Source organism: Gossypium hirsutum, chromosome D13 (assembly GCF_007990345.1).
Source record: "Gossypium hirsutum isolate 1008001.06 chromosome D13, Gossypium_hirsutum_v2.1, whole genome shotgun sequence".
In the NCBI taxonomy this organism is placed as follows: domain Eukaryota; kingdom Viridiplantae; phylum Streptophyta; class Magnoliopsida; order Malvales; family Malvaceae; genus Gossypium; species Gossypium hirsutum.
Window position 1 is genome coordinate 35,330,467 of NC_053449.1, and position 72,089 is coordinate 35,402,555.

General features: G+C 34.6%; 2 protein-coding genes and 1 long non-coding RNA gene across 10 annotated transcripts; 2 read left to right on the forward strand and 1 right to left on the reverse strand.

The window, feature by feature from the left end:
* Positions 1-6,063: 6,063 nt before the first annotated feature.
* LOC107919749 (uncharacterized) lies at positions 6,064-10,380 on the reverse strand. 3 transcript variants are annotated; one of them, XR_005922834.1, is made up of 4 exons: positions 10,201-10,380; positions 8,020-8,371; positions 7,576-7,832; positions 6,064-7,341 (listed from the first exon to the last, which is right to left on the reverse strand). It is a non-coding gene; the product is annotated as an uncharacterized lncRNA (long non-coding RNA). The 3 variants fall into 3 exon arrangements; XR_005922835.1 differs by having other exon boundaries at positions 7,079-7,341; positions 8,020-8,085; XR_001690444.2 differs by having other exon boundaries at positions 7,079-7,341; positions 8,020-8,088.
* A 2,826-nt stretch (positions 10,381-13,206) lies between these two features.
* On the forward strand, positions 13,207-13,881 carry LOC107919187 (plant intracellular Ras-group-related LRR protein 1-like). Its single transcript, XM_016848701.1, has one exon. The coding sequence runs from the start codon at positions 13,207-13,209 to the stop codon at positions 13,879-13,881; it is 675 nt and encodes a 224-aa protein (XP_016704190.1).
* A 17,465-nt stretch (positions 13,882-31,346) lies between these two features.
* LOC107920132 (plant intracellular Ras-group-related LRR protein 9) lies at positions 31,347-42,172 on the forward strand. 6 transcript variants are annotated; one of them, XR_005922836.1, is made up of 5 exons: positions 31,347-31,519; positions 31,869-32,082; positions 32,158-33,079; positions 34,647-34,764; positions 40,991-41,319. XR_005922836.1 is itself a non-coding variant. In XM_016849666.2 (3 exons), the coding sequence occupies exons 2-3, from the start codon at positions 32,048-32,050 to the stop codon at positions 32,753-32,755; spliced, it is 633 nt and encodes a 210-aa protein (XP_016705155.1). In that variant the 5' UTR covers positions 31,347-31,519; positions 31,869-32,047; the 3' UTR covers positions 32,756-33,218. The 6 variants fall into 6 exon arrangements, 2 of the variants coding, with proteins under 2 accessions (XP_016705155.1, XP_040964799.1); XR_005922837.1 differs by having other exon boundaries at positions 34,647-34,736; XR_001690536.2 differs by having other exon boundaries at positions 34,719-34,764.
* Positions 42,173-72,089: the final 29,917 nt, after the last annotated feature.

The following is a 72,089-nucleotide window of genomic DNA, read 5'->3' on the forward strand; positions in this document are numbered from 1 at the left end:
AAGTATATGTTGAATATGCATAGATAATAAAATAACTAATTTCTAATTCATGATAAACTAAATAGAAATTAAGATTAATGTGCAAAGGATACATATTAATGTTATGACCCTTAAGTTACATATAACATAACTTTCCAACATTCCATCTTTAGAAAAAAAAAGTCATTTTCTCTGAAATATTTATATGCTAATTTGGAATAACAAAGCCACAAGGTTCAAGGATTTCAACATATAAATGGATTCAAGTTTGTTTCTACATCTAATTTTTGTTCATGATGATATGACATAACAAATATTAATTTATAAAGATGTCGTATTCTATATTCATGTTCAAATATGACTTAGACATAAATATCAAATATAAATACATTCATAAAAATAAAAAATAAAAACCAAATCAGATCAGTGAGGCTTTTTAAGGGAAGGAATGTGTCAATGAAGTCCCTAGATCCATTTTCCCCATCCATTCAACTTGAGGAATAATGTGAAGTGTCCCTTGACATTAGTAAAGGCCATAGATGAAGATCTTGGCATTGAAGATGTTATAACATTAGGAAATAATGTGAAGTGCTCGTAGCAACGAACATATATATATATACAATTTTTAGCAGCAAACAGTAACCAGTTAGAATGCAAAGTCCCCCTGGCATTGAAGATGTAATGAATGCAAACCAAATGCAGCTAGCTTGTGTACATAAAAAGTAAATAGTCAGCAAATGAGCCCTCCATTCCGGTCAACAACAATCAAAAACATTCAAAACACATCTATAAGGAACATCAACATGTACAAAAAGTCTCAAATAAGTTCATATATTATTCATGAAGACGAAGAGTTCTATCAATAGTTCCACCTATTTCTATCTTCTTATGGTAGCAATCGCGATAAAGTTGTTAAATTAATCTGAAAAAGGTAAAATCCAATCAACTACTATAACACAATTAACCCAATCAATGATCATATTCAACGAAAAAACATCTTACGCTACTTCCAAAAAAAGAGATCCATTATCCAATGCTAAATAAAACCCATTACCTTTTTGTAAATAGGATATTCAGCCTTGTACCTTGTGCAAGCAAACTCTTCTACCTCTTGGCTGGTACCTTGTTCTTGCTTCAAAAACTGATTGCAAGGAAATGCCAAGATCTCACATCCCTTCAGTCAGAAAAAAATAAAAAAATCAAGTCCTACCATCTCCAACCAATGTTTCATTTTTATAGAAATTTTTTTGGTTTAGCCAATTACAGAGATATATATTGCACGAAGTTATTGCTTACTTGCAAACAACATTTTGGGTTAATGTTTTTCATAAAGTTTCTTCCTATGTGATAGATTTGGCCAATCAATTGACATTTTGTAGGAGATTTTGCTTTCACTTAATCTTACTCTTACAACCTTTGAGAACTGATATTTAACACCTAATCGATATCTAAGATAACAGAAAGACTCCAAACGGCTAACCGTAAGCGTAAGCTTGCTCGCTTGTTTATCTAACTCCTGCAAATGCATTTAAGTTTTTTGCTGAAACTTCTCAGTACTATTGGCTAGCCTTTCCACTATGGCTTCCGAAGATAACTTTGGGGGTAGTAATTGTTGATTCGGAAGAGGCCTATATTGGTAAGGTTGATTGAACTGAGGATTTGACCCATAACTTAGATTTGGGTGATCCTTCCACCCCATATTATATGAGTTCGAGTAGGGGTCATATCACCTTTGTAGTGGTCTTCAAAAGTTCCCGACAACAGTTGTTTATTCTGTCGAATCCTCTTGTAAAATTAGACATTAATCCGTCGAGTAGTTTGGCTTAGCGCAGATTCTACACAACCTTGTTAGGCCAATTTTATTTGTAAGCAAGATAGAGAACTTAACTCATGAACTCGTTTCATGGGTTTTGTGGCAAGTTGAAATTGTTAAAAGTTAACAACCATTGTCGAAATCAACTCTCGTGCTCTCTAAGGAGTATATTAACTAGTGCCCCTCCACTTGAACATCTATCATTTTCATTTCTATCGGGAGTAACCCCTTATAGAAATACTGCAAGAATGACTATTCAGTCAGTCCATGTTGTAGACAACTTGCCCACAACTTTTTGTACCGCTCTCAGTAATCGTAGAGTGATTCAATCTCCTTCTGACAGATTCCTACAATGTCCCTCCTTAGTTCGGTCGTTCGAGCTTCAGGGAAGAACTTGTTAAGACACAAACATGACAAGTCAAACCATGTGTTGACAAAACCCGGAGGTAAATAAAATAGCCACTTTCTAGCAGAGTCAGCTAATGGGAAAGGAAAAGCACGAAGTTTAATTTGGTCTTTGGTTTCTCCCTAAGGCTTCATACTTGTGCACACCATATGGAATTCTTTGAGATGGGTGTGCAGATTTTCGTTCTGTAATCCACGGAAGGTGGGTAGTAAATGAATCAAACTCGACTTTAACTCGAACGATGTTTCTCTCAACGAATAGGTTATACATAAGGGTTGTTCATCTAGTGCCGTTGCGAGTTGGCATATAGTTTGTTCGACATCTCGTTTAGTTCGTCGAATGAGAAAATTTTCTCAGTGTAATATATGGTTTCGAATTTGGGATTTGGTCATTTACCAGGTCAGATGGCTTCTCTTCGCAGTTTCGGGTTAATTTCTCAAATTTTGGTTCAAACTTTAAAGTTTCCGGTTCTAATTTGTTTATAATGTAAACAAGAAAATTAGAATAATATCTCCAATCCCCGGCAACAGTCCCAAAATTTGATGGGCGTCAAAATAACCAAAAATAATTCCTACAATTAAAATAACTCTAAATAATAGTAAAAAAATGGTAGTAGGGTCGAGTCCGTAGGGATTGGTATTATAATCAATTTTTACATTTAACTTGTGATCAGAATTTCCATCGTGTTGGTAATAGTGGCAATAGTCGTGCCCACGACTCCAAATGGACCTGTTGAAAAATAAAAAATAAACCAGGGGAGTTTTGAAATGTTTAGATATTAAATAATTGAAACAACATAAATAAACAATTAAATAAATTGGAAATAAATTCAATTGAGAAATAAATTCAAATTTTGTAAACAGAGATAATAAGTCTTAGCCTTAGACTTGGTGGATTCCAGATTTAGAATTGATCCTTGAAAATTAATTTTCTCCTCCAAACAATAAGCTGGTTATAGCAATTAAGACCATCCTAATCACCAATTCTTTCTCTTGTAGCTGGTCCCAGTACAAACTGTAAACCAACCCTTGTCAATTATCTAACCGAGATACACACGTTTCCAATTCAAGATTTCGGCAGCCTTGCGCTCTAAAGAACCTAACTCGAATTAACGGCCTTAACCGCACGGGTCGTTTAAACTCGGCCACTTCTCCCTTGATTTGTTCTTGAAGATTCGAATACAGCACAGCCAACTCGTTTCCCCAACTGTCTGCAAACACGACTCCAGCCCAACGTGCTTTTTGATTTGAAATCGAGTTAACTTTAAGGGATGAGTTGTCAATCCCGATACTTAGGAAAAATGTGAATACCGATTGAAAGGATTTTTAGTACAGTGTGTTTCTCACGATTCTTGACCAGAAAGAATGCCGACTTAAAGCTTAGCTAGAATTTAGTGAAGCATAAATTTATTCATGCTTTGGTTGGCTATGAGTGGATTTGAATGAAAATGGTGAAAATTAGGAAAGGAAGGGACTTGGAAAGCAATTAAACAAATTTTGCAAAGTACAAGGAAATGAAAATGGAATTGCAGTAGCTATTGACACATGAATTCAGAAATGAAATAAAATAATTCTTATTCAATCCAAGTGAAATCAAGTGTCTCCTTAAGCTTCCATAAAGACCCCTATTTATATACATATGATTTACTAAATTTGGCCTAACTACCCACTACATAATTAAAATTAAATAAAAATATAAAATTAATTTTTTTTTCTAATTTTGGCTTTTACAAAGACAAAACAAATCTAATGAGTCCTTGACTATCTCCACATTTTTTATTCGGCCCCACTTTATTGACTGTGCTGTAAATTAGTCCTTTTCTGCTCGTTTGTAACTCATAGCATTCTAATTGCACTCCTGACAGGATTAAAACATAAAATCACTAATTTAGCAGGGATCAATTCAAGAACTAACCGATTTAAACACAAAAAATATGTAAATTTAACATGTTATCAAATCCCCCTACTTAGCTCATGCTTGCCCTCAAGCATATTGTACTTTCGAACATTAGAAATTATTCAATAATTTATTAAAAATTAAGCCTCTTTTTCACATCCATAATCAATGTAAACAATATAGGCAAAAAGTAAATAAATGCTCAAAATACCTAGTTTGATCAACAAGTGTCATAAAACTGAAACATGTGAACTAAATCATTTCAATAAATTGAGTTTGAACCCAAATTTGCAAGGTATTATTAATTAATGATGCGGTAATTTTTTTTATTTTTTTTGGACGTGGTCAAACCTTTTTACGCGAACTAGAATGACAACCCAAGTACCCTACCCCGGTTACTCAGTTCAAACAGTCTCTTTTTTTATTATTTGTCTTTTTGGAAGCTCGGCTAGCGAAATGTTTGTAAGTTTTCGGTTTGTCACTCGAACCTTTTTAAGCGAGATGAGATGACAACCCAAGCACCTCATCCCGGTTACTAAATTCGGTCAGTTTTTCAAAACTTTCACTCATAACTTGAGATTTATTTATTTATTTATCATTTTATTTATTTCTTTATGTACAAGCAAAATTTTTTTTCCAAACATCAATTTATATGAAAAATCTAGTTACATATATCAACTTTAAAACACACATGTCGATTCATCTAGATACTTGAACACTTTAATTCAAAAATTACCTAATTGTCCAAATTGACTAAGTAATGAGATTAGAGGCTCAATATCAAATAAACTATCGAATAAATCTAGCATAAGATTGAACATATGCAAAAGAGAAATATGCAGCAAAAATCGATCAATCATGTATACTTACTATATCAATCATGCATACTTACCATTTCAACCCCCCACTTAATCTATGCTTGTCTTCAAGCATGTTTTATATGCAATAAAGCACAGTAACCTAAACAAAAAGTAAAGAGAAAGGTTAATAATACTCCCCATGTATTTCTAACGATGTTGTCAGCGTTGGGGTTTTTATTTGGGTTAGGGATGTTGAGTTTCATTTGTAGGGAAATAAATGTTAGCACTTGGCACGGCGTGCCAATGCCACCATCAGTATCTGATTTTGGGAAAATTAGCAACCTCCATTACATACTTGAAAATAACACATTAACCTGATTAAATAATAATCTAGTTATTATTCATTTTATTTTCAATCCAAATTAAACTGGAATTCAAAAATTTTAATATATTAAAAATAAATTTGGGTTGCCTCCCAAAAAGCGCTTTTGTTTAATATTGTTAGCTCGACGACCTTAAATGTTATCTGTTCGACTCATTGAGAATTAGTTTTTCCATCCCGTGCACTTGGATGTTCTTGCAGAAAGGTTTTGACCTTTGCCCACTGTCCTTGAAGCACTTCCAGGATTCCCCTATCATTAGTGGATTAAGGCATCTTTAAGCTTCTCTATTCAAGTTTGTATTTTCCTCTGTCACAATCCTTGTATGTTCTGAAAACGGTTTGAGCTCTAATTTTGAGACTTTCATGACAGCTTCATGTATTGATTTTTTGATTATCGATAATTCCTCTTGCTTAACATCGAGATCTCCATTCCTACAAGGCACGATTTGTAACTTATCACTGGGATGTCCTATATCCTTATAAACATTAAACCTAACCACTTATCTATCCATGATGAGTGTTCCACTCTAAACATCAACTTTCGTTCGCGTGGTACTTAAGAATGGTTTTCTAAGAAGTCTGTCAGACCAATTGGCCGAGTTGTCATCCTCTATGTTAATAATGTAGAAGTCTGCAGGAAATATCAATTCGTTTACTTTAATAAGAACGTTCTCCAGCACTCCTTTCGGATGCACTACAGATCTATTTGCAAGTGGAATAATTACATCTATTTCCTTCAAATGACCCGCATTAAGTAGTTTATAAATTGACAAAGGCATAACATTAATTGATGCGTCTAAGTCACACATGGCTTTTCTAATATTGTCACTACCTATTTTGCAAGACATGGAAAACATGCATTGGTCCTTACATTTAGGTGGTATTTTCCTTTGTAAAACGATGAAGACATTTTTTTCTACACTCACCTTTTCATTGCCCAAGAGCTTCCTCTTACTTGTGCATAATTCTTTTAAGAATCTTGCATATCGTGGAATCTGCTTAATCGCGTCAAGAAGAGGTATGTTGATTTCTACCTTTCGAAAGGTGTCAAAGATCTCTTTCTCTTCTCACTCCTTGCATTGGACAAGTCTTCCAGGAAATGGAGGTGGTACTGTAAATAATTTTTGTGGTGCTGACTCCACTAGAGCCTTTGAATCAAGTTTCTTCTCATCTCAGCCAGCGTCGTGGGTACAACTCGTGCCAGGTATGGGTTCCAAAACTTTTCCACTCCTCAATGTCATAGCACTTACATTGTGTTGAAATTAGGCTGAGTTGGGGACGACAGCTTACTTTGAGACTCCAAACGGCTAACCATGAGTGCAAGCTTGCTCACTTGCTTATCTAACTCCTGCAAATGTATTTCAATTTTTTGCTGAAACTTCTCAGCACTATTGGCTAGCCTTTCCACTATGGCTTCCAAAGATAACTTTAGGGCAGTAATTGTTGATTCAGAGGCAGCCTTTGGTCGTAAGGTTAATTAAACTGATGATTCGACTCATAACTTAGATTTAGGTAATCCTTCCACCCCACATTATATGAGTTCTAGTAGGGGTCATATCACCTTTGGGGCGGTCCTGGAAAGTTCCCAACAATATTTGCTTGTTCTATCGAATCCTCATATAAAATGAGACATGAGTTCTAGTAGGGGTCATATCACCTTGTTGGGCTAGTTTTATCTATAAGAAAATCTTGAACAACGTTAGTCAGCTTATCAATTTTATCTTTTATAAATAGAGAACTTAGCCCATAAACCCGTCTCGTAGGTTCTGTGGCCGGTCAGAATTGTTGAGAGTTAGCAGTTATTGTCGAAATCAACTCTCGTGCTCTCTGAGGAGTCATATTAACTAATACCCTTCCACTTGTAACATCTATCATTTTCATTTCCATCAGGAGCAACCCTTCATAGAAATACTACAAGAGTGATTATTCAGTCAGTCTATATTGTGGGCAACTTGCACACAAATTTTTGTACCGCTTCCAATAATCATAGAGTGATTCAGTCTCGTTCTGATAGATTCCTACAATGTCTCTACTTAGTTCAGCCGCTCAAGCTGTAGCGAAGAACCTGTCAAAAACAAACGAGACATGTCAAACCATGTGTTGACAGATCATTGAGGTAAATAAAATAACCACTCTCTAACTGAGTCGTCTAATGAGAAAGGAGAAGCACGAAGTTTAATTTGGTCTTCGGTTACTCCCTAAGGCTTTATGCTTGTGCATAACATATGGAAATATTTGAGATGGGTGTGTGAATTTTTGTTCTGTAGTCTACGGAAGGTGGGTAGTAAATGAATCAAACCTGACTTCAACTCAAATGACGTTCCTCCCACGGAATAGGTTATACATAAGGGTTGTTGTTCATCTGATTCTGCTACGAGTTGGCGTATAGTTTGTTCAACATCTCGTCTAGTTCATCGAATGAGAAACTTTCCTTGTTGTAAGATATGGTTTCGAATCCGGGATTTGGTCGTTTATCGCGTCGAATGGCTTTTTTTTTGTAGTTGTTGGGCCAATTTCTCAATTTTTGGTTTAAACTCTAGAGTTCTCGATTTTGATCTGGTCATAAGGTAAACAAGAAAATTAGAAAAACATCTCCAATCCCCTGCAACGGTGCCAAAATTTGACGGGCGTCGAAACCACAAAAAATAATTCATATAATTAAAATAAATCTAAATAGTAGTAAAGAGTGGTAGTAGGGTCTAGTCCATAGGGATTGGTATTATAATCAACTTTTGCGTTTAACCTGTGATAAAAAATTCCATCGTGTCGATAATTATGGCAATAGTCATGCCTACGACTCCAAACAGACCTGCTGAAAAATAAACAAATAAATCAAGGAAGTTTTGAAATGTTTAGAAATTAAATAATTGAAACAACATAAATAAACAATTAAATAAATTAAAAATAAATTAAATTGGGAAATAAATTCAGATTTTGTAAATAGAGATAATAAGCCTTAGCTCTAGACTCGGTGAATTCCGGATTTAGAATCAATCCTCGAAAATTAATTTTCTCCTCCAAACAATAAGTTGGTTATAGTAGTTAAGAACATCCTAACCGCTAATTCTTCCTCTCGTAGTAGGTCCCGGTACGACCTGCAAACCAACCATTACCAATTATCTAACCAAGATACACGTGTTCTCGATTCAAGATTCCGACAGTCTTGTGCTCTAAAGAACCCAACTCGGATTGACAGCCTCAACCGCGCAGGTCGCTTAAACTCGACCACTTCTCTCTTGATTTGTTCTCGGAGATCAGAATACAACACGGCTGACTCGTTTCCCCAACTATCTGCAAACATGACTCCAACCTAACGCGCTTTTTGATTTAAAATTGAGTTAACTTTAAGGGATAAATTGTCAATTCTGATACTTAGGAAAAATGTGACTACCGATTGGAAGAATTTTTAGTATGGATGTGTTTCTCACAATTCTTGACCAGAAAGAATACCCGCCTAAAGCCAAGTTAGAATTTAGTGAAGCATGATTTTATTCATGCTTTGGTTGGCTATGAGTGGATTTGAATGAAAATGGTAGAAATTAGGAAAGCAAGGGACTTGGAAAGTAATTAAACAAATTTTGCAAAGAACAATGAAATGAAAATGGAATTGCAGTAGCTATTGACACACAAATTTGGAAAGAAAATAAAATAATTCTTATTTAATCCAAGTGAAATCAAGTGTCTCCTTAAGCTTCCATTAAGTCCCCTATTTTTATACATAGGATTTACTAAATTTGGCCTAATTACCCACTACATAATTAAAATTAAATAAAAAATAAAATCAATTTTTTTTTTCTAATTTTAGGTTTTACAAAGTCAAAAGAAATTTGATGAGTCCTTGACTATCTCCACGTTTTTTATTCGGCCCCACTTTATTGACTGTGCTGCAAATTAGTCATTTTCTGCTCTTTTTTAACTCATAGCATCCCAATTGCACTCCTGATAGGACTAAAGTATAAAATCACTAATTTAGCAGGGATCAATTCAAGAATTAACCAATTTAAACATAAAAAATATTTAAATTTAACATGTTATCACTTAGTAATAATTTGAAGAGTTAGATGGAATTAACGACGTATTAACATCAAATGTTGAACAATTCTCAAAAGTACATTTCTACTAAATAGAAAATGCCAATAGTTAATTGACAAATTTTGTTCTGCAACTATACCAAACTAGAATAAATATAGTAAATTAATAAATTTTAATAAAAACTATCATCAATAATAATTTGACTAAGATTTTTAAATCAGAAAGATAAAAACTTTAATTTTTTTAAACATAGAAATTAATAGCATGTTTGAAAAGAAATGAGACATTGAAATTTTCTTATTTTCCATGATTATTAAGGCTATAAAGGGGTATGGTCATCTCAATCAAAACTCCACCTTGCATTTCCCTAGATTTAAGTGATAGTGTAGAAGCAAGATTGTTGATCATTTCCAGGTGGGGATAATTACAAAGTTAGATTCACTTTCTATAACATTCATTCTTCATCAAAAGGTTAAAAAACTAATGCACCAGTTCATCAATGTTCCATTTAAAAGAAGAGATAAAGAACAAGCTATTACTCTATCAAACCCAACAGTCAACCTTAAAAACCACCACGAAACAAAGCTAGACGGATGGGCAACCAACCCAAATCTCTCTCCATTTCTAGTAATCGAAATAGATATAAACTTGAGTTCGTTCCCAGTTTCCATTGAAAAAGAAAACCTCACAAAAGAAAAAAGATACAAAATTTGTTCATTAAGCTGTGAAAATAAATTCCTAAAGTGAAAATAAAATTCCTAGTTTCCATTCGAATTAGGTACAGTTCAGGTGACCAAACAAAAGGATACTAAAACATAATCAAAACACAAAATTTTCCTTCATTTTCTTGGTGACCAAACAAAAAGAAGAAAGTGAAAAGGAGATTTCTTACATGAGTCGGTCGAGGAAGTTAGGTAGGCGCCGACGACAGAGGAAGCAGGTGGGAGGTGGAGATGAAGGAGGTGAGTGGAGCCGACAGACAGCACTGCTGGATCAGTGGAGGTGGTGAGCTTAGGGATTTTGGTTTTGGAATTGGGAATAAGGGGGAGGAGGGCACAAAACTAAAACTAAAAGTAAAGTTAAAAATAAAAAAGGATGAAAAATAAAATAAAATATTTAGTATATAATTTGGGCTGAGCTAAAAAAAATCTTACTTGAAGCCTGGCCTGTTTTCTAAACGCACTTCATTTTTTGCTCAAACACATTTTTTGGGCCTATATTTTTACTCAACTATTATCGGAATCAGGCCGAGTGGCCCAACCTATGATTAGGTCTAATCAGTAGTGTACTTTTTTATTGCACAAGTAGCTTTAAAAAATTGTAATATATCTCTTTTCTGAATATTTATTTTATAAATATTTTACTATAAAACACTTGCCAACCTCTCAACTTTACTTATGAAATTTAAAAATTTTATTAACAGTGTACTAAATATTTTTTAATATTATTCACCAATATATATATTTTTCAATATTTAATATGGTTTTATAAAATATATTAAAACAATCATAATTGAATGACCTGTGCATATTAAAAAATAATATCATATTTCACTTAAAAAGAATATCATACTATAGTTGATAAAAGTTTTGTATCAAATTTACAATTTAAAAATATCACATGAAAAATATCATAAAAACTTTATTACAAAATTTTAAAAAATAAATACAAAAAATTGAGAGATTGTCACTTCTGGCAAATTTAGGCTATGTAAATTGTTATTTTATATTATATTATATAGGGAGGGATCTACGTACACTAATGTAAAATTAAAATGGTCTTATATTTTTTTTAAATTTTTTATATGATTAGTATTTTAACAATTCAGCCGTTGAATTTATCAAGATATTCGTACTTGTTTTCATGCAAATTTTTGAATTGGTTTGATATCTCTATCATATTGATCGAAAATATTATCTATATTAATAAATATTTAATGGATGGAAGTTTTGTACAAAAAAAAATAGTTAGAATATTTTAATTTACACTAAACTTGATATGCTTGATCTACATGAATGGAGTATAAAATATGACAATTGAATTGTTAAAATATATTCTAGATTTATCAAAAATATAAATACCTTTTAAAAAATATTTGTTACTTTATAAAAGGAATGAACTTTTGTTAATTTCATAGTGAGTTGAGATCCAATTACGGGTGATGTCAACTCATTCAAAACTTTAATATATAATATTTATCACGAAAATAGTTATTTAGAAAAATTATAGTAATTGAATGGGTTAATCTTTAATCATATGATATGAGAATTATAATAGTTTTGGTCACTTAACTAAAAAAAAAAGTTATCGGTCACTAATTATTTAAAAGGTTTCATTTAAGTCACTAAGAATGTCTTTCTCTGTTTGCATAAATCAAAATCTCTCTTTCTTTTTCTCTTTTATAATTTAGTTTTTTTTATGAAACAGTTTTGGACGTTACGGATCTGCGAATCAAAATTCAACTAACTCTTTTCTTTAATCTCTGACATTGACCGTTGGATCGATTTGGATCTACGGTATGTTCTTCTACTCGTCGGTGGGTACTAATCGACCATATGGATCATTGAATCGTCGTTTGGAACTTGTTGGCAGAACTTTAACAACCCAATGACATAAACAAAAATATTTGAATAGTTCAATAACTAAATTGTAACTTTTTTTAGTCAAATTACCAAAACGAAAACTTAGCGATAGTTTAGTGACTAAGGATGTAATTGACCTTAATTAAAAATAATAATTGAATGTTAAAAATTCAATAAAATTATTTATTAGTTTTAATCATTTAAGTAAATACTGAAGGAGAAAATTAGGCAGTAAATTAGGGGTAGGGGATATCTACACATTATTATTACTATTACGAGGAATAAAAATCCTCTCCCTCTATATTGATGCCCTTTTCTATACCACTTTTACGTTCAATTTTATTTTTTTTCAATTTTCATTAATTGTTTTATTTTAAAATAAATTACTTACAACATTATTTTAATTTTTAATTAATTAATTAATTTAATAGTAGAAAATAATTATAAAAAATAGTTTAAATTAAATTTATTATATAACAATTTACAATTTATGCAGAGATTTTAAATTGATTCAAAAATTAATGTATACTATTTTAAATTTTATAGTAAAAATTAATTCATGATAATATTTTATAATTAAATAGAAATTTTAAATTCATTCAAAAGTTAATGTGTATCATTAAAAATGAAAAACAATTCAAATAATAAATAAATTTACAAGTAACTGTATAAAACAAATTATTAAAAAATTAATTGTCTTAGTAAATTAAAACAATAAAATTTTTAATTAATTTATTTACTCGGTAATAAAAGTTAATTCTAAATTAAATTTTATTAAATATGAATTTTTATTTATATAATTAAATGGATATTTTAATTTATAGAAAATGTTTTAACCAATCATAAATTGAATTTTTCCCAGTTCTCATTATTTTATAGATAAAATAAAATCCATCAAATTGTTAAAGGGGCTTATATTATTCTTCATTTCATGAGGTGTTTTAATTAAGGTAGTTCGTGCTGGTACAGTGGACATTTTTTTTATATAATAAAATTTAATTTAAACTATTTTTATAAAAAAATAATTTCTATTATTAAATAAATAAATTAATTAAAAATTAAAATCATGCTGTAAGCAAAATTTAAAAAGATTTAAAACAATTAATGAATTTTGAAAAAAAACAAAAAAGTTAACGTGTAAGAGGCAGGGAAGGGGGCACCTAGGGGAAGAGGATTTTTATTCCAGTAACTGAAAGTCAAAACACTGGCAAAGTCAAATTATTTTATTAATTTAATTACAAAAATTGCATTTTGTAACTTTTAATGCTCAAACTGCTTCTCTTCCTTTTTTCCCTTCCATATCCTCTGCCCCCAACATGGATCCCAGCCCGACAACTTACCCTCTCCTTTCCTATGTCATGTCCCTCCTCCCTTTCGACGGACCTGCATTCAACCCTCAGGATCCCTCCGCCACCTCCTCTTCCACCGATCCGCCACACATAGTGAACCAAATGCCCCACCTTTCCAGTCCCAATGTCCTTTCCTCAATGATCCATGCAGTATCCGTTGTGTCCCAAACCCGCTCCTTTCTCCAAAATCTGGGTCCACGACCCGATCACGAGTCAGTCAACATGGCCCGCTCCAAACTTGCAGAAATTGTATCCAGCGTCACCAAATCCGTGGAAGAATTGGGCCTGTGTCCTCGACCCTTGGAGGTGGATCTACTCGAGTGGCGGGCCTTCTTGGTCAGCGAAGAGCTAGAGGTTCGAAAAGAAGCTGACAAAGAGAAGCCTACTCACAGATTAATTTTGCAATTGGATGAAATGCATGAGGCATACGAGAAGCTGTTGAAGGAAGCGGAACAGAGGTTGGTTAAGATTTACGAGAATACGGAAAAAGTGGGGGTAAATTCGCAGGAAGTTGAGGAGGAAGTTAATGAAGATGTTGCTATGGTACTGCAGGAAACAGAAAGGAGAGCATTGGAGAGAGTGGAGTTGTCTGAAAGGAGGATCAGGGTTTTGCCTCAAGCCTTTGGCAAGATTAACGGTTAACCTTTTCAGTAATCAACTTAAGGTCAGCTCTACTTTTGCTTCTCTTCTTACCTTTCTGGAAATTATATTGAGTTTTCTTCATCTCTCTCCGAGTTTTGATTACATAATGTTGTCCCTCCCATAATTAAATTAATTATTTTAGTTTTACTGATACAACAGTTTTGTCGGTCTTCTTCACTTTATGATTTTCTTCTCTCGTACTTATTATGAGGAAACAGGTGTTGTTCCAATAGGGTCGGAAGCGTGTAAATTATTGTACTAAAAAATCACACAAAGTTCAATTCCCAGGAAAGAGAGGTGGATCACATGGATCTCTTAAATACCAAGTCTTTCCTTAGACAGAATATCCCTTCTATAGTAATTTAATAGCACAATTAAATACTACTATTATACCCTCAAATATTGAAAGAAAAATAGGACAAGAAAGAACACAAGAGTTTTAACGAGGTTCGGTAAATTATACCTACGTCCTCGGGCACTAACACCAGATGATAACTTTACTATCTTCAAAATATTACAAACAAATAGAATTCCTTGAGAATTCTCAAATGGGAGAAGAGAGAAAACTAAGAGAGAAAGATTGGTTGGGATGAATTGAAATGAGAAATGAGAAGGCCTATTTATAGTTGAGGTTCAAGGACCAAACAATAAATAGCCCATTATCTCAAGGACCAAAAAAAAATTATCCCATGCCACTTTTTCAAAGTCAACTTTAGGGTGCTAAACTTGCACCACTTTGTATTGTTTGCCATTAATGTTGTCTCCCATTAATGTTAACAATCTCCACCTTGAAGATTTGATTAGGATAATCACATCTTCACACACTTCCTTCAACTCCCCAAATTCGATAAAGCTATCTTTTGTAGTGCCTACAAATGCACTCTCGAGCGCCATACACCTGAAGGTGCTCAAATTCTCAGGATGTTAATCAAGTTCAAACAATGATTAAACTTGATTGTTGTTACCACCTTGGTCATCATATCTGCGGGATTATCTGCTGTCGGAATCTTCTGAAGTAGAATTTTTCCTTTTTCAAAGACTTCCCGCACAAAGTGATATCTTACGTCGATATGCTTGGTTCTTGAATGATAGACTTGATTTTTCGCTAAATGAATAGCGCTCTGACTGTCACAATATAAACTTATGTGACTTTGAACAACTCCTAAGTCTTTCAACAATCCATTAAGCCAAATAGCCTCCTTAACAGCTTCTGTAACTGCCATATATTCTGCCTCTATAGTAGACACAGCTACTGTAGACTGTAAGGTAGACTTCCAACTCACTGGGGCTTTCGCAAGAGTAAACAGATACCCCGTAGTTGAACGACGTTTATCTAAATCACCAGCAAAGTCGGAATCAACATATCCAACTACAAACTGACCAAGTGCTTCATCCTGTTCAAAAATTAAACCAACATCTACGGTTTTTCGAAGATACCGTAGAATCCATTTCACAGCTTGCCAATGTCCTTTTCCAGGATCATGCATATACCTGCTCACAACTCCAACAGCTTGTGAAATGTCAGGCCTCGTACACACCATCGCATACATCAAACTCCCAACTGCATTAGCATATGGGACTTTCGCCATATATTCTCTTTCTTCTTCAGTTTTCGGAGATAATTGAGCACTAAGTTTCAAATGAGAAGCAAGTGGGGTACTTACATGTTTTGTGTTTTCATTTACACCAAAACATTGTAATACCTTTTTCAGATATTGCTTCTGATTTAAACAGAGCTTGTCTCTCGGTCTATCTCTACTTATCTCCATGCCGAGAATCTTCTTGGCCTCACCTAGATCTTTCATCTCGAACTCTTGATTCAACTGAGCCTTCAGCTTATCTATCTCATTTTGGCTCTTCGAAGCGATTAACATATCATCAACATACAAGAGTAGATAAATGAAAGATCCGTCATGCAGCTTCTGCAAATATACACAATTGTCATATTTGCTTCTTGTGTACTTCTGCCTTCTCATAAAGCTATCAAATCGCTTGTACCACTGTCTCGGGGATTGCTTCAATCCATATAGCGATTTGTTCAGCTTACAAACCCAATTTCTACCACCAGCATCTGTGTATCCTTCGGGCTGAGTCATATAGATCTCCTCTTCTAACTCACCATGCAAGAAAGCTGTCTTAACATCAAGTTGAGCTAGCTCCAAATTCAACTGTGCTACCAAGGCCAACAAAATTCTAATGGAGGAATGCTTCACAACAGGGGAAAATACATCATTGTAGTCAATTCCCTCCTTCTGAGCGTAGCCTTTAGCTACCAATCTTGCCTTGTAGCGAATATCCTTCTTGCTAGGAGATCCATCTTTCTTTGCGAATACCCACTTGCATCCGATTGCCCTTTTACCTTTCGGTAATTGCGCCAACTCCCAAGTATTGTTCTTCCGGAGAGACTGCATTTCTTCATCCATGGCGCTTTTCCATTTATCACTTTCTAAGCTTTGCATTGCTTCTTGATAAGTGATAGGAATATCATCAACAACGGGAAGGGCGTAGGCCACCATATCAGTAAATCGAGTAGGTTTACGAATTTCTCTCCGTGGCCTTGCAACTGCAACTGGTTCTGGTGTACTTAGTGGTTCTTGGGTCAGAACCTCTTCAACCTCTAATTCCTCCATTGTGGCTGGAGAATTAGACTTATTAACTGGGCAAATCCCCATCTGCTCAAACTCCACCTGTTTTGGAGTACACTCCACCTGCTGTGGAGTATTGCTCGTCTGAATATCTTTATCTGCTACCTTTTTCAATGTGGCAGATTCATCAAAGGTAACATCTCTGCTACAGATCATTTTCTTTGTGCTTAAGCACCAAAGACAAAATCCCTTCACTCCAGAAGTTATTCCCATAAAGAGAGCTTTCTTTGCCCTCGGATCTAACTTTGACTCCTTCACATGGTAATATGCAGTGGTTCCAAACACATGTAAGGAATCATAATCTGTAGCTGGTTTTCCAGACCATACCTCCATAGGAGTTTTTCTTTCTAATGCAGATGATGGCAAACGATTAACAAGATGGCCAGCGTATGTCACAGCCTCAGCCCAAAATTGCTTGCCCAACCCAACATTGGACAACATACATCGAACTTTCTCCAGCAATGTTCGATTCATACGCTCTGCCACTCCATTCTGTTGTGGTGTATCCCTAACTGTGAAGTGTCGAACAATACCATACTCTTGGCACACATCGAAGAACGGATCACTTTTATATTCCCCTCCATTGTCCGTCCTAAGCCGCTTGATTTTCTTGCCAGTCTGGTTTTCGATCATAGTTTTCCATTTAAGAAAAACTCCAAGCACTTCATCTTTAGTTTTCATGGTATACACCCAAACTCTTCTGGAAAAGTCATCAACAAAAGTAACAAAGTAGTGTTTTCCTCCCAACTAAGGTGTTTTGGAAGGCCCCCACACATCTGAGTGAATATATTCCAAAATACCTTTTGTATTATGGATAGCAGTGCCGAATTTCACTCTCTTTTGCTTTCCCAGAACACAGTGCTCACAAAATTTTAATTTGCAAGCCTTTGCACCTTTCAACAATCCTTACTTTGCCAGAATTTGCAAGGATTTTTCGCTGGCATGTCCCAACTTCATATGCCACAACTATATTGAGTCCAATTCTTTGTTGCCGGAAGCTGCAGCGACTGCTCCAATAACTGTACTACCTTGGTAGTAATACAAGTTATTTTTCCTGATGCCCTTCAATATCACAAGTGCGCCAGATGTCACTTTCAAAATCCCATCTCTCATAGTAACAACTGAACCATTGGATTCCAAGGCTCCCAATGAGATGAGATTTTTCTTCAAACTGGGCACGTACCGAACATCAGTCAGAACTCTGGTTGATCCATCTTGATTCTTTAATTGGATTGAACCTATCCCAACAGTTTTACAGGCATTGTCATTGCCCATATAAACAACTCCTCCATTTAGTTCTACTAAATCAGAGAACCACTCCCGGTTAGGGGACATATGATAGGTACAACCCGAATCCAATATCCACTCATCTGAATGGAACGACGATGATGATGCAACCAGTGATAGTTCAGAGTCACTGGTATCATGCTTTGCAACACAAGCATCTACAGCAGCTTTTCCCTTATTCTTCAGCTTTGGACAATTTTTCTTCCAGTGGCCTTTCTCATGACAAAAAGCACATTCATCTTTCCCGAGACTGGACTTTGACTTTGATCTCCCCTTTTGAGTTTTCTTCCGAGTGTATGAACGACCTCGGACTACTAAAGCTTCTGTATCTCTGATTGAGTTTTTTCTGTTTGTCATTCTTTCTCTGTTCATAACTGTATAAGGCCGCACAGACTTCGCTCAGAGATATATCACTCCTGCCATGAAGTAGAGTAGTTTCTAGGAACTCAAACTCCTCAGGAAGTGACCCCAACAGCATCAAAGCCAAATCTTCATCTTTGAATGTCTCATCCATATTCAGCAAATCAGTGACTAACTGATTAAATTTGGTGATGTGATCATTCATTGTGGTACTTGGGACGTAAGTGAAGCGAAACAGTCTTTTCTTCAAGTGGAGCTTATTTTGACTGTTTTTCTTCAAAAAATTTTCTTCAAGTGCCACCCACAACTTATTTGCAGAAGTCTCCTTTGAAAATGTAACAGCCCGATTTTGGGCCTAGTCGGAATAGTGGTTTCGGGACCACAAATCCGACGAGGGAAAATATGGTTATTATTATATTTTTATGGTCTACAATTTCACGGAAAATTTTCGTAAAAATTTCGTTCGAAAATTTCGACGTTTGGGCACTCAATTTAGTCAAAAGGACTAAATTGTAAATAGTGCAAAAGTTGAGTTCTATATGTAGAAGTATCTAATTGATATGAAATTTTAAATTGGAGGTCTTTATGTGGTAATTAGACCATTAGTTAGTTGATGGACAAAAATAGACATAAGAAATGAGAGAAATAGATTTTTTTTAAGTGGGGGCATATTAGTCATTTGGTAATAAAAAAAAATAAAATGGGAAAAAGATGACAAAAATCATCATCTTCCTCATTAGTTGCTGCCAAAATTTGAAGGAAGCCATAGCTAAGGTTTCTTTGCTTTCTCAAGCTCATAGTAAGTGCATCCTAGCCCCGTTTTTAATGTTCTTCGCATTTTTGGAATCCTCGTAACTCGGTTTAGCTTATTCTAGCAATAATTCGTGTTAGGGCTCATATTTGGAAAAATACCCATAGGTGAAATGTGTTTATTTTGCTGTTTTATGGTGGAATATGAAGCTATAAATTATGTTAAACAACTTTTGCTAAGCGATTTTAAGCGAAAACGGGTAAATAGGCATAATCGGTAAAAATAATTATTGTTCATAAGTGTATGTTAGAGTGAGAATTTGATGTTGCCATAGAAGGGAAAAATGTTCAGCATGTCATAAAACCTAAGAATAAGTGATGAAGTTTAATTTCCGAGCTTGGGGACAAAAGTGTAATTATGCAAAAGTTTGGGGGCAAAATTGTAATTTTTCAAAAAGTTGGGTGGTGGATTATTTTAATGAATGTGAACATTAAATGAGTTAAATTTGCTATTATAGATCAAGAAAGACGTGAAGATTATCTCAAACGAGGAAAAGAAAAGATAGTGGAGTGAAGTGCAATATTACGATATTTTGCACCGAGGTAAGTAAACACGTGACTTGATGTATTATTTTGACATTAATTGATATATGTTGAGATTTATTTGGAATTAAAATAAATGTTTGGCCATATCCTAAAAATGTTGTTAAATCGGGAAAGGTGGTAAAGGGTTGCAATATATGATTTATGGGTTGAACACTCGGAATAAGCCGAAGTATGCTGTACATAAAGGGGTTGCTGTGTGCTGATTCCCCGATTCATTGGTGGTGCTATGTGCGATATCCACCGTATCTTTGAAATGTGAAAGGGGGTTGCTATGTGCTGATTCCCCCGAGGGTTTGCTAAGTGCTGATTCCCCAGTTCATTGGTGGTGCTAAGTGCGATATCCACCGTATCTCTGAAATAAAAAGGGGGTTGCTATGTGCTGATTCCCCCAAGGGGTTGCTAAGTGCTGATTCCCCGATTAAGTGGTGGTGCTAAGTGCGAGATCCACCAATAACGGTTAACATTCCGAGTGCTCAACGAAAAAGTGTGGAAGGTGAATATTGCCATATGGTGGAAATTTTTATGGGGCAAATATTGAGTTGGATACTAAATCGATCCATGTATGAGATGGGAGAAAATATCAAAAACGAAAAAAGGAACGATTTAGTTATAAACTGTGTTGAACAACGGCAGATGGGTAACTTTGAAAAATCACCATAAATGGTGGAAAATGAATGGGAAGCTGAATAATATATGAAATTGAAGCTGAATGTGTCTATTTTCATATGAAATAAATAGAATAAGCAAAAGAGTTGTATTTTTGGAGATATCTGAATTTTACTGAAACAGGACTGGATTGATTTCGGGATCCCCTGTTCTAACTTTGGAAAATCACCAAAAATTGTACAAAAATAATTATGGTGTGAAATTTATATTCCTGGATTCCTTATTGACTCTATTTTTAATATAAATAAGCGAAACCATTTTTAAAATTTTGTACAGAGAGTTAAGTGAATTTTTTTGAGGAAGGGTCAGAACCGTTGGGCAGTGAAACAGGGGAAGTTTTAATGAATAAACTGTACTAATTGGCTGGGTAAAAAAATTCTGAAATTTTTATGGTGAAATGGTATATGAGTCTAGTTTCAGGGAAAATTTACGAAACTCAATTTGGAGCCCTGTAGCTCCGGATAAAAATAAATTAGCGACTATGACGCAGAAAAACAGTTTGCTGGAAATTGCCTAAACAATGAAGTTATTCATGAATAAGTTTATATTTTGGTGTAGTTATGTGAGTAATTACTTATTTATCATGTGTTTACTTACTAAGCTATATGCTTACTCGATTTTATTTTTCCCTTGATTATAGTGACTTCCGACAACTCGGAAATTTGGAACGAAGTCAGACAATCATCCACACTATCCTTCACACTTGGGGTATTTTGCTACTATCGTTCCGGAAAATTATGGCATGTATAGACGACCTATGAAATATGGAATCATCATGTAAATATATGTTATGGTTTGATTTAAAATGTGGTGTTCATTAATAGTTAAATTGTGAGTATTATTATAAATGAGTTTGGTTGATATATATATTGGATTGTGATTTAAATTTGCAGGAGGTTTAAGCAAAATTAAGCAGAAATGCTGTCGAAATTTTTTTAAAAAACTTAGTAATACCTCATACTCTGTTCCGAGCCGGAATACGAGTAAGGGGTGTTACATTTTAGTGGTATCAGAGCTACGGTTTAGTCGGTTCTCGGACCAATAAAATATGTGTGAAAGTCAGTCTATACATGCCATCAATATATTGTGATAGTGTGATGATTTTTGACAATTTAAAATTTTGTTTTATATAGTAAATGGATCCTAATCGAAGTATGGCAGATGATGTTGAAAGTAACACGCCGGTTCCCGCACAAGGGACCGCGCATGAAGAGAGTAGACATGAGACACATGGACAGGATGAGGCTCGAGAAGCCTTCCTCCGAATGATGAGTGATTGGTATACAGAATATGTCCGTGTAAATCCGAATGTTCCACCTCCTCCACCCCCTCCTATTCTTCCGCCGGTCCCCGTAGCTCCACGAAGTGCTGAATTGGTGAGATCAAGTAAACCACCCGTTGATAGAATTCGAAAGCATGGGGCTGAAGATTTCAGGGCCAATGTTGATGATGATCCGGAAAAAGCCGAGTTTTGGCTTGAAAATACTATCCAGGTATTTGATGAATTATCTTGTACTCCTGAGGAATGTTTGAAATGTGCTGTGTCTTTATTGAAGGATTCGGCATACCGTTGGTGGAAAACATTAATAACGGTGGTTCCAAAAGAAAGAGTTACTTGGGACTTCTTTCAGGAAGAATTCAGAAAGAAATATGTAAGCCAACGGTTTATTGATCAGAAGCGCAAAGAGTTTCTCGGATTGAAACAGGGCCGAATGTCAGTAGCAGAATATGAACGGGAGTTTGTCCGGCTTAGTAAATATGCCCAGGAATGTGTGCCTATGGAGGCTATTATGTGTAAAAGATTTGAAGAGGGGCTAAATGAAGACATCAGATTACATGTTGGAATTTTAGAGTTAAAAGAATTTGTGGTATTAGTTGATCGTGCTTGCAAAGCTGAAGAGCTGAGTAGAGAAAAGAGAAGGGCAGAGATGGAAGCTCGAGATGTAAGGAAGAGGTCAATGGGCAGAACATTTCAATCTCACCCGAAGAAGTTTAAAGGGATGGATCCACGACCAACCGGTTCAGTTGGGTATTCACGCAGAGACCGAGGGAGGTCATATTCCGGAACTACAACTCGAGCTACCTCAGTGGCAAGTGTGGGTAATGTAGGAAACACCAGACCTGAATGTCAACAGTGTGGCAGGCGACATACTGGTGAGTGTTGGGGATTTAAACGAGCTTGTTTCAGATGTGGTTCCCAAGAGCATTATGTAAAAGACTGCCCTGAGAGAATAGAAGAAGAAAGATTACAAAGAGCTGGATCGGGTGATGTTGTCAGTAGAGGCAGACCACCGAGAAATGTGGGAAGCAAAGCCAGTGGTAAGAGTGTGATAAAAGATGCAGCTGGAGGATCAGAAACTAGAGCGCCTGCCAGGACTTATGCTATACGCGCTCGAGAGGATGCCTCATCTCCCGATGTGATTACTGGTACATTTTCTCTTCATGATATTGATGTTATTGCTTTGATTGATCCCGGCTCTACTTATTCATATATATGCATGAATTTGGTGTCTAGTAAGAAATTGCCTGTTGAAAACACTGAATTTGTAGTTAAAGTATCAAATCCTTTAGGCAAATATGTCTTAGTCGATAAGGTTTGCAAGAATTGTCCCCTGATGATTCAAGGTCACTGTTTCCCGGCTAATTTGATGTTGTTACCATTTGATGAGTTTGATGTTATTTTGGGGATGGATTGGTTGATATTGCATGATGCCAAGGTAAATTGTAGACAGAAAATTCTTGAATTAAATTGTGAAAATGGTGAAATTCTCCGGGTTGAAACAAAGGAGCCGAATAAGTTGCCTATGGTGATTTCGCACATGTCTGCTCAGAAATACTTGAGAAAGGGATGTGAAGTTTATCTTGCTTATGTGCTGAACACGGATATTACTGGGTCAAAGCTTGAATCAGTGCCGGTAGTTTGTGAATTTCTAGATGTATTTCCAGAGGAATTGCCTGGGTTACCTCCGATTAGAGAAGTTGAGTTTTCTATTGATCTGTTACCTGGTACTGCACCGATTTCTATTGCACCGTATCGAATGGCTCCGACTGAGTTGAAGGAATTAAAAGCTCAGTTACAAGAGTTGACAGATAAAGGATTTGTGAGACCGAGTTTTTCTCCTTGGGCTGCTCCTGTGTTATTTGTGAAAAAAAAAGACGGCTCTATGAGACTTTGTATTGACTATCGTCAGCTCAACAAGGTGACTATAAAGAACAAGTATCCTTTGCCGAGAATTGATGATTTATTTGATCAATTAGAAGGGGCAACAGTGTTTTCTAAGATTGATTTGAGGTCTGGTTACTATCAGTTAAGAGTTAAAGAGTCTGATGTGCCGAAAACCGCCTTTAGAACAAGGTATGGACACTATGAATTTCTGGTAATGCCTTTTGGGTTAACAAATGCTCCAGCTATTTTTATGGACTTGATGAACCGAATTTTTCGGCCGTACTTGGATAAGTTCGTGGTGGTGTTCATAGATGATATTTTAATCTATTCTCGGGATGAATCTGAGCATGCAGAACATTTAAGAACTGTGTTGCAGATTCTGAGAGAAAAGAAATTGTATGCTAAATTCAGCAAAAGTGAGTTTTGGCTTCGTGAGGTTGGATTCTTGGGACATATAGTTTCAAGTGAAGGTATTCGGGTTGATCCAAGCAAAATTTCAGCAATTGTTGATTGGGAGCCACCAAAGAATGTGACAGAAGTTAGAAGCTTTCTGGGCTTAGCTGGGTATTACAGACGCTTTGTCAAGGGATTTTCGATGATTGCTTCTCCTATGACTAAGTTACTGCAGAAGAATGTCAAGTTTGAATGGACCAATAAATGTCAACAGAGTTTTGAAAAGTTGAAGGCATTATTGACTGAGGCGCCAGTGTTGGTGCAACCTGAGTCCGGGAAGGAGTTTGTAATTTACAGTGATGCATCGTTGAATGGTCTTGGGTGTGTGTTAATGCAAGAGGGCAAAGTAATAGCTTATGCTTCGAGACAATTGAAACCGCATGAGAAGAATTATCCGACGCATGATTTAGAATTGGCTGCCATTGTTTTTGCTTTAAAAATTTGGCGTCATTATTTGTATGGTGAAAAGTGCCGAATCTTCACTGATCATAAGAGTTTGAAGTATTTGATGAGCCAAAAAGATTTGAATTTGCGGCAATGAAGATGGCTCGAGCTAATCAAAGACTATGAGCTAGTGATTGATTATCACCCCGGGAAAGCTAATGTGGTTGCTGATGCCTTGAGCAGAAAATCTTTATTTGCTTTGAGAGCTATGGGTACGATGTTAACTTTATCTGATGATGGCTCAATGTTGGTTGAATTGAGAGCTAGACCATTATTTCTTCAGCAAATTCGGGAATCTCAAAAGAATGATAGTAAATTGCAAGCCAAGAGAGCTCAGTGTGAAGCAGGTGTTGACTCAGATTTTCAAATTGGTTCAGATGATTGCTTGATGTTCCGGGATAGAGTATGTGTACCAAGAAATGATGAGTTAATTCAGACCATTTTATGTGAGGCACATAGTGGTGACTAGTGTGAAAATGTATAATGATTTGAAGAAGTTGTATTGGTGGCCAGGCATGAAAAAGGATATCTCGGAATTTGTATCAAAGTGTTTAATCTGTCAACAAGTGAAGGCTGAGCATCAAGTACCATCGGGTTTACTTCAACCGATAACGATTCCAGAGTGGAAGTGGGATAGTATTACGATGGATTTTGTGACAGGATTGCCTTTAACTCCAAAGAAGAAAGATGCTATTTGGGTAATTGTTGATAGATTGACAAAGTCGGCTCATTTTATTCCGATACGCATTGATTACTCACTTGACAGGTTGGCAGAATTATATGTTGCTGAAATAGTGAGATTACATGGGGTGCCTAAATCTATTATATCGGATAGAGATCCGAGATTTACTTCGAGGTTTTGGATAAAGTTGCAGGAAGCCTTGGGTACAAAATTGAATTTCAGTACTGCGTTTCATCCGCAAACTGACGGGCAATCGGAAAGAGTGATTCAAATTCTTGAAGATATGCTCCGGTGTTGTATTTTAGAATTGAAAGGCAGTTGGGAGAAATATCTACCATTGGTTGAATTTGCTTATAACAATAGCTATCAGTCAAGTATACGAATGGCACCGTATGAAGCATTATATGGGCGTAAGTGTAGAACTCCTTTATATTGGACTGAGCTCGGTGAGAACCGGATTCATGGAGTCGACTTGGTGAAAGAAACTGAAGAAAAGGTGAAAATAATTCGTGACTGTTTAAAGGCTGCCTCAGATCGGCAAAAGTCGTATGCGGATTTAAAGAGAAAAGAAATTGAGTTTCAAGTAGGTGATAAGGTGTTCTTGAAGGTGTCTCCATGGAAGAAGATTCTGAGATTTGGTCGTAAAGGCAAACTAAGTCCACGATTTATTGGACCATATGAAGTTACCGAGAGAGTTGGCCCTGTAGCATATCGGTTAGCTTTACCACCGGAGTTGGAAAAGATACATAATGTGTTTCATGTGTCGATGTTGCGACGTTACCGTTCGGATCCTTCACATATAGTTTCCCCTACAGAGATTGAGGTCAGACCAGATATGACTTATGAGGAAGAACCAATAAAGATTTTGGCTCGGGAAGTCAAGCAGTTAAGGAATAAAAGTGTATCCTTAGTAAAAGTACTGTGGCAAAAACATGGGATGGAGGAAGCTACGTGGGAACCGGAGGAAATTATGAGGAAACAGTACCCAAATCTCTTTTCCGGTAAGATTTTCGGGGACGAAAATCCTTAAGGGGGGAGAGTTGTAACAGCCCGATTTTGGGCCTAGTCGGAATAGTGGTTTCGGGACCACAAATCCGACGAGGGAAAATATGGTTATTATTATATTTTTATGGTCTACAATTTCACGAAAAATTTTCGTAAAAATTTCGTTCGAAAATTTCGACGTTTGGGCACTCAATTTAGTCAAAAGGACTAAATTGTAAATAGTGCAAAAGTTGAGTTCTATATGTAGAAGTATCTAATTGATATGAAATTTTAAATTGGAGGTCTTTATGTGGTAATTAGACCATTAGTTAGTTGATGGACAAAAATAGACATAAGAAATGAGAGAAATAGATTTTTTTTAAGTGGGGGCATATTAGTCATTTGGTAATAAAAAAAAATAAAATGGGAAAAAGATGACAAAAATCATCATCTTCCTCATTAGTTGCTGCCGAAATTTGAAGGAAGCCATAGCTAAGGTTTCTTTGCTTTCTCAAGCTCATAGTAAGTGCATCCTAGCCCCGTTTTTAATGTTCTTCGCATTTTTGGAATCCTCGTAACTCGGTTTAGCTTATTCTAGCAATAATTCGTGTTAGGGCTCATATTTGGAAAAATACCCATAGGTGAAAAGTGTTTATTTTGCTGTTTTATGGTGGAATATGAAGCTATAAATTATGTTAAACAACTTTTGCTAAGCGATTTTAAGCGAAAACGGGTAAATAGGCATAATCGGTAAAAATAATTATTGTTCATAAGTGTATGTTAGAGTGAGAATTTGATGTTGCCATAGAAGGGAAAAATGTTCAGCATGTCATAAAACCTAAGAATAAGTGATGAAGTTTAATTTCCGAGCTTGGGGACAAAAGTGTAATTATGCAAAAGTTTGGGGGCAAAATTGTAATTTTTCAAAAAGTTGGGTGGTGGATTATTTTAATGAATGTGAACATTAAATGAGTTAAATTTGCTATTATAGATCAAGAAAGACGTGAAGATTATCTCAAACGAGGAAAAGAAAAGATAGTGGAGTGAAGTGCAATATTACGATATTTTGCACCGAGGTAAGTAAACACGTGACTTGATGTATTATTTTGACATTAATTGATATATGTTGAGATTTATTTGGAATTAAAATAAATGTTTGGCCATATCCTAAAAATGTTGTTAAATCGGGAAAGGTGGTAAAGGGTTGCAATATATGATTTATGGGTTGAACACTCGGAATAAGCCGAAGTATGCTGTACATAAAGGGGTTGCTGTGTGCTGATTCCCCGATTCATTGGTGGTGCTATGTGCGATATCCACCGTATCTTTGAAATGTGAAAGGGGGTTGCTATGTGCTGATTCCCCCGAGGGTTTGCTAAGTGCTGATTCCCCAGTTCATTGGTGGTGCTAAGTGCGATATCCACCGTATCTCTGAAATTAAAAGGGGGTTGCTATGTGCTGATTCCCCCAAGGGGTTGCTAAGTGCTGATTCCCCGATTAAGTGGTGGTGCTAAGTGCGAGATCCACCAATAACGGTTAACATTCCGAGTGCTCAACGAAAAAGTGTGGAAGGTGAATATTGCCATATGGTGGAAATTTTTATGGGGCAAATATTGAGTTGGATACTAAATCGATCCATGTATGAGATGAGAGAAAATATCAAAAACGAAAAAAGGAACGATTTAGTTATAAACTGTGTTGAACAACAGCAGATGGGTAACTTTGAAAAATCACCATAAATGGTGGAAAATGAATGGGAAGCTGAATAATATATGAAATTGAAGCTGAATGTGTCTATTTTCATATGAAATAAATAGAATAAGCAAAAGAGTTGTATTTTTGGAGATATCTGAATTTTACTGAAACAGGGCTGGATTGATTTCGGGATCCCCTGTTCTAACTTTGGAAAATCACCAAAAATTGTACAAAAATAATTATGGTGTGAAATTTATATTCCTGGATTCCTTATTGACTCTATTTTTAATAGAAACAAGCAAAACCATTTTTAAAATTTTGTACAGAGAGTTAAGTGAATTTTTTGAGGAAGGGTCAGAACCGTTGGGCAGTGAAACAGGGGAAGTTTTAATGAATAAACTGTACTAATTGGCTGGGTAAAAAAATTCTGAAATTTTTATGGTGAAATGGTATATGAGTCTAGTTTCAGGGAAAATTTACGAAACTCAATTTGGAGCCCTGTAGCTCCGGATAAAAATAAATTAGCGACTATGACGCAGAAAAACAGTTTGCTGGAAATTGCCTAAACAATGAAGTTATTCATGAATAAGTTTATATTTTGGTGTAGTTATGTGAGTAATTACTTATTTATCATGTGTTTACTTACTAAGCTATATGCTTACTCGATTTTATTTTTCCCTTGATTATAGTGACTTCCGACAACTCGGAAATTTGGAACGAAGTCAGACAATCATCCGCACTATCCTTCACACTTGGGGTATTTTGCTACTATCGTTCCGGAAAATTATGGCATGTATAGACGACCTATGAAATATGGAATCATCATGTAAATATATGTTATGGTTTGATTTAAAATGTGGTGTTCATTAATAGTTAAATTGTGAGTATTATTATAAATGAGTTTGGTTGATATATATATATATTGGATTGTGATTTAAATTTGCAGGAGGTTTAAGCAAAATTAAGCAGAAATGCTGTCGAAATTTTTTTAAAAAACTTAGTAATACCTCATACTCTGTTCCGAGCCGGAATACGAGTAAGGGGTGTTACAGAAAAAGCATACCTCTGCTCTTGAGAAAGGCATGATCGAATTGTGCCACATGCCAACCGATTGATCGCCTTCCAATCTTTCTCCTGTACATCATCTGGTTTCTCTTCATCAATGGCAATGTCTAGACCCTGCTGAAAAAGGGCATCTAGAACCTCACTTTGCCACATACCAAAATGGCCCGTGCCATCAAAGATCTCCACGGCCAATCTTGCATTTGCAATTGTCGGTCTTGTCCACATGGACGATGTTGAAGCTCCTACACCGACCGTTTTCTCCATAATCTTTCAATATACCTAAGGAAATCTTTTCTGATGTGGAAGATCAGTTTAAACTGCAACCACAGAGCATACTACGATTAACCTACGGCTCTGATACCACTTGTTGTTCCAATAGGGTCGGAAGCGTGTAAATTATTGTACTAAAAAATCACACAAAGTTCAATTCCCAGGAAAGAGAGGTGGATCACATGGATCTCTTAAATACCAAGTCTTTCCTTAGACAGAATATTCCTTCTATAGTAATTTAATAGCACAATTAAATACTACTATTATACCCTCAAATATTGAAAGAAAAATAGGACAAGAAAGAACACAAGAGTTTTAACGAGGTTCGGTAAATTATACCTACGTCCTCGGGCACTAACACCAGATGATAACTTTACTATCTTCAAAATATTACAAACAAATAGAATTCCTTGAGAATTCTCAAATGGGAGAAGAGAGAAAACTAAGAGAGAAAGATTGGTTGGGATGAATTGAAATGAGAAATGAGAAGGCCTATTTATAGTTGAGGTTCAAGGACCAAACAATAAATAGCCCATTATCTCAAGGACCAAAAAAAAATTATCCCATGCCACTTTTTCAAAGTCAACTTTAGGGTGCTAAACTTGCACCACTTTGTATTGTTTGCCATTAATGTTGTCTCCCATTAATGTTAACAACAGGTTATTCCAGAGTGGATCGCTGGATTTGGAAAACTCGAGCAGCTTAATCTAGCTTCGAATCTTCTGGAAATCACTGCCAATCTCGATTGGGTTGCTCCAGAACTTGAAAGACTTGAACGTCTCTGGAAAAAAAACTGACTGCCTTACCTGACACCATTTGCCATTGCTCGAAACCATTTTTTTTTGAAAACAATAAAAAAATTAGAGTCGCTACCAATCCTTATTGAGGTGTGATCGGCTCACTTTAAAAACGATTTTGGTCTGCAGGTTCGGGAGTCAGTTACGCACGAGAAAGGGTTAGCACCTCATAACGCCCAAAATCGGTACCGAATTAATTGTTTAACGTCTTGGTGTCGAAAATTTGAAAAGATTTTAAAAGAAAACTTTTTAACTCGAATGAATTAAAAAAATAAAATATTCTTATTTTAAAGAAATAAAACATCACCCAGTGAGTTAGGGCGCAACATTTTTAATCTTCAAAATTAAGTTTGTCTTTTGATTTTTAAAACTCATGCATTCAAATTTCAAAGGATATTCGTTTATTTGGGTTAAAAGAGAAAAATCGAAACCCAGTAAGTTAGGGCACGATCACTCGAATTTCTCAAATACTGAATATTGCCTTTATTATTTTTAGAAAAATCCTCATCTCGAGAAAACAATGCGTCATATCCAATGCGTTAGGACAGAATGTATTGAATTCCCGATAATGAGCTTTTTATGTTTTTTTGATTAAAGAGCATTCCCGATTATTTAGATTCAACGAAGAAAATTGGAACCCAATACGTTAGGGCTCAATCCTCTCGAAGATCCCAAATATCGAATATTGCCTTATTTTGAAAGCCTTTGAACAAAAATAGTTTTAATGCTTTGATGAAACCAAATATATATATTTTTTAAAAATGATAAAATGTTAATATACAACATAAAACAAATACTTTAATATCAATTATATATGTATATGTATTTACAAACTATGTATATATATATAAGTATGATATATAAATAAATTTTGAAAATATGTATATGCATATATTTAAATACGTATATATAAGCATACATATATATAAAAAAATGAATGAAATATATAAAAAAATAACTTATAATAATTTCTAAAAAAAGTACACATATATATTATAGAAAATGCATGTATATGCATGGATTATAAAATATGGAATATATATATGTATTATAAAATGTAAATGTATATATGTATACATGTATATAAAAGTTATGAAAATAAAATAATAAAAAATATATAAAATATGTACATGTATTTACAAAAGTTTAAAATATACATATATATTATAAAGAAAATATGCATATATATATATATTAAAAACTATGCGTGTGTATATGTATAGGAATTGGAATAAAAACGTAACAATAACAATAACAATAACAATAACAATAACAATAATAATAATAATGCAATATAAAGGTATTAATAATATTAAAATAAAAAAACCTAAAATGACAGATTAATGATTAAAATGAAAATAAACGGAATTTAAAGGCTAAATTCAAAAATAGAAAACGCGAAAAGGGACCAAATCAAAACGCGCGCAACAGGAGGAGGACCCAAAGAGAAATTTACCCAAACCACCCAAAACGCTGCACAACATTGGACTAAAATAAAACAGATTCGATATTTCATGGAAAAATTTGAAAATAAAAAAATGGTTTTGAAATGATGGGATAAAATGGAAAGGATTAAAAACAAAAATAACCCATCAATGCTTAAAAGTTAAAACCCATTTCAAACTCTAATTAAAACCCTATTCCATTTGCGGTAACAGCAGCCTCAAGAACTGCTCCATCCTCTTCTCTGTTATTCAAGCCGAACTCCCCCTTTTCAACTTCGATTTAGGCGAAGAGAAGCAAAGATGTCGACGACGCACCGCTTTTGGTAAGGATTTCTCCTCTTTCTTTTATTTTTGTTTGGTGCACAAAGAAAAAAACAAGCAAAGAAATCAATGAGCAAGAAGAAAATAGACCCAGAAAATCACCTTCAATCCCACTGCTATTTTTATTTTCTCCCTTTGTATTTCGTTTACACTAATTTCTCTCTTTTTTTTTGATTCAATATGCATAACCCCTCCTCTCAATTTCTTGTTTTCTCTTCATCCCCTTTACAAATGCCTTTATCGGTCTTTATAATCGAATCTTAGAGAAGAATAAAAAATAAATAAAAAAATAAAATCTATTTAATTTTTACTATATTTTCTACTATCTCTACTATTCGTGGTCTGTTGCAGAACGTGGAAGACGTGCGCAGAGTGTACGACATTGACGGAGCCGTGCGAGGAAAGAAAAACGTGCAGAGTGCTGCGACGTTGGGGTGAGGTTGCTGCAGCACTAGGTTTGCTGCTAGGGTTTATACGTCTTGGGCTAATTGGGTTTTGGCTTTACATTTTATTTCATATTATTATTATTTATGCGGGCCCGGGCAAAAATTGGGCCTTACAGCAGGTATGTTACAAAATCATACATTATTCTTGTTCTTGGTCATTATCCTTGTCTGAAATTTGGTTACCATTGATTTAGGTCTTTGGTAGGGTTGGATGTGAGCTTCAAATCCTTGTCATACTTGCCAACGCATCTGGCCAGATACTTAGGCAATCTGCAAAGGCTACGAATTCAGTTGAACAAGACTCGCTCCCTGCCCCCTTCTATCGGTGAGATGAGTTCTTTGTGGTATTTGGATGCTCACTTCAACGAACTTGGTGGCCTTCCTGATGAAATTGGGAAATTGAAAAAGCTTCAGTTCCTCGATCTGAGCAACAATTTCACTAAGTTGAGGGAACTTCCTAACACCTTGGGTGAATTGACCGACCTTACAGAACTTTATCTCAATAACAACGAAATTTGTGCACTTCCTGATACATTTGGTCGTCTTGAGAAGCTGATGATACTCAAATTGGAACAAAATCCTCTTGTCGTTCCACCTCCGGACATAGTAAACCAAGGGGTAGAGGCTGTCAAGGCTTTCATGGATATAAGGTTACACGATAAACTTGAGGAGGAAGAAAGAAAGTCGTCGGTAGAAGGAAATGAAGATGTACAAGCTGGGTGGTTGACATGTAGTAGCTCCTGGTTGAAGACTCATGCTTCAGATTACGGGCCCGTTCTTTATCCCGTTTGAGAATCACTTTTTCACCCAAAAGTGCTTTTCTCTTAAAAGCAGCAAAGAACAGCCTCCTTTTTCTCTTAAAATTTCTCCATCAAAAAAGTGCTTCTCTCTAGATGGAGAAGCTAAAAAATTCTCCTTTTCTTCTGCTGTAACTGCTTTTGGATGAAAATTGACCAAATACCCCTGTCTTCTCCCCCAAATGTTTTTCCCCTCTGCTGGTTCCCTAAATGTTCTTTCCCCTCTGCTGGTGAAATTGGAGCTTTATACCCGATTTCTTTTCCCCATTTTCGGCTTTCAAAGCTCTACTTTCTGTTCTTTGTTCCTCTTCCGCAGCAGGTGAGAGTTTCTTTTATATTTCTTCTTCTGTTTTATTAGTTCCTCTTCTGTTTAATATTTTGAAGCTGTTGATTTGTTGTTGATTTGCTGGTATTTCTTGAGACAAATGATTTCAACTGTGGCTTTTTTCTTGTTTCAATCTTCCTTTCTCTCATTGTCTTATTTTGCTCTCCTTCTGTTTGTTGAACTTCCCCAATAATTAATAACCAAAGAGAATGAGAACAACTCGACTTTTAGTTGAATATCTTTATTAAAATTTGTCTAATCTGTTGGTTTTTGAGAGGAAAAAAATGGGATCCGTTTGCCTTTGAAGATTCTTAAACTGTGTTCAAGCATTTGTTGTTGCTTGTCTTGATGTTATTCGAGCTAGAAATCATCAATAGAGGAAAAGCTGGTAAGCATCAAAGCACTTTGTTCACGGTACTAGTGGTTCTAGGACAGATTCCTTCTTTATACTGCTTTTGCTGTTAAGAGATGAAAAAGAATAACTGACTTCTCTTGCTGAACCACACTCTAGCAATATTCAATTGACGTGCATGTTATGGTTTACAATACGAAGATTTTTAGCCTGGTAAACTGGTTGAGGTGTGGGTTTACAAAGGTGGATAACGAGTATGCGGGATCTGGTAAGAGAGTTTACGTAGGAAGAGTGCTGGCTTTGGCTAATATGGGGTTTTGGTGCTTCAATCTGTTTGGGTTCTTGTTGCCTGTTTATCTACCTAAAGCTTTTAAGATGTATTACTCTGAAACTAAGGTCAAAGTAGTAGAGTAGCTGAAATGAAATGTTCTCATTTCATATTTTCCCAGTAAAGTTAAAGTGGTGTGGTTTGGTTTATGTAATATTAATCCTATATAATGTGTCTCTGTAATTTTAATCCTTCTATATAATCTGTAAAACTATAATCAAGACCCTATGTGTTTAGCTGTTTGGACAGAAGTTCGAGTCTAAAAAATATGGATTTAGATAAGATTTTGGGTCGGTTTGAGAATATACTTATTATATTTTATTTAATCGTGTCAATATCTATTTACAAATATTTAATTTTTATATTTAAATATTTAAATATAGTTTATATATTCTAATTAATTTTTACAAATAATTAATATTAATTACTTAGAAATTTTTAAAATTAATATTATATATTAAAATATTAACAATAAGTTATAATAAATTATTTTTTTATATTTTTGTTAAAATATTATAATATTAACTAATTTAAACATTATTTAAATACATATTTGTTACTTTATAATCTCATGTCTAAAATAGACATTTTATTCTTCAAAAGCACTTTTTGACAGCAATGTCAAACACTCAAATTTCTCAAAAGCACTTCTCAAAAGCACTTTTGAAAAGCACTTCTCAAAAGCACTGGCTCTACCTTGCAGTTGCTGTAGGAGCTCCTAAGGACACCTATCTTGAGAGCAACAGTGATTTCATATAATAGTCCACTTTTACTTTTAGTTTTTCTCATTTTCCCTTTAGCTTCTTCGATGCTACCCTTAGGGTTAGTAGTGCAGCTAACAACTTTGATCTTGTTATGATTCTGGAATGCGAGTTTTGCAGGAAAATAATTTGGGAATAACTTTGCTATGTGAATGTATTGTGTAACATCACTCCATCGTATTCAATGTGCAGAATTAAGGTGCAGAACAGGTTCGGTCATCCTCCTCTTCTCTCCATGGTAACCCCATAAATATCCCCTCGTAATATCATCATCCTTTCTTTTCCTTTTCTTGTGATTTTGACTTTGTTTGTTTCCAATTTGGGGATGGTTGTGGGTGTCTGAAGAATCTTAGCACTTTGCTTTCTTTTCTTTTTCCAATAATCCAATATGATCCCATCCTCCGTTGAACATCATGATTGACCTTTGTTCCTTTTCACTCAAAATCAATGATTTCAGAATTGCATTATCGATTAAATCATCGATTTTTAATTTAATCACCCGATCTAATCTATTCACAATTTAATAATCAGGGAAAAAAAACACTTAAAATAAAACTTTAACCAGGCCCAGCTATTGGTAGGCCCTCACTCAAAATAAATAAGTCTAACTAAAAATAAAATAAAATAGGGTAAACTACTAAAATAGTCGTTTTTGTTAGTTTTAGATTATATTTTAGTCACTTATATTTGAAATGTTACATTTTAGTCAATTACGTCATCGTGTTGAATCATTTTGATCACTGAGCTGTTAATTGTCGTTAATAGTGTAACGTTAAGTTGACATGATACATTAAATCATCATTTAAAAATAAAAATTTTAGATTAAATGATACTATTGATCATTATATGTTTTCATTTTGAGCAATTTTTTTTCTTTTATGTTGTTTTAGTTTTTCTTTATTTTCCATTATCTTATGCTTCACCTTCTGTTTTCCTCTCTTAGTTTCTTTTAACGTAATTTTTTTATGTTTTACATTTGTTAAAACTATTTCACAAGGTCGGCTCACTTAAAAAAAATTAAATTATTTTAAAAAATAAAAGTATAGAGATTAGTTTTAACAAATGATAAATATAGAAAAATCATGTTAAAAGAAATGGAGAAAGAAGAAAAATAAAGAGAGAAATAGAAGAGAATAAAAAAATGAAAAAAAGGGAAAGTTAAAAAAACATAAAAGGAAAAAATGAAATTGTTAAAAACGAAAAAAATATGAAGATCGAATGTATACATTGACCTAAATTTTTTGTTTGAAATGATGATTTAACATGCTATGTTAGCTTATCATTATAGTGTTAATGATAATTAATGGCTTAGTGATTAAAATGTTACAACGCAATAATGTAAATGACTAAAACGTAACATTTCAAATATAAGTGGCTAAAATATAACCTTAGATAAAGAGAACTGACTATTTTGGTTTGTTAGTTGGGTATTTGTTGAAACAAGGGCAGCAAGCATAAGCAAAACAAAAACAACAAGCAGAGAAAAAAGAAAAACGTTGACAAGAATTGTAACTAAAGGAATTCAACATTAACCTTGTATTCAAATTGAAATATATTGAAGTTAAAATATTTGCTTGTCAGTTACCTAAACAATTAACTACTCCCACTAATTGACTAGTTTCAAACTTAAGAGATACACAAAAGCAAAGCTGAAAACGTCAACTATTACATCCATCATAATCAAAAGATTTACTAACTTTGATGTCAAGTTACAAACCAACTTGATCAAATTACAAAAAGACTAAAAACAAAAAGAACTAAGTTGCTTCTGGTTCATTCTTGCTGCTGGCAAGCTGTCTGAGCTGCTGGTTGCTTGTTGCATTGCAGGCCAATGCTTAAGGCTTCTTTTGGATTCAAACACAACACAGTGCATTGAAAATTTTTATCTTGATTTTCAATCTCACTGTACCACAGTGAATTGCTTGGCTATTTGAATGTCTTGCTTCCAGCACAATGAGACGTTTTTGCTGCACCGGACAGCGTTATCTCCACTGGTGCTAAAAGCTCCAGTCAGCTCCAGCACGGTGAGACGTTTCAATGCACTGTGTTGTGTTTGAATCCAAAGGAAGTTTAACACTCCTTGGACTGTAGGCAACAAACACCAATTAAATCTCTTAAGATTTCGAGCCTAGTTGTACCAAGAGGCTTTGTCAAAATATCAGCCAATTGATCTTGTGAACTACAATGTATGAGACTAACATCTTTTGACTGCTCAGCCTCTCAAACAAAATGAAACTTGATTTTAAAATGTTTAGTTTTGCCATGAAAGACTGGATTCTTGGCTATGGCAACTGCTGACTGATTGTCCACCATGATTTCAGTAGGTTCAAGTTCTTCATTCAAATCAAATAGCAACTTTCTAAGCCAAATGGCTTGACTGACAGCTGCTGCAGCTGCTATGTATTCTGCTTCAGCTGTTGACTAAGCAACTGTTTGCTGCTTCTTCGAACTCCAACAGAGAACTCCCGAGCCAAATGTGAAGAAATAGCCCGAGGTACTTCTCATGTCATCAACAGACCCAGCCCAGTAACTATTTGAATAACCAATTAGCTTTAGCTCACTTCCTTTCTTGAACATGACCCCAAACTTCAAAGTTACTTTGACATACCTGAGTATCCTCTTAATTGCCTTGGAATGAGATGTGTTGCAACAATGCATGAATCTCGACAACAAACCAACAACATGCATAAGGTCAAGTTTGGTTGCTGTTAAATAAAGCAAACAGCCAACTAAGCTTCTGTATTCTTTCTCATCAACTCTTTCTTGACTTCCAAAACTAGTCAGTTTCTCCCATTGAGCCAGTAGTGTACTCACTTATTTACAATTTTCCATATGAAATTTAGTGAGAATTTTCAAGGAAAAAGCATGCTGACTAATAAAAATGCCTTGATCAGACTGGTTTACTTCCATACCAATGAAGTAAGTCATGATTCCCAAGTCTGTCATGTCAAACATTTCTTGCATTTTTTCTTTGAACTCTTGAATCAAATCGACCCTGCTTCCAGTCACTAACAAATCATCCACATAGATTGAAACAATCAACAAGGTTTCATCTTTAGACTTTTTTTACAAAGAGAGTTGGCTCACTCAAGCTTTTCTCAAAACCGAGCCTAGACAGGTAAGCATCAATCCTGTCATACCAGGCTCAAGGTGCCTATTTCAGGCCATAAAAAGCTTTCTTCAGCCTGTAAACTTTGTCCTCTTCTCCTTGGACTTTAAAACCATCAGGCTGTTCAACATATATCTCTTCTTTAAGAAAACCATTCAAAAAAGCTGACTTAACATTAAGTTGATGAATTCTCTATTGTTTTTGTGCAGCTAAAGCAAATAAAAGCTTAATGCTGTCTAGCCTTGCCACTGGAGCAAATGTTTCCATAAAGTCAATGCAAAACTGCTAGCTATACCCTTTCACCATAAGCCTTGCCTTTTGTTTGTTTAAAGAGCCATCAGCATTGAATTTGGCTCTAAAAACCCATTTGACACCTATGACCTTCTTTTGGTCGGGTCTACCCACCAGATCCCAAGTGTTATTTTTGTTGATTATATCAATTTCAACTTTCATGGCCTTCTTTCAGCACTTATTTTTTTACAGCTTTTTCATAGCTCGAAGGCTCAACTATGGCCACATTGCATCTTTGATAGATGTCAGCAATGGACCTGGTCCCTATTACAGGAGAATCATCCACATTTGAATTGTTGAATTCATTTTCAGTTAATTCTAAACTGCTGTCAATCTGATCTTCTTCAAACTGACCTGTATTTGAACCATCCATGCTCCAAAACTTTTCTTTATTAAATTTGACATCCCTACTCACCAGAATCTGTTTGGTAGAGGGATCAATTATCCTGTAACCCTTCTTGATGCTGCTGTAGCCAACAAACATACCTGAAATTGACCTCTTCTCAAACTTAATCATTCTTTCTGCAGGTACAAGAGCATAACACACACATCCAAATACTTTCAAATGAGAAACAAATGGCTTGAGTCCATGCCATGCTTCAAAAGGAGTTTTATCCTTCACAGCACATGTTGGTAGCCTATTGAGCAGGTACACAGAGGTATTGACACTTTCAGCCCAAAATGTGCTTGAGAGTTTGCTTTGAAACAACAAACACCTAGCCATGTTCACCACTGTTCTGTTCTTTCTTTCACACACTCTATTTTGCTGAGAGTGTACACTATGGTTAACTGATGATGGATCTCAGCCTGCTCACATAGTCTGTCCTCAAGGCTTTAATTTTGTAGCCTGTTTGATTTTCAACTAAAGCCTTGAACTTTTCAAAGACTTCAAACACTTCTGACTTCTGTTTCATGAAATAAACCCAACAAAATCTGGTCAGATCATCAATAAATAGCACAAAGTACTTGCTGCCATTTAGTGAAGGGGTCTTCATTGGTCCATAAGCATCAAAGCGTACCAATTCAAGCTTTTCTCGAGCCTTCCATGCCTGGTTAACTGGAAAAGGCAGCCTAGCCTGCTTACCAAGCTGGCACACTTCACAAACAGCCTCACTTGCCTTGACCTTGGTCATGTCCTCTGCCAAATTCAGCTTGTGCAACAAATCAAGTGACCTGAAATTGACATGGGCTAATCTTTTATGCCATAGGCTGGTATTTTTAGTTAAGCTTGTATAAGCTTTCTTCTCAAGCTTGCTTACATCAAGCATAAATCAATTGTCTGCCACAGGCACTGAGATTATTTTTAGACCATGAAAATCTTCAATAATACAAGAACCATTCTTGAAAACTAGTGAATAACCTTTTTCAACCAACTGGCCTACACTAAGTAGGTTCTGATCTATATCAGGCACATAAAGCACATCTGAAATAACTTTGTTACCTGAGCCAATGTTGATCACCACATCACCTCTGCCTTTGGCTTCAATCAGGTTCCCATTACCTATCCTGACTTTCGAGGTGAAGCTTCTGTCAAGATTTTTGAACAAGCTTTCATCAGCTGCCATGTGATGTGAACAACCACTATCCACAAGCTAATTGTATTTGACTTTACTTGTGGTTGCAAAATATGAGGCAGTAAAGACATGCTTTTCCTGAGCTTGTAGATCCTCAACAGTCTTGGCTTGTATCTTGTGCCTTTTCTTGATTTTTACAAATCTTCTCATGATGCCATACTACTTACAGCTTTTGCTCTGGATATCTGGTCTGTTCCAGCAGCATTTCTCCAAATGATTAGTTTTCTTGCAGTGAATGCATGGTGGGAACCTCCTTCTTAATGTGTCTCTTCTTGATTTCTCCCTTTTGTCAAACCAAGGCTTCTTTGCTTTCTGACTTGAGCTTGAGCCCTCTCTGGCTTTTGCTTAAAAGGCTCATTCAGGATGCTCCTCTTGCCTATTAACCCTCCTTTGCTCAAGTGCATAAAGAAAGTTCACCAACTCAGACAAAGAAATGGTTGTGAGGTCCCTCGAGTCCTCCAATAAGGAGATTTTGGACTCGAACCTCTTAGGGAGAGTGGTGATAACCTTCTCGACGACCCTGCTATCACTGAAGTCTTCTCCTAGGAGCCTAATGTTGTTAACAGTGGCCATGGTCCTATCAGAGTACTGTTTAATAGTCTCTGATTCTTTTATTTTTAAATTCTCAAACTCCCTTCTAAGGTTGATTACTTGTTGCTGTATTGTCTTATTTGATCCCATAAACTCCTCCTTCAGCCTCTCCCATGCTTGCTTAGGTGAATCACAGGCCATAATTCGAGTGAAGATCACAGAAGACACTTCATTCTGCAGGTAAGCCATTACTTTGTGCTTCTTGGCTCGCTCCTCACTGTACTGCCTAATCTGTGCAATGGTTGGATTTACCCTTAATGGAGGTGGTTCAACATCACTTTCAACTACACTTCACAAGTCATGTGCTTGGAGGTAAGTTTTCATTTTAACTACTTAAATGTGGTAGTTCTCTCCAACAAACACTGATGGTGGAGGTGGTGTAAAACTCATGCTACTGAAACAATTTTAACAAAACTCGATTTCTATATTTTCAAGTTTGTTTTAAATAGTAAAAACTCAAACAACAATGAAGGTCCTCAAAGACAAGAGGCTTTGATTACCATTTGTTGAAACAAGGGCAGCAAGCATAAGCAAAACAAAAACAACAAGCAAGAAATAAGAAAAATGTTGACAAGAATTGTAACTGAAGGAATTCAACATTAACCTTGTATTGAAATTGAAATGTATTGAAGTTACAATATTTGCTTGACAGTTTACCTAAACAATTAACTACTCCCACTAATTGCCTAATTTCAAAATTAAGAGATACATAAAAGAAAAGCTGAAAACGTCAGCTATTACATCCATTATAATAAAAAGATTTACTAACTTTGATGTCAAGTTGCAAACCAAATTGATCAAATTACAAAAGGACTAAAAACAAAAAGAACTAAGTTGCTTCTGGTTCAGTCTTACTGCTGGCAAGTTGTCTGAGTTGCTGGTTGCTTGTTGCATTGCAGACCAATGCTTAACAGTATTTAATGCCCTTCCCGAAAGTCCAAGTTGCACCAAACCAGGGAGCTTGGAGCTGGAGGTTTCTTAGTTTCTGTAGTCCAGCCTCTATAGACATAGAGATTGTTGGTTTTGAGGACCTAGGTCCTCGTTGAGGGGGAGCTGCTCATCATTTATGGTGCATATAGAGATGGTTGTGAGACTTGAAAGAGATGGGAAGGAAAGGAGAAAAGGGGAGACAATGGTTACTTATTAAACAGTTTCTTAACGAGTGTTTAAGTGAAGACGATGAATATATTTATTCATTTTCATATTTAACATATTATTATTTTTATCATTAGAGCTTAACAATCACTTTAAAGTTTTACAATTTATAAACAAAAGCTGATGACATGAGAGCTTCATAAACTGTATGTAACTTGGGAAACAATCGTCTTAATCAAATGGAGTAGGTGGGCGCCACAGGCATGAAGGTGGTGGTGACGGTGGCGACGGAAGAGGTCGAGGAGATGGAGGAGGGCTTTTGAAATGAACAAGAGCATTAATCCTGGGTGTTGGTGGAGTTATTCGTCGACTCCTCCTAGACAAAGCTTTCAACTATTTGGAGAAATCATCCAACGGTGGTAGAGGAACAAACTCAGCCTCCTCAACTGCCAGGTTAAGCTGCGCAAATGTAGTGGCGTTTATCAACAACAAAGCAAACAAGAAAAGACTCCACTTCCATTTCGAAGCTCCCTTTTTGTTTAAACTAACAAGGGGGCCTGGTCTTTTACGAAGTCCTGATTGAAGCTTTTAATGATGGAGAAAAGATATTTCATTTTGAAGGGGAAAGGTTTTTTTATTTAAATATAGGTAGAGCTTTTAAAAATATTAATTTTTTAAAGTTAATTGTGTATAAAAATATATAAATAATAATTTTAAAAAAAATCTTATTAATTTTTAATAATAAAATTTAATTCAACTTGGGTCCATTTGTTTTTTTTTTGTTTTTGACCATATTTAATGAAAAGATAGTTTATATTGAGCATTTTACCAAAAAAGCCCTTTTTTAAAAAATTACGGAAATGAGCCCATTATTTAATTATTTACCGGAATGATCCATTTTCGGCAAATCGCGTCTACGTCATCGCGATGTCTGGGGACGCGTCAGGAAATTGCGTCCACGTCAGAGTGAGTTGCCCCCCCAACGGTAAAAAAAAACTATAAATACTCCCCACCCCTTTTTATTTTTTCACAAACTAATCCTCTCTTATATTGCCTCTCAATTTCCTTCCAAAATTCTTTCAAATCCATATTTAATTTCAATTTTCTCTCATTTTCCTTCCAAAATTCTCTCAAATACTAACTGTCGAAACCATTTTTATTTTTGAAAAAAAAACAAAAATTAGTTGTCGATGAAAATTTAGAGTCGCTACCAATCTTTTATTGAGGTGTGATTGGATCACCTAAAAATGAATTTGGTCTACGAGTTTTAGAAAAATGGATTCGGGAGTCAGTTACGTACGATGAAGGATTAGCACCCTCGTAACGCCCAAGAATTGGTACCAAATTGATTAATTAATGCCTTATAGCCGAGAGTTAAAAAAAATACTATCCTTAGTTAAATTAAATTATTTATTAAGACTTTCTCTTTTTGAAAAGATAAATATCACACCCAATGCGTTAGGGCACAACATTTATTCTTTTCAAGATGAGTTGGCCCAAAAAAAACTTGTATAAAATTTAAGAAAATATCTAATTGCTTAAAATTTATGAAGAAATCGCAACCCAATACGTTAGGACATAATTTCTTAAAATCCCAAACATTCAATATTTCCTTTATTTATTTTTTTTAAAAAAATCATTGTCTCGAGAAATCAACGTGTTACATCCAATACGTTAGGACACAACCTATTGAATTCCCGATGACAAGTTTTGTTTTGTTTGATTAAAGAGCAATCCTCGATTGTTAGATTTTACGAAGAAAATCAAAACCCAATACGTTAGGGCTCAATTTTCTTGAAAATTCTAAATACAAGTATTATCTCTATTTTGAAAAGTTCTATTTTTAAATTCGAGGAAAAAGGTGACGTAATGTTATAATGAATGTATGTATAGATGTTGCAATAACAAATACAACGATAATAAATACAATAATGGCATAGAAATAATATAAACAAATAAATAAATGAAACAAATATACATAAGGAAAAAAAAAGTCAATGACATGCAAATTATTAAATAAACTAGCAAGATAAAAAAGGTAATATAAATGAAAACACAAATAAATAAACAAATAGAAAATAAACATAAAAATATAAAGAATAAAAGGCATATGACATATACATTAAAACTATGAATAATACACATGAATTTATATATAAAATTTAGATTATATAAACAAAATACATAATGTATTTATGAAAATAAAGAAAAATATGAAAATATATATACATATAAATTATAAAATATATGTTAAAATAAGTAGGTATTTAAGCATTTTCGAAAATAAAAAAAACATAGATATATACGTATTTATAAGCATAAAAGAATATTTGTTTTTAAAATATATATATGTATAGATTAAAAATAATAAATACATTATCAAAAATAAATATGTATATATATAAAAATATTAGTTTGAGGGAAAAAAATATGTACGTATATACATTTATACAATTATATAAAAATAAATTAAATAATAATTACATTATATTCAAAAATAGGCGTATATATATGGAAATATATACATAAATATACATATATATAAAATAATTACATATGAAAATAATAATTACATTATTAATTAATGAAAAAAATTAAAAAACTAAATTGAATTGTAAAATAAAAAAACTGGGGTGAATTCGCAAATAATTGAAGATCAGAGGATCCATTTAAACGCGCGAATTACATAGAGGGGCTGGAAGGGAAATTTTCCCTTCTCCTCTAAAACGGCGCCATTCAAAAAAGGACTAGATTGGAATTGAAAATAAATTAATGGGATAAATTTTAAGACATAAAGAAACCAAATTGTAAAAATATTAAAAGGCGGAGGGGCTAAAAGAGAAATTTACCCCTCCGCTCAAAAACACGCGGATCCTAGGCCGGGTCAGGTCGGAGTCGGGTTGGCCTCCCCAAAACGATGCCGTTTTGGCACCGGGGGAGGCCAAGTGAAACGGCACCGTTTCACTAGGCTATTTAAGCCAAACAACCTTCAAAAATTTCATTTTCCCCTTTCTGTTTAAAAAAAAAACTAAAAAAGCTCTCAACCTCTCCCCTTTCCTCCGAGCACCGGCCTAAGGCCCAGTCATCAGCCGGTCACCGGCCACCGTGCCGGCCGTCGATCTTCGGCGCTGACACCACCGTCTGCGGTGGCCAGAAAAGGGGAAAATCCCCTATTCGATTCCTTAGGCCTTTCTAAGCCCAAATATGGGCTCAACTCCTTTAAAAATTGCCATAAAACCCCTCAAAATCCCTTGGAACCCCTCGACTTCCGTTCGTCTATCCTCAGAGACGAGCCTCGGCTTCTCCAACGGCGTTTCAAAAGGTAGAACGAATGTAAGTTTTTTTACCTTTTGTTTTATTGTACTTTAGCAGAGTAAAGAAATAATAGAAAAATAAAAGAAAATAAAACGATGTTAAAATATCAACCTTGCGATTTTTGATTGATCTTGCTCTTTGGTGCTTTGTTTGCTGCAAAAATAATAGTCCTTTTTATTGATTTTTCGATTCCCATTACAGTGTTACAATGGCTTTTTATAGTCGAATGAAAAATAAAAGAAAGAAACAAATCTTGTTTGATTCGATTTACGAATCTTTGGTTTTCTTTCTATCTTTGCTGTTTATTTCTTTCCTTGTTGTGTAGGTGAAGATCGCATGGAGATTCGGCCCTTGACTGCGGCGCGGACGGGCTACGGCGCTGATGCATTCTGTAGAAACCTTAGGGTTTCTTTATTCGTTTTGGGCCATGGCATTTGGGCCTCTATTCATTTCATATTTTGGGCTACCTAAGCCCATTTGTAATTTGGGTCCTTTAGACCAGGGCCAAAATAGGGTGTTACACTAACAGTTAATTTCAATTTGCTCTCAATTTCCTTTTTTAAAATAATTTTAAATTTTTTTATATTTTTATAAATCGTAAAAATTTGTACGATTTCATCAATGGCCAGATCATTGACTCGTCTTGATAAGCATCACATATCGGTGGAACAAATGAAAATGGTAAGTGTTAAATATAATTTTTAAATATTATTTAAAATTTTTTTATTTATGCATTTTTAGATAATTATTAATTTATTATTTGTTATAAAAGTCTGTAGATCGGGTTTTGGAATGCAATATCCGGAATATGCATGCTCCTCTATCACCGTTGGTAGAGAACTACCTGCGGGAAGCGGGTTTTTGGCACGTGGCAACGGTAGGCCGGGGATGCAAGGTGGACCCGAAACTAATCAGTGAATTGATCGAGAGGTGGAGACCCGAGACGCACACATTCCATCTTCCATGTGAAGAGTGCACTATCACTCTAGAAGATGTCAGTCTGCAATTGGGATTGCCGGTGGATGGGTACCCAGTCACCGGGTCTGCCCAATCTAGTGATTGGGGGGCGGTGTGCGAGCTTTTGGGCGCTATTCCGGAGAAAATGGAGGGAGGTAAGATCGAGATGGGCTGGTTACGTGACACATTCCCTGATTCGGATGAAGATTCAACCGAAATTGAAAGTATCCGATATGATCGGGCATACATTCTTCAATTAATTGGTGATCTGATGCCCGACACGTCACGGAGCCGCCTACATCTAAGATGGCTGCTGAAACTCGTTGATTTTAGAGCAGCCGATGAATTGAGTTGGGGATCTACCGTTTTGGCAATGTTATATTAGGAGATGTGCGGGGCGACACGACCGAGGAGAGCAAAAATTGGAGGTTGCCTGTCACTACTGCAGTCGTAGGCACGGTTTCGCTTTCCATTTCTACGTCCTCGAGTGGACCACCCATATACATTCCCACTCATAACGAGGTGAATTTTATATTAGATTTTACAATATTTATGTAGATTTTAAAAATAAAAGTATGCTAAAAATTTATTTAATTAGGTGGAACCATCCGGCAAGTCATGTTCGATTACCTACCTCTCTTGAAGATATACGGCTTCTATTGGACCAACGGTCAGAAGCACAAGTAAGTATTAAATAAAATAGATATTTCTATACATTCGCTAGTCGATTGGTATTTAGTATTTAGTATTTAGTATCATGTATATAACTAATATTTCTATCATGTTCATATAGTTTTAATGGACACCATATGAGGATCCGGCAATTCGGGCAGTAATTCCGGAAGAGTTCTTACAAAATCTGAACGCTTGGCACGTGAAAGTCGCGTTGATCAATTATGCGACCATGGAGATGCACCAGTCAAATAAGGTGTTACGGCAATTTGGATGTAGACAACCGATTCCTGTGGACCCTGAGGTGTTTGACGATCACCACAAAGTCGAACTTTGGCAATTGAATACGGATTGGCCGAGATACTGGTCCGAGTACATAGAAATGTGGGAAGCTCGGTATGAATATATACCTACCCGGGAACCAATCATCGTTCCGGAGTTAGCGTGCGTTCCAGAATACATGCCATGGTTTAGGATCCATGGCAAGCCGTATTTACTGACGCCAAAGGAGAGGCAGCGGCAAATACGTGTTGAAAGGGAAAGGCGCGGGCCTCTAAATCCAAGACGACAAGACGACGAAGATAGCCCTTCAACGAGGCCCAGACATTCACTCGGGTCATCATCAGCGGCCATGCAATCACCAGGCCCAACGAGAGCACCGACATAGTCACCCGACGCAGCAGTTCAACCGATCATACCCACGCAACCGCCTTTTCAGGTGATACCAGGTGCGTTTCCTAGCCCTTATATGTATCCTAACCCTTATATGTATCCTTTTTCGAGTCCTATGGCAGGTTGGAGCCAAATGCCCAGTTCAACTTCATTTCCTGTTATGCCGAGTGGACCGCCGATGTATAGGCCAGCGGCGTACCAGGGATCGCAAGAGGGGCCGTCGGGGAGGTCTCCTTTTTACGAATCCCCACCAACGTATGGGTTTCAAACATCGTTGCTGTTCGTGATGCAAACACCTCCACATACACTATTCTTTGAAGGTGGATCATCGTCCCAAGTCCGACAACCAGATGTCGTACCGGAAGAACCAGAATCCCCGCCGGAGGAACAACAACCGCCACCGGAAGCTAGAGAAAGGAGGAATCCAGCGTGTAACCGTCGACGGTCGCCATGTGGCACTGAATCCCCCAGGCATAGACATTGATTGCCGTATTTAAATTTATTTGTACAAATATTTTGAATATTTTGATATTATTTGATGTAATAAAATAGAAGTTTATTTGATGTAATAAAATAGAAATTTTTTTTAGTTATTTTGATATTATTTGATGTAATAAAATAGAAGTTTATTTGATGTAATAAAATAGAATATTTTGAATATTTTGAATATTTTAAATATATTGATATTATTTGAGAATTCTACTAACCATTAATACCCTTAACTTAAAAATCCTAACCTAATTTAATTAAAAACCTTAACCTAATTTAATTAAAAACCCTAACCTGATTTAATTAAAAACCCTAACCCTTAACCCTAAAACCCTAACCTAATTTAATTAAAAACCCTAACCCTTAACCCTCAAACCCTAACCTAATTTAATTAAAAACCCTAACCTAATTTAATTAAAAACCCTAACCTAATTAAATTAAAAACCCTAACCTAATTTAATTAAAAACCTTTGGTCATGATATTGCCCGCAACAACACCTTGGTGCGGCCTGTCAACTCTGTCACGCGAAACCATAAATTGTCTCGATCATGACACACTACGTGCATGGTGTTTTCCCTCGCCTTGGCCTTGTTAATTTCTTGAACTACCTTACTGCACCATACATGGCCTCCCTGCATTTGGCCTGCATAACTTGCTGCTCGCTTTGGAAAAAGTGCCGCCAAACGAAAATATGTCTCTCGCACAACCGATGTTATCGGTAGATGGCGCGTTCTTTTAAGAGCAGAATTTATGCATTCATCCAGGTTCGACGTCATATGGCCATACCGTAGGCCGCCGTCGAATGCTTGTGCCCACTGTTCGAAACGTATGTTACAAAGGTAGTCCGTCCCTTCTCCGTTAATTGAACGTAAAATTACCAACATCTCATGAAAACGATCTTTATTTATTTCATACCCTGCCAATATAAGATCATAGTGAATAATTTATACCATTTCTACCAATAAAACTAATTCAAATTGTCAAACGAAATAACAAAGATATAGACTAAATACACATGTTGGTCACTTGTCGTCGTTCCCTCTTAGATGGATATTGCCTGTAGTAGTTCGAAACAAAGTGTCTTAGGCAATATCTATGGTGTGTGCGCTGCCATAAGCTTCCCTGTCGATCAAATGCAGCTAGTATACCGGCGCCCCGATCTGAAATAACACAGATATCAGGTTGGGGGCACACATGCCTCCTTAACCTAGAGAGAAAGAAATCTCAGTCATCAGACGACTCCCTCGGTGTTATTGCAAATGCAATTGGAAGAATTCTCCCACCGTCATCCTGTGCCACTGCAAGCAATAGCCGATGTGTATACCTTCCGAACATGAAGGTACCGTCAATTTGTACGAACGGCTTGCAGTATGGAAATGCGTCTCGGCATTACTTAAAGGTCCAAAACAGGCGTTTTAACACTTGGCATCCACGTAGCAATCGGCCGTTGTAGTACGCATGTTCCATTTCAAAGTCCGTGATGGCACCTGGGACGTATCTCTCTAGCACCTGACACCACTACCATATTTCATTATATGAGGCGTCCCATCCACTATACATCTTCTCCAACGCCTTTTGCTTAGCTATCCAAGCCTTGCGGTAAGAGGGCGTGTACCCCATTTAGCTACGGATATTGGCAATTAACACCGGCACTGAAGTCCTGGGATCTTCTTTTACCGTGGGCAGTATCAAGCTAGCTAACATAGCTGAATCCATCTTGGGATGATCTTGGCATAATAAAAGTATTATTCAGAAACTGTCAATACTATACCTACAGCATATGTGTATGGACCTTTGTACTTTTTAATCTCCCACAACCCTGTCCTTTTCCTTAACGAGGCGTAGATTTTCCATGAACATGTGTCGTCTTGGACCGCACACTTCGCCTCAAACTTATCAGATTTGGATTTAATGACGTGGTAGTTAACGTCGTTTTTGATGCTATGTTGTTTCAAAGCACCAATAAAACTATCCTTGTTGGTAAACTGATTACCAGCTTCAAATTCACCGGAATCTACCCCTGAACTTGTACGATCATGCAACCGGTGTGGTAGATCTGGAAACTCTAACGCATCACCTGTGGACAGTTTGACATTATGCATGTGGTCTGGAGGTGAGTATGCTCTGAATCGTGGATTTTCTTCTTCATCTGAACTCCTTTCAGCATCTTCAGGTTCTATTGGAATAGGCTCCGGTTCAGAAAATAAGCCAACTTCTGCACCATCTGAGCTGGGCTCTCGAGGTGGATCCACATCAGAGTCATCTTCTAACCCACAATCATCTGCAGCGTACGAGGTCCCCTCACCGGTTGATGTCGTAGGGAGTACGTCATCCTTTCTTCTGGGCATTTGATGACGTCCCCAATTGGATGTAGATTGCCACCCACTAGAACTTGATGCTGTTCCCCAGTACGTATTTCCAGCATCAAACGTCGAGCCACCGACGTACGTGTCCCATCCACCGACAGAGTGTCTTGTGGGGGATGTGCATTCGACACCGCTACCGAACATGGGCTGTTTTGTATTTTGTAACCCGCTAACCGAGTGTCGGCCAGGGGTCATGTATACATCTCGAACACCGGTTGCAAGTACATCAGTTGGTGATGTAAATTGTACATATAACTCAGTATAAGGTGCTCCACTAGCAAGATGAGTCTGCACCATTGCCTCCAAGGTACGAGCACATTTTATGTCGAACGAGTCATATGTCACCGGATCAACAGAAGAACAAAATCGATACGTGATAGATAGAACTTTCATTGGCGTCGTTCCAAAAATTTTACGCCTAATTCTTTTACGAAGTTTTGTCAAATCTATGTTCTGGTTAAAAACCAGTCGCACCGTATTCTCTGACAAAAAAACAACACAATTCTTGGTGTGGCAAAGCTCACCATCGTAGTAAATAACAGCACTAATACGTTCACTCATATTTGAAACTCTAACCTTTTTAGCCTCTCTAAATTGTTTCTGCTGTGACTTATGCATTCTGAGAACATTTTTTTGCCTAATTTATAGCCTCAGCCCAAACATGCTACTGTAGTAAAATCGCGTCCACGAGGGCGCGATTTTCACAAATTCTTCTCAAATAGCATCCTGCTAGAAGCGATTTTATACTATTTGCTCAGAAACGTCAAAAAAAATTATTTCTTCCATGACTGACTGTAGCAAAAGCGTGTCCACGAGGGCGCGATTTTACAAATTCTTCTCAAATAGCATCCTGCTAGAAGCATTTTTATACTATTTGTTCAGAAACGTCAAAAAAAAAATTTCTTCCATGACCTACTGTAGCAAAAGCGCGTCCACGAGGGCGGGATTTCACAAATTCTTCTCAAATAGCATCATGCTAGAAGCGATTTTATACTATTTGATCAGAAATGTCAACTCGAAATTATTTCTTCCAAGACCTGAAACCCTAAAAAGCCTGAACCCTAAGCCCTAAAAGCCGAAAAAACCTAACATGGGAAAAACGGCAAAATCGCGTCCCCGAAACGCGCTACGTGGCTCAGGAAATCGCTACCACGTCAACGTGAGTTGCTGACGTGGTAGCATATCGCGTCCTATAGGGCGCGATTTGCTGCCATGTCATCAACTCGCGCTGACGTGGTAGCGATTTCCTGACGCGTCCCCTAACATCGCGCTGACATGGACGCGATTTGCCGAAAAATGGACTATTCTGGTAAATAATTAAATAATGAGCCCATTTCGATAATTTAAAAAAAAGATTTTTTTAGTAAAATGCCCATTTTTATTTTTATGATTCCGTAACCGTGTATTCATATGATGCCATGTTTAACATCCTGAAATTTGCTACTTGTCGTCAAGAAAAAGAAACCGCGGTGAATTAGCCTTTTACCATTTTAACTTGTTTTCGTTTTGGCTTTTTATTATATTTCAAAGGGTGGTTGTAATTATTGTACGTATAGTATTGCACCAAATATATATGGAGTAATTACTAATTTCTAATATTACACATATAATTTTACCCATTTAATTTTTAATTAATATACACATTTAGAACTATATAAGAAAAATAAACAATAATGTTAATTTGGTAAAATAAAATTTAAAAGTAGGTAAAACATGTAACAACTATAATAATAGTCCATAATAAATAGAAAAGATATTTAAACTAAATTAATAAACATATTTAATAATAGTATGAAAATTTGACTTTTATTTTCAAACAAACCCATAAAATATTTTTAATCTGCACTAAACAAATAACATATAGATAAAAAAGAAACAACTTTAATAACCATTGTTTCACAGAGTATAAACTTATAGAAAAATTAAAAAAATAATATCATAATAAAATATTTCCTCATTATCAATTAATATAATCTTCGATCACTTTCCGATGTTATTGTTATTTGAATATGATTCAATATTGACTCTTCGAAGAACCATGACTTTTATTCTTCATTTTTTTATATAATTCTAAAACTTTTTACTGGTAATTTGTCTTAGATGTTACTTAATTGAATATGCTTAATTACCGAATGCTATTTATAAAATTAAAAATAAATTTTATATTGGTATATAACTTTAATATTAATTAAGTGATAATTAAGATGCTTAGAGTTTTATTCAAGTAGTAATTATGTTTTACCTAAAAAACACATTTAAAAAAATAAAATTAACACAACTTTTTTATGCCAAAATTTTAGCTAATAATTATAATTATAATTATAATTATAACTATCTGTTATAAAATTTAAAAGAAATATAGAATGAACAAGAGAGAAGAGCAGAAGATGAAAGAATGATTCAACTTTCACATTGGCATCTAATAAGCTTGTACATGCCCTCTATTTATAAGGCTTCAAAAGCCATAAGTTACAAAGCATTAAAAACCAACATTAAGGTACCTTTTAAATGATTTAGAGGTTACAAGATAATGAATTTAGGGGTTATGGACATTCATCTTTTAGGGGTTACAATAGGATAAATTTGGGGAGGTGTTGGACATCCATTTATCAATGGATTTACAACACCCACCTTGGATGTCCATCAATAAAAATGTGTCTCGTTAAAACCTTATTATGAAAAAACTTGTGGGATAAAAACCTAATGAAGGAAAAGTGTGCACAATCTCCTATTACAAGTTGTCTTGTTAAAAACCTTTACCAAGAAAACCCAGTGGGACAAAACTTTGGTTAAAGGAGAAGACTGCAACATGCTTTAGGCTCCCCCTAATGACAACATCCTATTACATCTTTGAGTCGATGCATTCAATCTTGTATACTAGTCTTTCAAATGTTGTGATTGGCAATGCCTTTGATGTAACCACCCTTCAATTGATCTACACATATTGTATTATCTTCGTATAAGATAGTTTGTATCTTTTCCTGTAAAGGTAAATTACAACTGTGTCTTTGGTCCCACTACAATTAGCTTTAGTATTACTACTCTAACTAGGGTGTCTACCTTTCTGAGGGGTAGATAGCTGTTTAACACTCTACTCATCAATGTTTCCCACTTTACTCAGGCAATTTCTCATAAAGTGATTCATTGATTCGCATCTGAAACATGTACGAACTTGTTTTGCCTTCACCGACATGAAATTTTTCACAATGCACACATACAAATCTAGGACATTACAAACACTATCAATACTATCCACATACACAATTTCTCGGGTATATTTACTGAGTTGCACAAATCCCTGTCTAGATATCATTTGCAACATATTTCTTTCTGAACTCAGATCTCAAGAAATCCTAGTTAATCCTATCTCTTGGTACAACCCCTGTTAATGCCGACCACCAGTTATAAACCTTATGTTTTGTCAAAGACATGCCACATCTGAGATAATTATCAAGGAAACAGGTCATACCATCTAAAATTCTTTGAATATTTTCAAGCTAGTACTTAGCCTTAGTTGGGTCATCATTTGCTTTATCTCTGAATTCCTTAGCACCATACTTTCTAATTTATCAATCAAGAGCTGTCGAACTATTTCAGTTAGTTGCGGACTCAGGGGTGCCACAAGATGCAATAGGGGGTGGAGGTTGCTGAGCCTTTGTATTGACTCGCATAAATTCTATGAACCACTGACTCATAAGGTCGAAAAAGATATTTTTGACTTCACTATCAGACATTTGCGGAACTGGAAAGCTATGACTTCCTGTTCAAAAGTCAAGACATTAATATTTACTTTATCAAGGTCAGTATGATCAGGTTTTACTGGCATTCATTAAATCTAAAAGAAAAACAACTGGTTAGATCAGATCAAATAACATCACGCTATCGTAGGTTTATGTGGCATGTAATTTCTAGACCCTAAACATGTTATGTTCAATCTGAGAATCGACTAAATTGTAGCTGTGATACCACTAAATGTAACACCTCTCACCTGTTTCCGACATTGAATTAGGGTTATGGGATGCTACAACAGGTAATCAATCCAAAACATGCAAGTTTAAATCAAAATTTAATATGATTCATACAAAGAAATTTAGGCTAAGTATTATTAACTGCATATGTACATTTACGAGCCTTAAATTGAGTTTTCGGGACTTTAAAAATAGTTTAGAAATAATTAGGGACTAATTTGAAACAAAAAAGAAAAATATGGAAAACTTTGAAATTTTCTAAAAACATGGGACTCATGGCCGTGTGGCTATTCCACATGCCCGTGTGACCATCCACACACCCATGCCCACAACCCATGTAACTCATTGATTCTGTGTGCTAAATCTTGCACCTGAAATTAATGAGTCACACGATCGTGTGAGTAGATCGTGTGTGGCACACGATCGTGCATGTGCACTTTAAAAATATTGCATTTTAGGCCATTTTTCCACAAAAACTTAGATGCAAAGCCACACCATTATCAGCTGCAAAACCATGTTCAAACACATTGAATCTCATTAAAAAAACATGTCATTTTCACCCAACCTATGCCTATTCCATCATTTGGCAACACAACTCATATACCAAAAAAATTCAAAACCAAGCCTATACTTTCATGTCACAAGCATATACCAAATGATTTGCATTTAAGCTCAAAAACCATACATTCACTCATGTCAAAACTTACCATTACTCTTTTCATTCAACCACATTCATTTGTACCATAATTCAAATACCTTTGCAAAGTTTATATCAAGTGATTAATTAGCACAATAAGACCATAAACACACCAGGGTATAAAACATGTTCACATATAAGCTATTACAAAACATAAATATCATCTTATCAATCTAACCAATACCACATATACACAATCAAAAAATATAAAAATTTCACCTATTACATGACACATTCCACACTATATTTGGATTTTCATACCAAAACATGAATTAGCACATTATTAACTAACGCATATATTCATCACACAAATATAGAACATGCCATTCGTAATAAGTACCTGAAACATATAGTAGATACTCCTATTACATGCCACATATCCCAAAATTAATCGTTTTTAAAATCTACCAAAAAGAATCTGGATAGTGTGATATTCGCGTTGATCCAAGCGCCCGATTCCGCAAAATGTTGTCTATAAGGAAACATGAAAATGACACAAGTAAGCTTTCATAAGCTTAGTATGTTCACAGGTTAAAACGATAAATATTACCGAATAAACATAATAAATCATTTAATAACAATGTTAATAGACGTTAGTCCTGCCAACTACAATCAATCAATGGTGAGTTATACAGATATACAAGTTGCACAATCAATTCATTCATATGAACTCAATCATTATCAAGTGATGTGAACCGGCTCGGTTGATTAAGTCGAGTTCACTTAAGATGCCCGATCGTCGACAAGAAGTTCGTTCAAATTTGTAGATAGATGGAGAGAAGATGGTTTATAAGTGGAAGTAGTCAAAATGGGTTCAAAGATAGGCTGGGTTTGATAGTAGATAGGTTCGGTTTAAAACAAAGAAATGAATTATAAGTTGATAGATAATGGAATGGTAGAAAGAACTCAAGCTTCAAGAATGATTCAATACTATGAAAGTATTGCCCCGAGACTTATATTGCTTAAGGTGGATTAAATGAAAGTCGAAGATGGACCTTGACCAGTTACCTATATAGAGGTAAGAACCAAAGGTATAAAAATATGGTTGAACACCACACCGATTTGGTGATAAGTTCAATTGAGTTCGGATGGATGCTACTAGCAAGCTAGATAAGTTGCTTCGAGACTCGAACGAAAGAAGATAGGAGGTAACCTCACAAGAAAAAAAGTTCTATTAAGTTTAATAATCAAATTCTGTAACCTTTTACAATAAACAAATAAACTATTTATAAGCTACTAGGGATAGCCGAATGGACAAGATGTACAAGACTTAGCTATTAAGAAATTTGGCTATAATTAAGTAAATGAATTCCCTAGTGACTATGTCTATGTTCGGCTGAAGAAAAGGTTCAATGGACAGCTTCATAACTAAGGAAATGAACTTGGAACTTAGTGAATGCATGAGAGACCAATGGACATGTCTAGGTTCGACCATGGTGTGAATGTCCCCTCCAATAGGTGCTTATTTGCTGAATAATCACATAAGAAACCAATAGCCATCACATGATGCATGTAGGTAAGCATTCATGCATTCTTCCATTCGATGTAACTAGTTATGCATGCATCTTCTGATTCGTTGCACCATATTGTTCATGTATGTGCATTTGGCTCCATTTCATGAATGTGGATAAGAATTAAATTGGATGCTGCTCCTTGGCTAAATAGTTACTTTGGAAAGCTATCAGACAACCGTCATTCATTGTAGGTGATCATTCATGCATCCGTCCATGCTTTGAATCCAACCATGCATGAATCCTTCCTCCAAATGAACCTAGCCATACATGCACTAGGACATAAATGAAACTCCACATGCGGCTGTACCTACATAAATAATAAACACATCAAACGCATAATAAATAAAGCTCATAAATAATTAACTCAACTAGTGATTAATTCGGCTAGCTCAAAAATAAAAATTAACGTATCAAGCTGATTTGAGCTAATATATTCGATCATGACCTGTAGTAAAATGATTAAAATAAAACTAATGCTTAATTATTGAAAAATATAAAAAGAAATGAGCTGAATGTAATTTAAAATGAGATCAATGAGCTGAATGAAGTTCCAATGAGCTGATTAGAGCTGACTGAAGATTGATGAGCTGGAAATGAGCTAAAGTCAGCTCGCACGAGAGTGCAAGGACTTGTTAAAATGCTGATCCGAGCTTCCCCTTCGGCATTGAGCTTGTTCTCACTCCAAAGTTTAATAAATAAGGCTGAAATAGCTTCTTGGAAGCGCTTAGCTCGAGCTCTAGTCATGGCAGCTTTAGGAAGCTCAAGTGATGCTCGGCTCACGTTCGATGAGCTCCTGGCTGTGCTTACATCATCAAGTCACGATATATTATTGGAAATCAAGAAAATATTTTTACAATTCAATACGCAAGTCATGTAACCAATTTAAATCTGCCCATGAACTATATAACATATATGGATACGCGGTTATCCACCGAAACACACTAAAATGCTCCAATGAGCCAAACCAACCGAGAACACGTCATGGCACAAAGTGCCTAGCCCGTAGGCTAATGTCCCTGTAGAACACACATCGACACCAAGTTCCAAGCCCAAAAGCTTTACATCCGCCCTCGGTAACATGCCCGAAAAACTATAAATATAACACGATAGTCCACAACAAATGATGGACTCCAGTATATTTAGTGGACAGGAATGAATTAGGAATCATCATTTCATCTCAAGTCAGACTCGTACAGAACATAATATAATCTATTGACATGCCAATTGTATCCTATCTTATGTCCATCTAGGCTCGATATCCAAAACCGCATAATATCTTATAATTCAATTACATTTCTCACCTTGAATCATCTCTATGATTATTTCATTAAATATATATAAGTATTCACAAATCATAATTCAAAAGTCAATAAAATATTACGAATTATACTAAATTAAATCGTATGAACTTACCAAGGCTAAACTGCAGAGATAGCAAAATTCAGGGACTAATAAACAACATTCCTTTTTCCACAATTATCTACTTCTTCTTGATCTATAAAGTAAATTTTATTTCAATATATCAGCTTCAACTTCATGTAATATTCAATTTAGTGCTAATGTATTCCTATTTACAATTTTTCATAATTGGCCCAAACTTTTACACATTATTTGATTTAGTCCCTAAAATCGAAACAAGCTTATTTTCACAATTAATCCTTATACTCATAGAGCTAAATTTAATTACATTACAAATCAACCCTCTAGTTTTGAAATTTTTCAAGGAAACCATGCCAAATTTAACAACTTAATCCTTAAACTTATAAACTAAACAAAATCAATTTACAAACTAGTCCAAACTCATTATCAAGCTTTCAACTAAACCATTTTCTATCAAAAACATCCAAGATTCATTAATGGCAAGTTTTAAAATCTTTAACAGTTTTGAAATCGGAGACACGGGTTAGCTAAACCTAGTTGAAACGATCACAAAAACATAAAAATTATAAGAAATGGTGAAAGTGGCTTACCATGCAAAGTTTTAGCTTGGCCGAAGCTTCCTATGTATAAAAATGGTGGTTTCAGTCATGGGAATAAAAATTAAAGAAGATGAAAGCTTTATTTTTACTTTTGTCTTATTATTTTTATTTATTTTATTACTTTAATTAATTAAACTAAGATATAAAACATATAAAATGTAATAAAACCTAATGATCAATCGTCCATGATGGTTTATTAAGGTCTAATTACCATATAACGCCTCTTTCAATTACTAATTAAGCTATTTAATCTATAAAATTCAATAGTGATCAACTTTTACATCTTTTACGAATTAGTCCCTTTTCTTTAATTAACTAGTCAAACAATAAAACTTCTGAACCGTAGCTTCACATAACAATATAATAAATTTTTAAATATTTAATAAAAATATTTACGAGTTTGGTTTAGAGAAAAGAGGTCTCGATACCTTATTTTCCAAAATCAGTTGACTTTAGGGACAAACCACTTAACTTTAACTAATGATTCAAACAACAAAAATTATTAGGTCAAAATTCTATATATATAATATTTGACTCGTAAATATTAAATAATAAAATTTATGAACTCACTAGTCAGATTTGTAGTCCCGAAACCACTATTTTCAACACCACTGGAAAACGGGTTGTTACAGTAATCCGTCGTTTATCATCCTGACAGACCCAATTGGTTACCCTAGTCGAACTATGGTTCTACCTCCATAGTCCTTGAGTTTGCTGTCCCAATGGATTACCCTGTGTTTATCTCTCGTCGAACTATCTTGTGTTTATTTACCATCGGACTATTTGTGATGCCATAGCATCTTTCAAGTAAGGTCTTACTCATTTTATCATCAAATCATCACTTGATGCCATAGCATTTTTCAGCTGTTGTCTTACTTAATAATACCCCATGTTTACCATCCCGGCAGACTATTAAAGGATGCCATAGTGTCTTTATAACACCCTTTACCCAATTCGGGTCATGCTACGTGGAACAATCAAGACAACATTTGAAATTTTATAACATAATTCACATACATTGGAATGAAATAAATTGAAGTCTACAAGTACTTAATTGTGAAATTCAAGTATGAAATAGGTTTAATTTGCAAAATTTTTGAAGTTTTAAAGTTTCAAAAAAAAATTGTATCGGTATTTAATTGTTGGGCATCTATACTGTATCAATACCATACCTAAATAATGATACCAAAATTCAACTATGTTAGTTAGGAAAAAAATAAGGGTATCGATACTTATATAAAAATTGATATTATTTTAGTATTCTGTTTGTTTTAAAAACTATTCTTATGGTCAAGTATCAATGCGAAGTACAAAAATATCGATACAAAAGTTCAAAAAAGGTAAAATTCCATCTTTAAAATGTCTATTTCATGTTTAAAACATCTAAAATTCAAATAATACTCTTTAGAAACAATTAGAGACCTAAAATCATCAATAACAAACATACTAACTAATAATCAAGATTTCTTGTATTCAACTAATTGTCATTATAGAATTTACAATACTAATATACCAAGGATTAACAACTCAATTATACCAATATGCCATCAATGAAACCTCAAACATCAATCAAACATGCATTCATTCAACCATTCAAAAATCTCCCATTTGACTCCATATCAACCATATAATTTATGCACTAATCCTCACTAAGATCATACCTTTAAACAACTCAAAACACATCAAATATTTTCCAAAATAACACAAGTTTCTAGTTCTAACCAATATGCCGTAAGACACCATCACATCCAATCTAATTCAAAACATTCATATAATCATTAACTAAAGCATAAACCACACACCACATTCCATGTTGTTAACCATTTCATAATTTAATTCAACATGTCATTCCCCAAATAGCTTTATCACATCTCTTAAAAGCATACCATAAAAACATTTAATATAACATGCTACATATCAACTTAAAACACATTATAATACAAACTAGAACTTCAATTTTATCAACTCCAAAACTCTATATAAATGACAAAAACCAAAATAACAAATCAAAATCTATCGAGGTAGAAGCTTGATAATGTGAGCCTTGAAGTTGATCCATTCGACTAGTTCCGCAAAACGTTAACTATAAAAAATAGAAAAAATAAACAGAGTAAGCATATATAGCTTAGTAAGTCCATAGTTAAACTAAACTAACTTACCTCAATCAAGTAATTGAATTTAACAACTTATCTTAAAGTAACCTGACATTCAATTTACAAAGTAGGTGGGATTTGCATAAGATCATATCATCATACAAATCATATTCATCGCAAATTCAATCAGGATCATGTTATATATATATGCACTTATACACATTCTGTCAAGATAAATCATGTTTAATCAATCATAAATCATTTATATATACTCATTTAGTTCCATTAATCTTTTTGATAATTAATCTCATTTCTATCTAGCCCGATGAACTATAGTAATATAACTCGGATATTCGAGTAACTACACCAAACCAGAGAGAATCGAAATACTATTCATAGGCACTGTAGTGCAAATAGAGGCAAAATTGTGCAATTAGAGGCACCGAAGTGCAAATAGAGGCACCAAAGTGCAATCTCGTACAAGCGCGTGTTCTAAACCTATTGGCATGCCAATTGTATTCTAATCATTTACTACGTTCAAATGGGCATTTAACCAATTTCGTAACAATCATTATTTAGAGGCACTTCCTGTAACACCCCTTACCTGAGACCGTTGCCAATTAAGTTCTTTCCAAAAGCATATATATAACTCATGTTTTGCATATGTTCATCATTTTACAAATAATTCTTACTCACCTTTTAATTAATTGTAACAGATAGTAATCTCAAACCAACCTTAACATTTCAACCATAATTTAATTAACAAAGTCATGAAAACACCAAATATAAATATACATATATCTATACTTTGAACTTACCTATTAATTCGACTAACGGTTGACTCGTAGGGACTAATATGTAATTTTTATTTTTCCTCGATTATCCTCCGTATGGTTCAATTCGTGATCTATATAATAATTAAATTCAACTTATCAATTTCAAATACATACAAATTTTCCCTGAACTTTTACACTTCGTTCAATTTAGTTCCTAAAACTGAAACTATTAAAATCTTCACATTTAAGTCCAATACACAAAAGTTATTTTTATTACATCCATAACCAACCTTCAAACACTTAAAAAATTACAAAATTTACATGCTAAATTTTACGTATTCTCATATTAGTCCCTAGACTCAAAACTAACAAAAAATCATTTACAAAATAGTCCTAATCAACAATCAAGCTTATAAATATTTGATTTAATCTTATGAACACCAAAAATTCATTAATAGAAAGTCCCTAAACCTTTAAAAATTGTACAAAATAATCACTGAGTTAGCTAGATTAAGCTACAATAACCTCAAAAACATAAAAATCATGAAAAATGAAATAAAATTGCACTTACATGCAAAAACTTTGTTTGGCCGAACTCAAAGCTTCAACAATAGAGGTTTTTAAGTTTGGTTTTTCGGTGGAACTCCAATAAGGAAGACGATATATTTTATTTTTATGGTTTTACTTTATTTCTTAAATATTAAAAATTAATGTATTTGCCTCATAAATCCTTAAACAAACACTAATTATGCACTTTAGCTAATAAAAATAATAGTGATGAAGTTTTACGTCTTTATGATTTAGTCCTTTCTTTTTACTTGACTACTCAATCTTTAAGATTACTTGACCAAGACTCAATCGAACTCTAAAATAAACTCGTAAATATTATAAAATATAATTTACTGACTTGAGGCTAAAAAATAAGGGTTTCAAAACATCTATTTACGAAACCACTGTAAAATAGAATGTTATAGTCTTTCAACTATGGTCTTAATCCTATTTACCATGATGTCATAGCATATTTCATCTATGGTATTACTTATGATCATCGTGATACCATAGCATCTTTCAGCTATGGTCTTACTTATTTTAGGCATATAACCTTTTATTGGTCCTATGGCCTCGTCATGATCTTTATTATGTACCCTTCTCATTACATTCCTTCCATTTATCTAATTCATTGTTCCCAACCTTGATGCCCGAATACCACAATATCCCCTCTGTAAGGCCTGAAGTTTCACACATCATAATTTTCACTTAATAAGATCGTATGGTGGTATCTAATAGAAAGTCCTATTTCCTAGGTCATTGCTTCTTCTAACCCCTTTCATGATATCCCTTTATCATGCACACTAAATTAAAATGGTGGATTCATAAACTTATGAAAGCATACAACATACTTTAGTAATTCAGAGTTTGAGTATAGAAACTCACTTGATGTGTACTCACCCAGTCTCCCCAGCTTAGCTTTTCCAAACTATAGAGCTTCCATTCTCCTGGAAGCTAAGGATGGCAACCAAATCATATGTTAAAATCAATGTTTGTAATTTAAACCTTAATTTTCCAGAAATATGCAAAACCTTTAAATTGGTTCTGAAAACTCTTAACTTTGTTTTCTAAATCTTTCGTATATCGAAAGGCTTAGAACCTTACTAGCTTACTAATTTCTCTACTTTTCTGACTTAATCCTTACAATCGTCACTCCATGCAGAGCTTTCCAATACCATTTCTTTCTCAGAGAAACCATAGAAGATGAAAAAGAGAAGAAAATGAATCAAATTGGAGAAGAACTCTTCCGTGAAGTCATTTCTCCAACTATTTATAGCCTTTCCTGCAATGTTTACAATTAGGTAGGATCTACCCATTTTCAATCATTGTGTCTCCCACTAAGAGATCGACTGGTTCTAATCCAACCGAATTAGACTTGAATTTAAACTATGCTCAAACTAGCCTCGATATTGCTCAAATTTTCCAGTAGAGATGGCCAATTTACCATATCTTTTAATTTAACCCTTGAAGATTCCTAATTTTTAGGTTTCAAGAAAAAGCAATTGTGAAAAAATCTTTGGGAAATATTATAGAAGTGTGTAGTTCTCTTGGATTTACTGTATATTATAAATGATTTCTTTAGGCTATTCAATAATAGCTCTACCATTGACAAAGTTGTTATAGGAAAATGTCAAATTTGTTTGATTGAATAAATGCCAGTAGAACTTTGAACACTTGAAAGTTATTAAAGAAGTTTCAGAATTGAATCTAAGATAGCGTGAATGTCTAGAGTTATTGAAATATTTTGATCTGATCATCGGTTATCATTCGAGTAAAAGCTGATATAATGACTGATTTACTAAACTAGAAATATCTAAAAGCTGTGAATACTCACCTGATTTGAGAATATAAAGGATCTATTATAGTTGAGGCGAGAATTAAAACTGTTACTTCTTCCAAAATCTGAGAGTTTCATAGAAACGATTCGAATTTGTTAGCTAAATGGGATCAATTTTAGAATGGTTAGACCATTAATTTTAGTGTTGGTAGCGATGATAGTCAGTATTTTTGAAATCAGATATGTGTACCGAATGATTCTATGGTTAAAGAGATATATTCTACGGGAAAACATAGTAACAATTATTCAATACATCCAGGTGACAATAAAATGTATAATAACTTGAAACAAAGTTACTGGTGTCTGGGAATAAAACGAGAAATATCTATGTTTATATCGAGATGTTTGGTATGTCATCAAGTAAAAGTTGAACATCAAGTTTCATTAGGTTTGCTATAACCTATACTGATTCTTGAATGGAAATGAGAGCGTGTTACTATAGACTTCATAACGGGATTGCCATTAACTCTGAAAAAGAAAGATTCAATTTGGGTAATTGTTAACAGATTGGCGAACTCAACTCACTTTATTCTGGTCAAGATTGATTACTCGCTTAAGAATTAACTAAACTATATGTTGTTGAGATTGTCAGATTTTATGGTGTGCCATTGCTTATTATTTCTGATCGGGATTTGAAATTATTTAAAAGTTGCTACAGATTGTCAGAAAACTTATGCAAATTTGAAAAGTGTGGATATCGAGTTTCAAATGGGTGACAAAGTTTTTTTGAAACTCTTTCCTTGGAAGAAAGTACTACGGTTGAGCAGAAAAAGGAAACTTAGTCTGAGATGTGTTTTTCAGAAAACTCCAGATCCAGACTTTCATTGCACAAATCGGCAACAACTACTGCTGCAATACAGGGAACCCATCAAGATTTATTCATATACCCCATTTTCCATCATTTCTAACATTGGAAATCCCCAAGCAGGGCCTTATATCTTCATCTTATTTATTTACTAGATCTACCAGACTTACTGTTTCATAACATGGAGTAATCTCTGATGAAAATCCAGATCTACAACTCCATCTTGAAGGAAAAAAAATATTGAAAGTTCTTTAAGATTTAAGTAACAATACTTTTTGAGGAAGGAAGAAGAAAAACTCTCTCTTTTAACCTGAATTTCTATATAAATAACCTAAACCCTTATGGAACCTGACACGTGTCTCAAACTTTTAAGACTACCTTTATAAATGGTTTACAACTATAAATGGAAATCCAATATTTTTAAAATTATGGTTCATTCCCTTCTCCCATTCCTAACTACCTCGTTAAAACGTAACTAACATAATAACTCAATAAACTGGATGTACAATAGCTTGGGCGATAACCCAATTCACCTAAAAATCCTCAATACTCTTATCAATCTCTTATTCCTTACAGCTCAACACATTCAGAGAACAATCCTAACCTAATACTCTAACATCAACTTTGCGCCTGACCTATGCGCCAAAAGTATCAATTGGGTGGATAGGACTGCATCTCACAGATTTCTTTCATTCTACTCGCTCGTATTTGCAACCCGCCAAAACTAGGTATTATGAGCTCATATAGATATTCAAATGCATTATGTCCTTGGCCATTACTCCACTGGTTCGTTCAGGCTTCGTTTCCTAGTTGGCACAGCTTTATCATGAGCAATATTTAGTTCTCCATTATCTCTCATTCTTTGTATACTCCCTCTTTATTTACTTTGTCATGACTCCATTGATTCATTGAAGCTCCATTCAACCAACCTATTACATTGTTCCATTTGTCGTCCCGAGAAGCCCTCTCATATTATTCCACTTATAATCAAATTCATCTATGATTAAATCAAATCGTGAATGAGGTAACTAAACGAAATAAAAAATTAATGAAAGATAAAAGTAAAAATTAGCACTCTAAAATAAAAATACTTAATGAATAAAAGTTAGAACACTATTTATACTAAAAAAATTAATTTATAAAACCAAATTAAATTAGTTTTTATAAAACCGACAAAAATAATGAATCATAAAATCATATCTATGGTCTATGAAAGTTCCTACTTAGTTTATTACGTGTAACAAAAATTTAATGCCCAAACCTCCCTAGTAATGGCACCAACAACTTGACCGCCTCCCGATGTGCTAACATCAAGAGTGTGCATTCAGCTGCAAAAGATAGGAAATAAGGCGGTGTCTGCAAGTGTACGGGTCAAATTGTAATATAGTTTGTTAGTACAACAAAATATTAAGAGTACTCCGAGGCTTATACCTAAAGGAGGTTTGCTTAAACTAATAATTACTATTACACAAATAAATCTAAATAGTACTGAATAAAACCATATTATGAGAGATCATAATTGAAAGAATAAATAGAAAATAAAATAGGTAAAAGAATTAAATAGCCTAAAGTCACAGGGTTGGAGATCTATCAAGAATAAGAATGATAGACTAACTCGCTTTAGTGTTCATAGTTAACTCCTATATCGGGTTTTATTCAACCAGTTAGTCATTAACCTAGCAGGGACTCTCGGCCTTCTACTAATCTAATGATTGGTAACCACTATTTATCTCTCGATGTCACAGGTTAGACCAGGTTAGCCTATCGTCCAACACACCTTACATGACTTGATGATTGGATTCAAGTATGGTACACAACAACTTAAACTTATACCAATTTAGCAAAGGTATTTGGAATTTATTTAAGACTATAGTTAATGGTGTAGTTCTCAGTATGATAATGGCAACACAATAAAAAATAATATTTATACGCCATGAAAATAGCATTTAAAACATAATTTTTAGCGAAAGCCTTATGAAACTCGACAAGGTTATTCCCTTTACAAAAGTTTCAATAAACATCATTACTAAAAACATTTGACAACTGCACTGTTACTGTTGACACTAGGTTACCACTACCCACACAATTATCTCAGAAAGATGGTACTGGCATAAGTAAGAAAGATGGTATTTATCTCATAACACAGACAAACTGCACTGTTACTGTTGACACTAGATTACCACTACCCACACAATTATCACTCATGCGATCTGAAGAGAGTTTACTTACCTTATAAAATTTATACAACAATGAAATTCACAACACATGGAAGTAAGAAGGATCTCACAGAACACTCTACTATAGTGATTTACATAGCAGGTCATCTGCCCTTGTCGTTGGGACCTTCGTTAGCTTCTTCAGCTAACATGCATGCCAGGTTCGATATTGAATAACCTAGAATTTAGGAAATTTTCTTTCCTTACGAACAATTCTAAGGTTTATGTATGAAACACCAAAAACACGTGAATTTCCTAGATAATAACTTAAGGGTTTACCAAAATTTACTAGTAAACTAGTGCAAATGTAGTTGTTAGCTAAACTTTGTTAACCCTCTTCGAAGAAGCTCTCTTCTCTAAGGTTTTTTTCAAAAACTTACAGAGAAATTCAGGAAAGAAGAAGACATAAAGGTAATTCTTGATGACCAATGTTATTCTTATATGCTCATGCAATAGACACAAGGTTTAATGGAAAAATCAGATGATTCCACTAATACCCTAGATTCTCGTGATTAACTACACTTAACAAGTTTTAAGTCTAATCATCTACAGTATTCTATTTTAGTTCTTATTAGATCTCATACAAACCCTAGCATGACTAACTAAGTTATCATAATATGTACTAAACATAGAAATAAGTTTATCAAATTGCAAACTTAACGAGTTCGTCCAAAACATCTGCCATGGCAGATACTTATCAGAAGAGTCCACCAAACCTTAAAGTTTGCCAGATGATGAATCCCACAGAATATACACATCCACCAAAATGAATACTTGACTTACTCAATTCTACCATTGACTTAACTAACTTATACGCCAAACAGTAACTAAATATTGGGTCTCCGTCGAGCAGCTTGTTACATAAGGGTTGCTCAGTAGACTATACTGATTTCAAGTTTGTATCTACCTAAATGAATTTTTAGGGTCATCAAGCCTAGGGTTTAAGTCCTCTTTCACAACCAACTGATCCGTTAAGAATCCTTAAAACAATTATTAACTATTCATGCATCCGCTTGTTAATGTCCCTATAGATTTAGTTACCCATGAACATAATAAATGCAAACTCTAAATTGAATGTGAACATCATATTAATATTAAAAAATAAAGTAAAGAAAGAGAAATTAAATCCTAATTAAAACTTGAAATGCAAAAACTAAAATATGTTGACAGTGTTGAAGATCCACAATCCTTGTGAAGAACAATGAAAATAACTTGAATGAAAAATTGAAAACTAAAACCTAATTTACAAAGAAAACTAAAAACTAAGTAAAATCGTTTACGGTTGAAGTCCCTTTTGAATCTTGTTAACTCAAAAGATCAACTCGAAATCACCAAGAGGGGGTGAATTGGTTTCTTAAAAAAAACCTGTGGAAGTAACATATGAATGAGCAAAAATAAATGCAATGATTTATAGTGGTTCGACCCGAATTGCCTACTCCACTACCTTACCTTTCCACAACTAAAGATTTTCCCAAATTTGCTAATTTGATCAACCTTTGAGGATAAGGTTTAACCTTACAACTCATTTAAGATTTCTACCCAAAATATTAGATTGCAACTGCTTTAAGGTTTCTACCTAAACCATAAGACTCAACCTTCTCAAAGAGTATAACAAAGTAGCAAACAAGAAATAACTCTTACAAGATTAGAATGTTTTCCAATTAAGCACAATTACAATGTAGATCACTTGAGCTACAGAATAACAATGAAAGCTCTAAAGTGTGTACAAGAAAAATATGAAAGAATTAAGCACAAAGGTTGTAGTGATTGATCTTTAAGCTTGTTGATTTCTCACCTTGTTGTAGGACCTTTGAAACATGGTATTTATATCCTCTAATACATTTCCAACTATTGGGGTTGTTGTAAAAGTTAATAGAGCCGTTGATGATGAAAATACTAGATCATTAAATTCACCTGCAACAAACAAAATGTATAAATACTTTTTCTACGAGTCTCAATACTATTAGCATTTAATGCCTGATTCAATGACCGCTAAAATTAGTTTACAGTGATACCAAATACAAATTACCGAAACCTGGTAAAAGGCATTGATTCTTTTTGTAAAGGTATCAATACTTTTTGTGTAAATTAAAAAAATAATGTCAATATGGTATCGATTTTTAGAAAGGGTATTGATATCTTGAAAACTATTGATACTTGGCCAAAAAGTATTGATACTTTTTGATACTAACTTGTTTAAAAATAGTTTTAACATGATTGAAAATATTTAACTCAATTGAAACCATTTTAACTTGATTTTATCAATTTTTCCCAATTTTGTTCAACTTTAACTTTTATTTTTAAGACACTTTACTTTGTTATATAAAACCATATTATCAAATAAAGGTTAGTTTAAAAAATTTTGTTATAATGTAGTTTATATAGTCCAAAAATCCTCAAGACTAAAGTGCCCCTTCGTTTATAATGTTAATTAAGGTTTTAGGTTGTAAAAGGACCCCTAATTGCCCTTAAAAATCTCAACCGATGTGCTGGATCGTCGGCACCCCTATGGTGCAGCAGAAAAATAAAAATTCGGCGATCCCAACTAGGAATCCATGTGTGAGGAACGAATCGGGGTGGAAAGGGTTGCAAAATTACCTAATGTTTATTCAGAGTAGACAACAACGCCTCAACAACGAGTAGTCTGATATACTGTCGAACCAAGCCGCAATCTATCTTGATCCCGACCTCTACATAATCCACCCAGTTGACTACGAATGGAAGAAATCCCCAAAACAGTTTTGAAAGTGATTTTTCTTTGACGGCTGCTAGACCCAAGCATAGGAAGAACGGGATCCTTATAAATCTTTTATTTTTAGGGTTTTTAGGAATTAAATAAATATAATAATATTTTAAACCGAAAATTATATAATTGCATTAATTATAATATAATTTTGGTAAACCATATATTTATTTGAATTCATATGCTAACCAAATTCATGTCCTCATTATGCGTACAAAAACCTTGTACATAATGTGTTGGAAATTTAATTACCGAATTAAATTAATTCTATAATTAATTTAATTCAAGCGACCCCTAAAAATAATACCAACTATGGCTTGTTCCGTTCATTTCAACTATAGGGTGTGACCTTGTAGGTTTCTGTAACGTTAGCAGTAATATTAGAACGATTCCAATGTTACAAACAATGAGTGGCATCTAGCAATGCATCATTGCTACCTAAGTCACAAGAGATCATGATTCTACATAACATTTTTATGATTAACCTTTTATGCAATAATCCTTAAGTCCTTTATCTCTGGATTGGACACAAGTCATGGAATAGTCACACTTGCATAGTCCATTCCATGTTCCTTGATATCTTAAGCAGACTACGATATAAAAATAAGTATGACATCTCATATCAACTTATTTGAGCATGGCCATGCATTTTTAGTCTCACTTAATCAAGTGGCCTAAGATATTACTCCCATTATGTATGAGGGACTTATTCTATATCGACCAACCATATCCCTCTACATCGATTGTGGTATATCCAACATCAGCTTTTATAGAATAACCAGTTATGGTGTACGTTTGATTGTATCAAGATATACTACTCACGATGTTGGGATTATGATGATCTCAAGTCTGAGGATCAAATACATATTAATCACTATGAGTAATGTCGTGACAGTTACATAATAATCCAAGAAACATACTCATAATGGGTCAATCCAATATGTTGTTCTCTAACACACATATTCATGCATCGATTATGACATTCCATATCAATGACAACTCTTTATCATCAATCAACTGCATGTTAGTCTTAATGCATTATCGTTGTCCTATCCAAAAATAATACTTGACTAAGGATCTTTTAAGAATAATCATATTATTCTCAGGATATTATTATAAAACAATTTATTTATACACACAGAAAAGAAACTAAAATAATAATGGTAACGCCTTATATTAATAAACATGATAAATCAAATATGTTATTACAATCATCTCATGATTGATCTTTAGGCATACTCTAACACGATGCACATAGGGATTTTGGGCTACACTGAAGTCGTGTTGCAACATAGGTCAGTGTCACAACACAATAGGAGGTGTGCCATGACACAACAAATAGTTTCATTCTAGGACTTTTTTTTGTTTTTGTCTCTAGTGTTGCAAAATCAATGTCTTGGTGTCACTTGAGTATCAATTTCGGCCTACGTGTGCATCTTTAACTCTCGATTTGGCCTATATAACCCCATAACCTTATTTAGATATCTAAGATGTAATAAAAATTTCAAAAAGCATAAATCACTACTTCAAGCATGAAAACATAAATATATATTAAGATGATTTGATTTAACAATTAAAAAAGCTAAAGTTATGTGTAAAAATTGATGTAAATAATAGTGTAATTCGTGGAAAATCACATACCTTAGTCCTAAGTGGATAATGGACTATGTATATGTGACTCGTATACTTTGATGTAAGTAAAAGCCTGAGTTCAAATAGATAAAGAACTGAAAGTTTGTGCGTTGGTTATATGACTTCTATAGTATGTAGCATCATTCACTATAGTGGAATTTATAACCTAAGACATAGGTAAATGATATCCTCTCATTAGCATTGCATGATAGATGAAAAGTAAATATGGTCAAGGGTCAATTATCTTTGTGATGAAGGACTTAATTACTATTTGATAGTAGTTGACTTTTCATGAAGGAAGATGTAATGGTTACCATGAGAAAAAAATAGGATCATATTGGGAGAATGGATTTATCCCAAAGAGATTAAAGATATCCTATGAGAGTAATACACTTATGAAAAGGTCATTGGACGAGCATTGATCGAGTAGCTTTCGTAATGGTATGTCATTAGGGAGATCTTAGTTACGATACTATAGTGGAATGATTTCGTGAATAAATAAGTTTATAATTAATAGGCCAAAAATTGAAACTTAATTATAAATAATTTGAGCCCTAATCACATATGTCCAATTGGTCCCTCCACTAGCTCGTTGAAATGAAAAATGAATTACATGTTGAATCAAATGATCAGAAATAGATAGAAATGATCAAGTTAGAGAAATGTGTTACATTAAAAAATGATTGTGGTTTCTTACTGAGCATGAGAATTACCTGAGACTTAATTTATGAATTTTCAAACTATTAATTAATTAATTGAAGTTGAAAAATGGAATTAAATTAATTGGTTATAGTGAATATGTTGAATGTAGAAAAATTAAATATATTTTCACATAGATTCTTTTACGGTAAAGTTGTCATGATTTTAACGAAATTAGAATCAGGTTGAGAAAATTATTTAATTGGAAAATTAATTAATTTATAATGTTTATTTTGAGAAATAAAATAAAACATGAATTGGGTTGGATTGAATTATAAATTGCTAGGTTAAGAGTTTAGGAAGCACTTATAATTGGACTTGATACAAGAGAGGCTCAAAGCCTCTCATATTGAATACAAGGGGACGCCAAACGCTAGTATTTTAACTAAGGTTGCCTCACCTCTCTCTCTCTCCTTATTCAACTAGGGGATTATTCTTCTATTAAATATGCATTACATGCAATCTACCAATTTAAATAGGGTTTCACTTTCTCTCCCTATAAATAGATGGCACTGCTAAAGTTATTCATAAACGAAATGGTATTTAGGCCTGTTCTAATAGACAATTTGAACAACTTTGGAAGATGACTTTCTTCACTATCGCATGATCAGTGTGGCTACTCATAAACGAAATGGTATTTAGGGGTAAAGTCTCGAATTTGCTTTAGTTGCTGGTTGTTATTAAATTAAGATTGTGTTGGTGGTGCCATTTGAAGTGGCACTCTACTTATATTTTGGTTGAAGAGTGCCTTCTTACTCTAATCAACACTCACCCATCAGATAAGCGTAAGAAAGACTACTTGTACTTGCAGCGGAAACATCCTTATCATTAGTTAAATAATAAATAATAGAATATTTTCTGAACTCTTTGTTAAAATATTATTAAATTTAAAAGAAATAAAATATGTACTTAAGTACTCATAA

Excerpts from the sequence above, each read along its gene's own strand:
- LOC107920132 (XM_016849666.2), top strand. The coding sequence starts at position 32,048 with ATGCGGGCCCGGGCAAAAATTGGGCCTTACAGCAG. Across the intron at positions 32,083-32,157 it reads AAAATTGGGCCTTACAGCAG|GTCTTTGGTAGGGTTGGATG; the intron begins GTATGTTACAAA and ends CCATTGATTTAG.
- LOC107919187 (XM_016848701.1), top strand. The coding sequence starts at position 13,207 with ATGGATCCCAGCCCGACAACTTACCCTCTCCTTTCCTATGTCATGTCC.